At 34.8% G+C, this 72089-nt stretch overlaps 1 pseudogene; it reads right to left on the minus strand.

Moving 5' to 3' along the window:
* Nucleotides 1–8685: 8685 nt before the first annotated feature.
* Nucleotides 8686–25136, minus strand: LOC121487152 (annotated as a pseudogene).
* Between the last annotated feature and the right edge of the window lie 46953 nt (nt 25137–72089).

Here is a 72089-nt window from a genome sequence, read left to right on the forward strand (position 1 = left end):
TTCTTATCCTGAATTAATTTTGATAAGAGTGAAACAATGCTATTAGGATAAAAACTCATCTCAAGTTTTTGTAAGTTGACTGAATGTTTTTATGTATTTGCTACAGCTTTATTAGTCCCTTGAGTGGATGTAAACACCCACTTTAATAATACAAATATCTTGCATACATACTTCCTTGTCACCTTTTCTTTTTGTTTGCTGTACATCTTTCTTTATTTTAGTTTTGTCCATAGACAGTTGAGTGAACATGAAAATTCAGTAAAGAGAACAATGAGGACATACCACATGTAAATATTCGGGGAATTTTTTTTAAACTACTGCAATATTATTGGACTTTGGATGATATGATGAAGCATATTAAATCCATAGTTATGGCTAAGTTGTTATAAATAGTAAATCCCTTTAAAAAAGAGCTGGTCCAATGCAATTCTATCGGCTAAATTTAAGTATATGCATTATAAACAATTTAGTATTACATTTTATTAAAAAATTATATAAGCTATTAAATTCTTTGATTATATGAATGAAATTCAGCAAATTTTAAGACCTGGAATTTTCCATGTGGAACAAAAGTGCAAAAGAGTAGTTAAAGGATAGTGATTTTTTCAGATTTTTTTTTGTTTGGTTTGATTTTGGTTTAGTTTGTTAATTTTTCTTTTTTCTTCCTGAAGGGAAAAGACATGAGACTCTTCTTATGCATATGGCATATTTCTGTATGAAGATAGGTATTTTCTGAATTTCTAGAAGTAACCATGAAATGTAGTAGATCCATATCAATTATAGTTTTGTAGTCTTATTCCTGCTTTTCAGTTGTTTTCTTCTGAAGTCTTTGAAGATAAACTTGTATGCTGAAAAAGCATGAAGCCTAAATTAGCACTGTGTCTATTTGGGAATATATAGTTAGAATAGAAACAGTATGAGGTATTTTTGTTTGTTTTTTGGACACATAAACAGATGCTGCAGTCCTTATACATTGTTCTTTATTCAATCAAGTGATATTATGAAAATAGATATATGGCCTCAGGTGAATTTTAACTCCTCCTAAGTGATCTCATATAAGCACAAACTATATAGGGGCTCATCATAGGCCAGCTTTTTAGCATAAACTATTGAGTATGGTCATTGGGGGCCCACTGAATAACAAAGATAACTCTGGAAATTTCTGAAAATTTCATTCCATTTCATACTAGAAATTTCAGGGGTTTAAAGGCTTTGTCCCAGAAGCAAAGAACAAAGACCAGCCTTTTTTTTTTCTTTTTAGTTGTACAGCAAATATTTACTAGCTTCTATAAATTGGGAAAGATTTAACTATTGTTCCTCAGTTTCATTACTTTCAATATGGTGATAATAGTACTTCTATCAGGAATCTATTGTACAATTTAGATAAGTTAATATGTATAATATATAGTTAACATATGAAAAACATTTAGAATGGTACCTGGCATATATATAAGCACTATTAAAATGTTAATAATTATACTAATAATTATATTCATTTAATAATAATGAATATTATTTCCTGGATGATTTTTCTCCATAGTCAAATCCCATGCAAATAGGATAATATCAAAAGTTCTCTTTTATTTTATTCTTAGATTGTATTTATTTATTGATGAGAGACACACACAGAGAGAGAGAGAGAGGCAGAGACACAGGCAGAGGGAGAAGCAGGCTCCATGCAGGGAGCCGGACATGGGATTCGATCCTGGGTCTCCAGGATCAGGTCCTGGGCTGAAGGCAGCACTAAACCGCTGATCTCCCTGGGCTGCCTCAAAGTTCTCTTTTAAAGCAAGTAAATTTGGTTAAATAAAATATCCTGTTGGGGCACAGTTGGTTAAACATGGGACTCTTGATTTCAGCCCAGGTTGTGATCTTTGGGTCCTGGAGCCATGCCTTGGGCTCATGCTCAGGGAAGAGTCTGCTTAGAATTCTCTTTCTCCATCTCCCTCTCCCCTTTGTGCCCACTGTCATGCTTTCTCTCTAAATATATAAATTCTTAAAAAAAAATGACCTTTTAAGAAAAAGAAGAAATATCCTTAAAGAACTTAAAATTTATATTCATTACAAAAAGTAATCACTATAAGCCCTTTAAACAGGGAGTTAATACATATATTTGTATTGACATATACATTAATATTATCCATCTCTATGAATGCACATTTATGCATGCACATCCATATTATCTATCTGTGTGATTATAACAATATAAAAATCCCATCCCAGATGCAAAATATCCTCATAAATTGTATGAGAGAGGAAAAGCATCTAGATCAGGTGACTGGTTTTGAAGACTTTAAAGCTATCACTTTATGCTATTCTTTTATGGCTTTCGTTAGAGGTAAATGGTAAGAATATTATCAATTCTTGCATTTTTGACTGAGGTAAGTATTTAATTGTCTTCAAATTTACAGTCAATTACATTTCATTAAAAAGGTACTATTTTATGATCTTTGTTGTATAAAGCAACATTTTATTTTTCTCTCATTTTTAAATTACATACCTTTTGATACAATTAATTCCAATGATGCTGTATGAATATGAAAATATTTTTGTCAACGAATGACTAGATGACAATGCTGAAAATTAGAAATACTGTTTATGTCTTGACAACGAAAAACATAGTATCAAAAAGAATTTTCTTGCCATTGCAATTTCCTCAGCCTCGATTTCATGAGGGTCAGAGTTCTCTAGGTGGGGCTAGTAAAGAGGTTGTTAACTCTACAAACCAGGGAAAATAATTTACAGTCTTATTTTTAAGTTACATGGAGATGTTCAAGCAGATTCACTCTGGTAATATTTCTTAACTTCATCATATTTTTTCCATTTCTCAACTTACGCTCTCCTAAATAAAATTCAACAACTTACTTACCATACTTTTGTTTTTCATAACACACAAAATTCTATCAACCCTATTAGAGTTCCTCAAAATTTGTAGTACTTCTATATTTTATCTTTTTAAAATTATCAGAAGAAATTGTTTTCATTCCTTAAGAGAAAACAAAGTCTTATTAACCTGTGCAAGACAACATGAGTAATGTACATTGCAACAAATTTAAGAGGTGAAGGTTATCAAGAGCAGAGTTTGGGGGCTGCAATTTATCAGAAAAACATTTTTTTAAATAAGCTATGTGGTTTTGTTGCTTGTAATCTAAGTTATCATTATAACATTTTCTATTTATTTTTGTTTGAACATTTTTAAAAGGGTATGGAGGCTTCCAATATATGTTATAATAACTGATTTCTTATATTCATACCATCTTGTTAAAAATACTCATGAATACACATAGATTTGAGAGAATTAACTGCCCAGGAATATAGGTTTATCAGTCAATTATATGTCAGAAATCATGAGAAATTTTTATTCAGCGAAGTGGAAGCTGTAGACTCTGGTAGAAAAATGACGTAACAAAAAAAAAAAGGAAAAAAAGAAAAAAGAAAAGTATGTAACCCAAGCAATATTTTTTTAGAAAATTTAAGTCTTCCCACTTTCATATATCATCATTATATGAAAGATGGAGTTTTTCTTACTGAAAGGAGGTGAGGCTTTTCACTAATGTTCACAGCTAGCTTCCCAGGTAATTAAGGTTTTTTCACCCTGCACTATAATCCATTATTACCTCTCTTCTACAACAAATATGTAAGTGTAAATCTTAGACATGTTATCCAAGCAATTATGGAAGTGAATAATGAGTGAAGTTGTATATTGGAGAAGTTAGCAAAAGAAAGTACTAATCTTCAAAGAGCCATTAGATTGTTAGAGGGGCATATTTAGCCCTACATTCATTTTCTAACATATTGAAATGCTGGGCACAAGCTACTTCAAATTATAGGCTTTATAATATCATGCAAATGGAAAGTAAGTATCTGCTTAAGTCATCACATTTATGGAGCTAAGTGATTTAAAACAAAACAAAACAAAAAACCCCAAGAAACTTGGCTAGAGGATATGCATAACATTGAGCCTTCTAGTGGAAGATGTGAGAGGTTGAGTCTAATGATAAATAAGTAAACAGGAAAGAAAGAAAATTCCACTTCATTTTTAGCACTAAATTGCAGACCTGAATAAATGTACTCTCATTTAAGGACCAGTAACACCCATGAAATATTCGTAACTTAAAAAGTTGAACACAGCACAACTTCCAACCAGAGATAAAGAGCTTCCTTTCCACAAATGTATCATGCAGAAATTAGCCTTAATGTGTATAATTTGGAAGGCTAAATAACAGTGAAGCATATTGGAGCACATAGTGGAGTTAAAAACCCCTATAACCGATGTTATAGAGCACTACCAGATTGCCCCTTCAGGAGGGAGGTACTCATTACCCCCACCTTCCAGGAATGTCTTCTACTGATAGCCCACAGCCAAGTCTTTCCCCAGGATCTGGCCCAAAGAATCTGTTTCTCAGTAAGATGCATCACCTGCAAGGAGGCAGCCCACATTTAATGACTGATCCACAAAGAGTACAAAGATTCATCCTGTTTGCCATGGTTGCAACAATTCTGAAGAGACCTCTTAGCTTCACAACTTTCTGTGGGATCAAATGAGGGCTTTATGCAACTCCTCCCTTGCCTTTTGGCTTCTCTGACTTCATTACAGATGTTGTTTCTGAGTTCCTTCATCATTAAACTTCATGGACACAGATCTCCCTCTCATAGTCTGGTTTCCAGGTAACCAGACCTCTAACAGTTGGTGCTGAATTACCTCCAGGTTGCATGGCACAGAGGCAATGCAGTTGTTAGAAGCTTTAAAGGTGTTAGGTTGAAACGGCAAAATGGCATACTAGTGAAAGGGAATGTGCCTGGGAGGTGAAATGTATCAGACTCCAGAATTATGGAGGAAAGTTATTATAGGGTTTGCAGAATTAATTTATTATTGCTAGCACTCTTGTGCTATTAGTTTATTATTATTGCTGAATAGATGCTTTAGTAAAAGAAAATGAACGTCTGAGGGTGATTATTCAGCAATTAAAGTCTAAGTGTGAAGTTGCTTTAGCAAGACCCACTAAATGCAACAGAGAAAAAAGTTACTTCTGATACACAGGAGAAATATTTTTGAAAATCTCTTTTTGAGGTTTTTGTGAATAAAGTAAGTTGAACATACTTAGAGGCTAACAGTGTCGTTCACAATATAGTTGATTTATGTTTATGAATAATTTGCATATTTTAAACTGAAAATATGACATCTTTGAACATAACTGCATTTAGAAAATTTTTCCTAAAACACTAAATATGTATTTATTGAAAAATAGTTAATATATTTAATAATTTTGCTTGAGTTAGAATTTTAATTATACTAATAACCATGTTTGGGACACCTGGGTGGCTCAGCAGTTAAGCGTCTACCTTTGGCTCAGGGTGGGATCCTGGGGTCCTGGGATGGAGTCCCACATTGGGGTCCCTGCATGGAGCCTGCTTCTCCCTCTGCCTGTGTCTCTGCCTCTCTCTCTCTCTCTCTCTCTGTGTGTTTGTGTGTCTCATGAATAAATAAATAAAATCTTTAAAAAAATTATTATACTAATAACATGTTCTAAATTTTTCAAATGCTGGCTTATAGGGAAAAAATAATTAGTTAATTCACCTGTATCCTGCTTATGCTGGGGCAAACTATTTGACCACATTCCATTCACCACAATCCCATGGGATGGGATAGGGTGTTGCTCCTACTGCATATATAGTTGGAAGAATTACTGTCATGAACCTAAATAATATATTGTTGTGCTAATTTTTATTTCAAATATCCTGATAAAAATGTCACTTTTGCTTTGTTGCCTCCTATTCTTTGCAATTGTTTTGAGAACATATGTGATGATGATATCAGACTAAAGTATGCTAGTGAATAATGTGGAAATAGTGTCTGCTCATTTTCCCTAAATATTACTGAATTTGGTAAGTGGATGAACCTTTTTTTTTTAATAAACTGTTGATAATTTTGCAAATGATTCTGGCCATAAAAATAAATGTAACTATGTGCAAATCCAAACACAGCAGTGAATTTTAAGACTTGTAAAAAGTAGTCTAGTCATTATCCAAGTTTTTTCTTTTGAAAATGTCTTTGCTCAAATGCCAAATAAAGAAATTATTCTATATTGGAAATATAAAGATAAAGCAATCTATATATATATATATAAAAAAAAACTGAGAAGAAGACTAACTAGGTGTCTGGTTTATCAAACAAACTGATGACCAGGAGTGACAGGGATGCATGTAACTTTAGGGAAGATAGAAATTATGTGAAACATAATAATTGTTCAGGGTATTTGAATGAAGCAGAAATGAGGATATCAATCCAAACAGAGGAAGAAATCTGAAAAATGAAGGATTTAGTCAATGATATTAAAGTCAAATATCTCTCCTGTAAAATTGCCAAATACTTGCATGCTATAAAACACGGACATTGAAAATCAGAGATATATCCTTTTATCAATAATAGACAATAAAAGACAGCCCAAAGAGAGATGCAGGCTTTTGAATATATATTTCTGGGTTTATATCCAACACTATGGAAATATCATGTACAATGCATAGTGGAAAGGGATCATTTCCCTGTAATATTAATCTGTTGTTTCCCAGAATATCATTTTGTGTTTTTTAAAGAAATAAAATTTTCTTTCTAAGTTAAATCACTAATTATATGCTGGTAAAGAAATGTTTTCCCTAGGAGGTAATATAAAGTCTTATTGGATGGGACACCATAATGTGTCAAAAGTCATGGGGTTCTTTAAGGTATTAATTTGTTTACTGTTTCTATAAATAGCTTTTTGCTGGCAGGTGTCCTGTGAACCATATGTTATGTTGATTGCTCCAAAGCAATTCCAAACCACCTACAAAGGAAGTGTAATTATTTATTTTATTGAGAAAAAAAATGATCTTCAGTGTTTCCATTTTAAATTGAACTGTCAAAAATATAGTTTGACATATTAATTGGTTGAAATTTATTTACTAAAATAAATAAAATATTTAAAGTAATATATTAAATCTACCCTTATAATAAATACCTATAAGAAAATACCCTTATTTGACGATGTAAGGCTGTAATTTCTGAATATACAGGATACAAATCTATAGTTGAATTTAGATATTATTTTTAGTTTTGATTTGCATAAACATGAACAAAACTTTTATTTAACTTTCTAAGTTTTTTTTTTTTTTTTTTTTTTTAAGTTCCAGTTAGTGGGACACCTGGGTAGCTCAGTGGTTGCGCATCTGCCTTTGGCTCAGAGCATGATCCCACACTCCCGGGATCCTGTCCCACATCCGGCTCCCTGCATGGAGCCTGTTGCTCCCTCTGCCTGTGTTTCTGCCTCTCTCTAAGTCTCTCAAGAATAAATAAATAAGGGGATCCCTGGGTGGCGCAGCGGTTTGGCGCCTGCCTTTGGCCCAGGGCACGATCCTAGAGACCCAGGATCGAATCCCACATCAGGCTCCCAGTGCATGGAGCCTGCTTCTCCCTCCGCCTGTGTCTCTGCCTCTCTCTCTCTCTGCGACTATCATAAATAAATAAATAAATTAAAAAAAAAAAAAAAGAATAAATAAATAAAATATTTTTTTAAAAAGTTCCAGTTAACATACAGTGTAATATTAGTTTCAGGTGTACAATATAGTGAACATAACTCTTAAATATATATGATATTTAGACCATTAATATGGTTTGTAAGATATGGTATATTTATCAAAATTGGAGTCTTTAAATATATGTTACATTGGATTTGCATTACACTTGCATTTAAATGAATCAAATTTAAGAATATTTTTTCTGCCAAAATATATAGAAAAATGGAAAGATAGGAGGGAGCGCTTAAAAAACAGTTGTCAGTCTATTTTAAGGAGTTTATGTCTATAGCAATAGATAGATTAATTTAGCTTGAAATAGTCAATACAGAAAGCTAAAACTTGATTGACTTGATTAAATGTTTCTAAAATATTGACTAAGAAGAGAAAAGCATTTTTCAGATCCCTATGCAAATATGAAGTGATAGCATCCTTGACCTTGTTGAAGAAAAAATAAATATTAATTGAAAGCCAATGAAGAACAATAACAAGGAATTGAAAGGTTGATAATATATATCAGCAGATTTGAATGCAAAACTCACCCAGATCTAAAATATGTTTGTTTCACTATTAATAAATTAGCATCCTATTTATAATGTCAGCCTTTCACTTTAAACAACTAGCCACAAGGTGTTGCCTGGTGCTTGGGGGTATGGTACTATAAAAAAGAATTCATGCTTTTTTGCTGCTGCTCTTAAGATGAAACAAAAGTATAATTTAAATCCTTCCCACCATTGTTACATAACAAAAATTCACCTGAGTAAATCTTAAAGATCTGATTGTCTCTATTAAAGATTCATGAACTGAGCAGCATCCCATCTAACAAATTGTAAGGAGCTCCACTGAGTTGCAGAAAAGGAAAGATTTTTACAGGCAGAGAGTGAGTGGGAGAAAGGAAACTGTTAGCAGAGAATGCATTGTTTTAGGCAAAGTCACAGAAAGGGTCTATCAGCCAGCACATACTTTCTAGTGCTAACCAGGAAATTCTAGGTTGGCTCATTTCTTTTTCTTTTCGTTTCTTTTCTTTTTTTAGAGCTTTTATATTTTGGTTTATTCTTCATTTAACTTCTAAAACACTACTATAGTTGAATATTAAAACAAAAGCAATAGCAAGTAGTGAGCTATGATTATAGTCCTTCACTCATTCACTACTGCATATAAAATGCCAGCAGTGTTATTCACTGGCCCCATTAAAAAAGAGGTCAGACACTGAACACCACCCCTAGGATGATGTTCATCATCCTCATGCTTCCCCATTGTAATGGTGCTGTCTTTCCTGATTGGGATCAAAGTCCACCAGTGCTACGTGGTCCATTTCATCAGTCTCTTCTGCTTCTTTCATCTCAGGTAGGAGTTTTTCCAGCAAAGAAAGTTTATCAGGAGAGAGAAAGCCATTCTTGGGGAAGTTTAACCTAAATTAGATAATTAGGCAACGTTTCTCTTATGGCCTATGATAAATTGGCATGCCTTCCTTTAGCACACACTTGATATTCCCATCCTTGACAATCCAACCTGGATGAGAGGTGATGATGATGGTTCGATTGTCAAGAATAGACATTGGCTTTTGAAAGCCACACAGGGCTTCAACCAGCTGTATATCCATACACATGAAAAGATCTCTTCGAGTAAAAACAGCATGGTCCTTTTGATGTGAAACAATGATAATATCTGGTTCCAGTCCCAGTTCTTGGTCTCCCTCACGATGGAACGTTATCTTCTGGCCGTCTTTCATGCCTTTGTCAATATGCACTTCTAGAATCTTCTCTTGAAACATCTTCCTTCCATTGCAGCTTTTACATCTATCTTTAGGACCCATCTGTTCCCCATGGCCATGGCACTCCTTGCACACAGATTGAATTTGCTGAACCATTCCAGATCCAATCTGATGAATTCTTACTTGCATTCCAGTACCTCAGCAATTGGGACAACATTCAACTGCTCCTTTCTTACCACCTCAGCCTTCACATTTATCACAAATCACATTCTTTTGCAGAGTTAGTTTTCTTGTTGCACCATTATGTAAATCTTCTAAGGTTACTGAGAGCTGATGTACATTTTTACCTTTCCTTTCTCTCTGCATCCTTCCTCCTCCTCCAAAAACATGTCAAAGATGTCCATGGGGGAGCCAAAACCACCAGCAGCTCCACCCTCTTTAATTGCCTGTTCTCCTCCTTTTTCATATAATAACCTTTTCTTTGCATCAGAGAGCACTTCATAAGCTTGAGAAATCTGCTTAAACTTCTCTCCTTCATTTGGATTCTTATTAGCGTGGCACTCCAAGGCCAATTTCAAGTAAGCCTTTTTAAGTTCCTCCTGGGTGGCATTGAGTTTGACCCCCAAAACATCACAGTAAGTGGTTTCTTTCACCACTTTCTACAGTGGGTGAGAAGGCCAAGGCCGGTGTGGGGGAGTGGGAAGGAGCACGATGCTGGGTGCAGCTTGGGCAGCCACCACTCCTCCATGTTTCACTGAGTTCTCTGGAAAGTTCCCTAGAGGTCACATTTCTGAGAGAAGCTGAAGCTGCAGTTAGATTACATATTAAGTCTTGGTAGAGTTTAGCATAAGTGACTCCTTTTTGAGCCTACTATCTCCTTTTAAACATCATGAACAGTTTATCTGTTAACTCCATGAGGATAAAACAGGCTTGCTGTGAAAAAAGGATAACCGATGTTTCAAGTATACAATATTATCTGATTGATTAGGTTTCAGTTATATGTAAATAGGGGAAAAAAAACGCTTTAAAATACTGCCATGTCCCCAAGTCCCCAAATGATCAATATTTTGGCAGTCATATTTCATCTAGTCCTTTGAACAAAATATATATATATATATATATATATATATATATATATATAGATTAGAACTTTTGAAGCAAAACAAACTATGTTGTTTTAACATTTGAAAATCCGTCCATATAATTCAATACATTAACAGAACAAAGGAGAAAAGTAGTAAGATCATCTCAATGGATACAGAAATATTTGTTTGTAAAATTTAATGCCCTATTGAATCCAGGCAAAGAAAATAACCGTGGAGCCCCAAACAACAAAATGAGATGGAATAATAACAGAAGATCTAGAATCAATGATTAGATAAAAGAAGAAAAACAGCTGGTAAACTAAGATAAACTAATTTCTGAAAAGACTAATAAAGAAGAAAATTGAGAGGGAAATAGCACAATGAACAAAATATAGAAGAGAAAAAAATCGTCATTATAGTATTGAAATTATTTTATTTTTATTTTTTTTAATTGTTTTAAAAATACTACATAATGTACCTAAAAATCCAAATTCTGATAAGGTAGAAAAATATATTACAAAGTTGGTCCAAGATGAAATGTAAATCATAAATAGAAAATAAAAACATTAAAATGATTGACATGGCAATTTTTTAAACTACCCATACAAAGTTCATGTCCAGGCAGTTTAGCCAACTGTACCAAACATTTAAGGATAGATAATTGTCACGAGCACACTGTGGAGGCACACACACGAGTTGTTTCTTTCCACAATGTCAGCTTTATTCTATCATAAAGCAAAGTTAAATCACAATTATAAACCAGGATTCCAAACTGAACAACATTTCACCATGTGATTAAACTTGACTTCTTACACAGCACAGAAAGCAGGACAGAAGACAAACCACACCACAAACAAGATAACAGAAGTGAGCAGAAAGTTAACAAACCAATGCAAAGTCAGTCTGTGGGCGCGCAGTTGAATTAAGGCCTTGGTCTGGTCCGGGTCAGGTCTTGGCACTACTGCTCCTTATGTTCAAGCAATGAAGAATCTCCGTTCTGTTCGAAGATCAATTGGTAGAGCCTTGGCAGCAGTTGCCTTTCTTAAGTGGTCAGACAGAGAAGGGTCAAGTCTGAAGAGTCTGACAGTTTCTGCCAAAATCTTTCACTTTTTAAAGGGATTTAATCAGTTTTGGATCTCTGCAAATCTCCTCTGGTCTTGCTAGTTATCACTTCTGGGGTGTCAGCTGACATTGGTCCCAGAGATATCTCCTAGCTGCAGTACCTTAACTGCTTGAGTCATTGCTTGACACAGGCTCTTTCTTGACACAGGCTCCTGCTTGACACGAGAGACTCCATTTTGCTCTCTATAATAATTCTATTCCATACTTTCTGGAAATAAAAACAGAAAGAAAAATGCTGAAAAATTATAACTGGAGAAGTGGAATCCAAAAAAATGAATTTACAATTAATTTCAAATATGACATAAATGTAAAAATTCTAAATAAAATAGTTGAGTTCACTTGCATATAAAAAATGACCATATATCACACAAAGTAGTGTTTGTCACAGTATAACATGAGAAAATCTCTCATTTCAATTTATCACAACATTGGTCCTAATGAATTGTGATACCTGAATATTTATAAACTCCTAAGTCTGACACTCATTTAAAGCAAAAGCTCCAAAAGTGCTTCAAAGGAAAATGGAACATCTTCATGAACCCAGGATAGGCAAGATTTATTAAGCAGAGCAGAAAAAGTGAAAAAACTATTGGATTATTTTAAGAGTAAACTAAATAAATATCATAAGACTTTACTTAAAGAGTGAAAAGCAAGAAAAACACAAAGAACTAAACAGAACTATATAGAGAAACTATAAATCAATAAGGAACTATATAGAGAGAACTATAAATCAATAAGAAAAAAAGCAGACAATAAAACAAAGTGGTCAAGTGATCTAAAACAACAGTTTTAAAGAGAATATCTATAAGGTTAGAAAATGTATAATAAGGAATTCAACACTTTAGGAATGTAAATTAAAAACACAATCTGAAATTACTGTTCTATTTGCAGAAGTGCTAAAATAAAAAAATACACAAAGCTATTAGAACTATCAAATATCCAACTTGACAAATACAAGACTAACATGAAAAAAGTCGGCATGCATTATTAGAAAAATAAATATTAGAAAATATAAGAAATTATATTCTCAATAGCAACAGTCCCATATAGAAATTACTAACAGGTGCTAGTGTGGCTCAGTGGGTGGAGCAGTTGACTCTTGGTTCTTAGAGGTCCTGTTCTCAGGGTTGTGAGATCAAGCCCCTTGTCCAGCTCTACACTCAGCAAAGAGTCTGCTTAAGATTTTCTCTGCTCCATCCCCAGCTCTGTCTCTGCTCCATCCCCAGCTCACAAGTTCTTTCCTGCTTTCTATAAATAAATAAATAAATAAATAAATAAATAAATAAATAAATAATCTTTTAAAAAATTACATAACAAATTTAATGTTTAAGACCATTATTGAAAAGCAAAGTAAGCTCTATTAAAATAATTAAGACTTGGATAGAGAGATGAATCATTAGTATCAATACATTCTAATTTTAAAATTTAAAGCAAAAGTTGACCTAATGATTATAAAATACAGGTGAACATATGCAGTCAATGGGTATCTAAGGCAGTTTTATTATTTTTTAAAGATTTTATTTATTTATTCATGAGAGAGAGAGAGAGAGAGAGAGAGAGAGGCAGAGACACAGGCAGAGGGAGAAGCAGGCTCCATGCAGGGAGCCCAATGTGGGACTCGTTCCTGGGACTCTAGGATCACGCTCTGGGCCGAGGATAGGCACTAGACTGCTGAGCCACCCAGGGATCCCCTAAGGCAGTTTTATTAAAGAATAACAATAAGACACATTACTAAGATGTATTAATTAAAATACTGGATTATCAACAGACCTGGAACTTGTAATAATAGTTACACACATATACTAATTATGTAATCATTCTCAGTATATGGTTTCCAGGGCGGCTATCTCTGGAGAATTTGTTATATGTGCAAAGAGTTGAGTCTCACCCAGATCTGGTGAGTCAGAAAGTTTAATGTTGCACCTCAACAACCTACATTTAACCAGCGTGGTGCCTTTGTAATGTGTGAACGTCACTAGGTTGAAGTAATTTCCCGGAATACTCCTTTCTTTATGTTTGTGATTAGAGAAGGCCAAAACAGATTGTTGCGTGAGATTGGTAGGGTGGAATTGGAGCAGCAGCCATTCTGTAGCTCACACTTTTTTTGGCTTCCCTGTCACAGTTTAATCAGGCTCACCTTATTGGCCTGAAGCACTACTTGTACCTACAACTGCTCTCCCTCTCCCTTCCTTGGATCATCCTTCCACTTCAACTCCTAGGCAAGGTATATGTGTACTTTTAGAGCCCACTCCATCACAGTGAAAGGCAACAAAAGTTGTTAAGGTTTTCACCACTTGTGATCTCCAGTTTGTGCTTGGGGGATCCTTTGTTCTTACCTCTTTTACTTTACATGTAACTTTATTTCTGATCACATGCTCTGTGGACTTCAAGCTTCCACATAAGACACAGAGAAAATAGTCTTCCAAGATGCTTAACTAGCTTCCACAATTATATAAGGTCAAGTTCCTGTGACAAATCCCTGCTTTTCTACTGAACCCTAGCTAATACACAAACACTGGTGATTGTGATGCATGCTGAGATTGAGAACTCCTAGTATAGTAATTTTACAAAGTATGAGATTATTTCATAAAATGTGTTCAAGGGAATTGGCTCATGTTTAGGGTGAAAAGCAACATCATACCACAAGCAACAAACTTTGGATAGTTTAAGATTTAATGTGAAAAGTGAAATTACTACCAATGTGGATAATATGAGTGTTTCTTCATGACAATGGACTGTTTAAGAATTTTTTTTAAAGAAGAACCTAAAAGCACACATTTTAAAAGAATAAATGGTGGCTTTGAATTTATAAGACTTGAAAATTTTGTTCAGTGAAGGGCACAATAGACAAAAATTAGCAGACAGATGAAAGACTATTTTTAGTGTTTCTAGTTGCTGAAAAATATACAAAAATAAGGACATGAGAAATTCTTACAAATGCATATGATAAAGGCAGAAAAATCCCATTGGCTTTTCATACATGAACCAGTCATTTATAGAGGTGAAACATGAATGTGTAATTATTTGAATTTATTCACAACCTCAGAAACAGAATACAAATTAAAAGCAATAATGGTATATTACTTGAATTGGCATTTTATTGCTCTTATAATAAAATACCACAAACTTCATAGGTTACAGCAACAAATACCACCTCACAGTTTATATCAGCCAAAATTGGGGGTTGGCTCAACTCGCTTTTCTGCTCTGGGTTTCACAGGTCAAAATCAAGGTGTTGGCAGCCTGGGATTTTATGTGGAAGGCTGTGGTAAACATCAGCCTTCAAGTTCCTTCAGATTATTGGCTGAGATCAGTTACTTGTGATTGAGCAGCCGAGGTCCCCCTTTCCTTGCTGGCTGTCAGTCAACCAGTAGGGAGCTACTTTCAGCTTCAGGAGGCCACGCGCATTCCTTGGCTCCTCATTCTCTTCTTCTGTCTTCAAAACCAGCCACAACAGATGGAGACCTTCTGATGCTTTGAATCTCTATGATTTCACTTCTGCCTCTTTTCTCTGTACCCTACCTCTCAGTCTCAAACTTTTGCCTCCTTCTACTGCTATGAAGAGTTCATGTGATTACATTAACCCTGTCCAGATAATCCAGGATAATTTCCCTACTTTAAAGCCAACTATTAGCAACCTTAATTTTATCTGAAAAGTCACTGAACAGCAGTACCTAGGTTACTGTTTGAATAACATGGAGAACTTGGGAAGGGACATATTTATAATTCTGTCAACCCATATCTTTTGTATCTATAATATTAGCAGGAATTAAGAAGTAAAGGCTAGCAATAATGTACTATAGCATGAGTCTTGAAAGTGTTTCTGGTGGTAATGTAAATTCTTGTATCTATATCATATTGTTTTGTTTGTTTAGAAAGAGGAAGAGAGGGCAGCCTGGGTGGCTCAGTGGTTTAGCACCGCCTTCGGCTCAGAGGATGATGCTGGAGTCCTGGGATTGAGTCCCACATTGGGCTCCCTGCATGGAGTCTGCTCCTCCCTCTGTCCATGTCTCTGCTTCTCTCTCTGTGTGTCTCTCATGAATAAATAAATAAAATCTTAGAAAGAAAGAAAGAAAGAAAGAAAGAAAGAAAGAAAGAAGGAAAGAAAGAAGGAAAGGAAAAAGGAAAGGAAAAAGGAAAAGAAAAAGGAAAGGAAAAAGGAAAGGAAAAAGGAAAGGAAAAAGGAAAGGAAAAAGGAAAGGAAAAAGGAAAGGAAAAAAGGAAAGGAAAAAGGAAAGGAAAAAGGAAAGGAAAAAGGAAAGGAAAAAGGAAAGGAAAGGAAAGGAAAGGAAAGAAGGAAGGAAGGAAGGAAGGAAGGAAGGAAGGAAGGAAGGAAGGAAGGGAAGGAAAGGAAGGAAGGGAAGGAGGGAGGGGCAGAGGGAGAGAGAATCTTAAGTAGACTCTATATCCGGTGCGGGGCTGATGCCAGGCTCAGTTTCACAACCCTGAGATGATGGCCTAAGCCAAAATCAAGAGTCAGAACTTTAACTGACTGAACCACCCAGGTGCTCCAATATTGCATCTATTTTAAAAAGCATTTAAATATCTTGTGTTTTTCTTGTATGCATACATATATAGTGTGTGTGTATCTGTGCATATTGAAAGTAAATTTGGAAGACATACATTAAATATATAATATATATAGTGAATGAAGGAGGAAAAATTAAATAAATAAATAAAACATAATAAATGAAATAAAATATTAAGGACATGAAATGATTATAAAATATGACTTAAACTGAGAACTATAGTCAAAATGATCCTGTGCACATAAAGGAAACAATCACATAAAAACATTTAAAAAGAGCATTAAAAAACCTTTTTGTTGTAAAATTTTACCTCTATTGCTTGTCCTTCCTTTTTCTTTTTCCCCAATTCAAACATATATTTAATGTTGTGCTCAGAACATTAAACAGGTATGAAACAGATGGGAATTGGAAATATATAGCAAACTATTATTTTGTTTTCTTAAGATTTTATGTATTCACTTGAGAAAGAGAGAGAGGCAGAGACACAGGCAGAGGGAGAAGCAGGCTCCATGCCAGGACCCTGACGTGGGACTCAATCCTGGGACCCTAGGATCATGCCCTGGGCTGAAGGTGGCACTAAACTGCTGAGCCACCGGGCTGCCCACTATTTTGTCTTTTGTCTTTCAAATGCCAAAGCATAAATGAGGGTGGGGCCAGGTATCAAAGGAGGTCCTAGTTGGGGGATCTGTGGGCGTAGACTGAATTCCTTGAAAAAATATAAAGGAGGGGTTATTTCTATTAACCTTCTAGGTTCTCCCCCAACCCCATAGGTTTGCAAGAGAGAAAAGGGGAAAGAAAATAGAAATCATTGGGGCAGAGAGTTCCCAAGATATTTCATAGCAGTATCAAAGGTAATAAGGGCCCAGGTACATATTGTAACCAGTCATGTGAGAATTTCAATAGCCTTACAAACTGAGATAGAAAAATCAGAGACACTAGAGTTGAAAGAGCCCTGTAAACATTGACTAAGTCCTTCACAGAAACAACCTACATGGATTGTTATTAAAGAGTAGTTGGGGCGTCAAATCCCCCAAATGACTTATCATTGCATGAGATCACACAATTCACAATTCAAGGGTGTAGAGACCCTCGTAAAGGACAACAGTGGTTACATTTTCCACTGGCATGCTGAAATGAGGTCCAGAAATCAAGCAAAGTTGCCATTAATAGAAAATAAAGTTACATAATTATTCATATAGATTTTTAAATTGGTATTCATCATCACCAGGGATGTTTTAAGAACAACAGTGTGACCAAAAGTGTCAAACTCAATATTCATTGAATTTTGCAATGCGGTCATTGGTTATTTTGGTGACAGCTAAAATAGAATGCACTGTAAAGCAAGAAGGAGGTGAGAAAATGAAATTCGTGATAACTATCTCTCTAAACAATATTGTGTCCAAAGCACAGCAGAGAGATTAGACAATGGCTGCAGAATGATGGATGACTGAACTATCAGATCTCATCTACAACTAATGTACATCAATGTTAAATCCTAAATCTCTTTCAAACCTACTTATTTTTCTCACTTGCTTCCATATCAAGGAAAGCCTTATAAAAGCTACAATATTCTATCATCTAGAGTATAAGCAATATCTTCCCAACTTATTCTAAAATTTCTTTCAAAATATAAAACAAGAGAAGGTAAAGATGGGAGATTCAGACTCTGATTGCAATTTATTGCATAGGAAATAGTGCACAGAGTTCTCTTCCCAAAATATTACCCAGTCTTAAATACCTAATAAAATCACTTTATATCCTATTTTACAAATATGAAGAACATATATATGCGGCTCTCAAGAACCTCCAGCTTTGCAATGAATGTGAAACAGATGCATAACGTCAGGGGGATTAGCCAGGGAAAAGAAAGGAGGGAATCTGAAGTAAATGAATTCTTTATGGGGAAGCAAGAAGACCAGAAAGTGAGTGCAGCATTCAGAAAGCAACAATATATTAGACAAAGGTAAAATAAATTCAAGAGAGTATAATAAGGATAGCTGGACATGGGGTTTCATCATAAATTTTGCAGAAACTTGCAAGAGGTGGAGAAACCTGTACTTAACTTAGTTAGAAATAATGGAGATTCAAAGATTATTACAGGGAGAAGCCATGAAAGTATTACACATTGGCAAGATCATTCTGGCATTACGCTATATGATTACCGTACTGGATGATCACTGGAAAATTATAGCAAAAGCCCAGCTATGTCATAAATACATATAAATTAGGGTCAAAGGACTTAAGGAAAGAATTGGATTCAAGAAAACAAAAAATGTTGAAAATAAGTGATGACATCTGGAGGAAAAGGATACAAACAGTTAAGTAAAATAATAAGTAGAATGTGAAGTTTAAACCCTTTCTGATGACAAAAATTTATTTGACCAAGACATGTAACGAATGATGTACAAATAAAATAGTTTATATGTATCAAACACGTTTACCTTATTAATGATGTCATTACGTCTTCTATGACGTTAGGGTTTTGTTTATTTTACCATTGGATTAGTCATGAGCTGGGAAAGATAAATTTGTCACCATAATATGTTTTCTGCAATTCTCCTTGCATCTCATTCAATTTCTGTTTTATGATAGTTGCTGCTAGGATAATTTGTGCATGAATATTCACAACTGTTATATCTTCATTTTATGATAAACCCTTTAGCATTCTGAAGTGGCCTTCTTTGTTTTATTCAATGCTTTTCATTTGATTTCCATTTTGCCAGTATAATTTTGTTGTACAAATCCTGGTTTTGTTTTAATTTCATACTTTTGTATACTTTCAAATTAGATTTACTTCTTGTACACAAACTACTGTTAGATCTTGCTTTGTGATTTAATGTGAAAAGAAAATAATTTTCTGTTAATAAGGGTTAAACTATTTACATTTGAAATGACATATACTTGGTTTTAGTTCTCTTACAATATTTATTTTGTCTCTTTACAGTGTTTTAAAAGTCTAGTTTTTGTGTTTGTATATGTGTTGTGTTGATATTTGGAAGAGCATCCATTTTTGTTGTAGTAATTGCTCTTATAATCAAAAGGGTCTTTAATCCTATATTGTCTTAATTCCTTCTGTAAGTCAGTGTCAAATAAACACATTTCTCTCCTCCAAGCCCTCTTCCTGTTTTATGAAATATAACATTAACCAATAATGTAATCATTTGGTGGTAAACTTAGTACTGCTAAATATGTTTATTCTTCTACTACCTTTGCTCTCATTTAATGTTATGGTTTGACACTTAACTATTACAATGCAATCAGGAAATTTATTCTACCTGCCACCATCTTTTTTCTTTATCTCACAATTTGTAATAATTGAAACATTACCATGCTCTTAGCCTATTATAAAATTCCCTCATTTTTTAGGAATCCAAACTTTCACTTATCACTTAGTGTTCGCTGCCAGTCATTTTTCCCCTGTTTCCTTAGGAAAATTCTGTTTACCTGAGGTTCATTCTTTAATAGTTTCATATTTTTATCTTCATGGCTCTTGGTGTAATCTTCTGTTATGTGATTTTAGTATATAAATATACATTTGATATATAAATTGTTTAACAAAATAAAATCCACTTGAGTTGTATCTTTAATATTAAATTAGTTTCATTGTCAAATAATAGTTTCAAGTACATTTTTTATTTTCTAGAGACTACTGTTTGTGGATTTTGGATGTCCTTTGCTTTCTCTGAATTTTCTCAATGATTTTTTTTCAATTTCTACTTCATTTAATTTATTCATTTTCCTGACATCTTTAATGGCTTTGTCTCTATTTGACCTTTCCATGTTTGTTATTTGTCTTTATTTTTGTGTTTTGAGGGGTTTCCTTCTCATTTAAATTTGGATAACTCAAGTTTTACCTCTTCCTTTTTCTGTGTAACTATCTTTCATGAGTTACTGCATTGTTTTTTTATGGTTTTGCTTTATAAAGGCATGTGTGCCGTATTTTTTGGTTTTTAACTCATAATAAAATATTCAGTCACCATTTGACTCTCTGGAGGCAGCATTTTTTTAAGGTTTATGTTTTTCTTTTATTTATGAGAGACACAGAGAGTCAGAGACATAGGTAGAGAGGGTGAGGGAGGCTCCCAGTTGGAAGCCTGATGCAGGACTCAATCTGGATCCCCCATTATGACCTGAGCCAAAGGCAGATGCTCAATCACTGAGCCAACCCAAGTGCCCCTGGAGGCAGGATTTTTTAATGATGATCTGTAATGTGAGCAAGTTGGGCTGAGTTCCCTTATTGTTTTTTCATATAGCATCTTTGTATCGGTATTACACGTATACATCTTATTGTTAACCACTTAATAATTTGCACTTTCTCCAAGCCAGCAGATTTTTATTCGGAGCGAAGCTTAGAAAGGCTTGGGGGTGGAAAGGTTTTGGAGAAAGTAACACCTGTGAAAGAAGAGGGGAGGAAGCAGGATTGGGGCAGGGGAGCATTCAAATCCCAATGCAGACTTAAATCTGCCTGCCCATCAGGGAGCTCCAGAGCAAAGACCATCTATTAGAGGAATTCTGTGTGTGGTGTGTAGCTGTGTGGGGGGTAAAGGGTAGTAGGTGAGATAGCTAGATCCTTATACCATCCCCTTGCTGAAGCAAGGTTGAAGCCTGTTAACATTTAACTGCAGTTGCGTAGTGAGCTCTTTATTGCAGGGCCCCTGGTCAGTGTCTGCCACGTTGAACCAGAACCAGATATTTATTTGTAAGAGCTCCCTGGCATGCATGCAATGTACTCTTCCTGGTTCAGAAACCAAACTACTTTGTTTGAGTTCCGGAGACATTGGTTCTCAGTATAGTCCCTCTCCGCCCTATCCTGATTTCTAGCAAATATTGTTACAAAACAATGATAAATTTTGCACTTCAAAATTAACCATTCCTTTTTGTTTGTTTGTTTGTTTTTGCTGGTGTCTTTTAAAAATTATCACCACTACTCCTTTTGCATTTGTCTACTTCTTTACTTTATCCACTGTGGGTTCTTAAGACTTAAGCTATTTTGGGCAACCTTAATAGGTATTGCAGTCTGACAATTATGTTTATCTTCCAGAAGTGATTTTAAAAAAGGAATTTGACTTTTTTTTCTTCCTGCTGTATTTCTTTATGGTATACAAGAGGAGAAGAGACCACAACAAAACATAAAAAGAAATGCCAACTTATGTGTCTATATTTTAAAATATATTTTTGAATATTGTTTTGGAGTATTTTCTTTTATTTTTCATTATAGTCCTGCCTTTAAATAAAAACAAAGCATGGGGATTTTGGAAGCAAATATAGATGACTTGTTACCAACAGTTAAATGTAGAAGAGAAAGGAGTTAAGAATGAGGTTGCTGAAGAAGGAAACCATGAGAAAGGATCTTTTTGATCTTGACAAAAGTTTATCATCAAACAGGGTAAATCCAACAGTAGCGCAGATCAAATCTCACATATATCAATATGTCATCAGACCCACAGGGGTAGGACAATGTAACTAATCAGATATTTAACACAAGTGGCTAAGTATTTGGTGAATGGCAGTTACCTAAACAAACTTGTTATTGTTAAGACACTTGACTAAGATTTTCTGAGCAGAAAAACAGGCATTTATGGTTAGAGGTGCTTAGGTACTTGAATTATATTTATAAGTAAACCATTCTTATTAGAGTATTGTATTTCTTTGAATGGCTAGCTGCAACTGTGATGGACACCATTGAAATAAAGTACAAATGAAAGTTTAATCAAGTAGTGCATTACTCAAAGATGTGCTACCCAAAAAAGTGGTGTTTAAAGTTTTATAAGCCACTTTTAGCAATATATTTTTACATTTATAAAAAGTTAAATTATTACTTCTTTGTGTTCTCAAATACCAGGTAGGAAAAAAAAAATCCAACTTACTTTAAATTGAATCTGAGTATTGTTCAAGTAAATTTGAACACTCACACTTTTTGTGCCCTATTCAACTTAATCATTGCTAACAATTATTCATGATTTTGGGAATTTTTTCAGTTTAACCTTGAGACTCTTTTTATTCCACTTTTTAAGAGGTATGTGTTTTACTGTTTTCTGTCTAGAATAATGGCTTAGTTCTTCCCAAAATACATAGGTATTTTATTGAGCAGTCATTATTCTGCAACACTAGAGTTAATTTATAATTTTCTTTTTAAAAATATCATAATTTTAAAATATAATTTTAGTAAAGTTTGCTATATCTATGCAACTACCAGTGTTTCCCTTTCCTAGTATAATTTTTCATTTTTTCAGTACTGATTTAATTGTTGTTATTTGTTAAAGTGTCAATTCTATTTTTTCATATTAATGCATTGCCTTGATGAGAGTAAGATACATTTCTTTTGAGTGGAAGACTGAGAACTACATAGAAAAATTGTATATATACATATACACACATATCATATATGTTATATGATATATATGTTATATGATATAATATGTGTAAAAATACATAACAAAAATAAATGCTGTGATAGTTGTTTTTTTGTGACTGTGGCCCGAACCATTAAGTTGTGTCTTAGGCTGCTTTAAGGCAACACTGTAGGGGACAGAATAAAGGGTGAGAGTTTAATCCACTGTAATCTCATAATTACAAGAGAGAAGAAAATTGAGATACTAAGTTGAATTAGGAGTTGTTGATTTTTCTCTTTACTTACTTTCAATCACATTTTCTCTGTATAGTTTTATTCTTATCTTCGGTCAATGGTTTATTAAGAAAAGTCTAAACATACGTTTCTAACTGGCACAGGTTAGGAAGCCTCCTTTTATTCTGACACTTAACAGATTCGCTGAGCATTCCTACCTAATTGGTTTTTTGTCACCATCTCCAATGGCCTTCTTCAAAAATGTGACATCTTTCATCGGGGTGTTATTTTTGCCTCTTCACCTAATGTGTGGAAGCTCATGTGGTATAGAACTGTAGTTACTTTAAGTGCTTCCTAGTTTATGAATCATACATATGATCTTCACTATTACTCCCTATCCATCAAGCAATGAAGTAAAGAAAGTGGGTGTGTCTTCCAATGACATTATTGAAATTTATATGTCTAAGTAGTTCTCTAGTTAATAAGATGGGCACCGCAGAGCTGCCAGATGAAATAAAATTGAAATAATACAGTGTACCTATCCTATTTCCAGTCGCTGGCTGGGCCTGGCAATGGAATTAAATCGTATTAAAGGAATCTGTATCCTACAAGCTGAGACCAGAACTCAGGCAGTCTGACCTTGGCACTACTTACCAGTTGACCTATCGATTTATTTTTTACCTTGACCCAGGTGAACAACAAAAATGACCACGGAGAAACTGAATAAAAACAAAACAAAACAAGATAGTGTTGAGTGACAAAGAGGCAAAGGCTTTTTAAAATAAATATTTGTTTAAATTCATTGACTTTAAATTTACACATTCACAACAATGAAAATATTTCTATGCCATTATAACTGTTATCATCTTACATTGTACTGGCGAGAAGGGAGAGCTGTACTTTCTCTTTTTTTACAGGAGAACATACAAAACATTCTAAGTTTCCTTCTGCTCTTATTTTCCCCTTTACAATGAGAAAAACTATGTCATTTTTTTTAAGATTTCATTTATTTGTTCATGAGAGACACAGAGAGAGAGAGAGAGAGAGAGAGAGAGGCAGAGACACAGGCAGAGGGAGAAGCAGGCTCCACGCAGGGAGCCTGATGTGGGACTCGATCCTGGAACTCCAGAATCACACCCCTGGTCGAAGGCAGGCGCTAAACCTCTGAGCCACCCAGGGATCCCAAACTATGTCATTCTGTAGGAAAATGTCAAATAAAAAAGAAGACACAACATTGGTTTTTGAATCCTTAGCACCAGTATCTTTAGTCATTCTCTAAAAATATTTCAATGTCATAATAAGTCTTGAACCATGTCAATCTAACAGAACTTTCATGTAGCAAGTTATAAATATTTTAATTATTTGAGAAGTAACACCCATGTCTTTTTTAATCTTACTGACAAGATCCACGTAGGCATTTTAAATAATATAAAACAGTATTATTTGTGCATTCAGAGCTAAAAAGCATAGAACAGGAGCCAGAGAAGTCTAGTAGTTTAAATTACCTTAGATCCCCCAAATATTTTCTCCCCTCTTCACTTCCACATGATACCTTGTTCCTGGTTTTATCGAGAAAATAGAAGCAACTGGAAAAGAAGTTCTACTTGTTCTTCCAAATACATCTACCAGTCTCTATTTATTCCCATATATGCTACATTCTGGCTTCATAAATTTTCTTTCAATTTTATGACTGACTCTTCTAATTTTGTGCTGTGACTCATTCACTCTTTTTCTTCTAGGTTATCATTTTCAGTATCATCAAAATCTTCCTCTCTTTTTCATCTGCATAAACATATAATGTCTCACACTTTTAAGAGCAACTTCAGTATAATAATTCCCTTCATTTAGCAAACAATTTCATTGCCTGATTTTGCAGCACAACTCCCAAAGCAGATGCCTTCACTTCCTCTCCCACCCCTTTCTTTTAAAGTTGTTTATCATGACCATTGTGCTAAAAACACCCTAAGTTACCAGTAGTGTCCTTATTATTTAACTCAATGGAGAATTTTCAGTCCTTGGTATATTAGACCACCATTATTTCACACACTTGATTACACATTTCATTTAGTTCAAAACATTTTAAAATGCCTTTAGATTTCTCCTTTGACTCATGTGTTATTTAGAAGAATTTCTTTAATCTCCAAGTACTGGGAATTTTTCCAGTTATCTTTCTTGATTTTTAGTTTAATTCTGTTGCGAAATCAGACCAAACATTGTGTGATTTCTTTCCACTTAAATTTGTTAATGTGTGTTTTGTGGCCCATAATGTGGTCCATTTTAGTGACTGTTCCATGTGAACTTGAGAAGAACGTGCATTCTGCTGTTGTGGATTGAAGTAGTTTATAGGTGTCCGTTATATCTAGCTGATTGATGGTCGTGTTGAGTTCAACTGTATACATAGTGCTCTTCTGCCCGTTGCATTTATTCATTTCTGCTAGAAAGGTGTTGAGGTCTTCAACTAGGTAGTGGATTTCCCCTTGAGGTTCTTTCAGTTTGTGCATCACAGATTTTGACATTCTGTGTTTAGGCACATATACGTCAAGGATTGTACTCTTCCTGGAGTAGTGACCCATTCATCGTTACGTAATGCATGCTCTCTTTACCCTTGATAACTTGAATTCTGAAATGAGCTCTATCAGAACTTAACATAGCAACTCTTGCCGTCTTTTGATTAGTGTTAATAATGGATTATCTGTTTCTGTCCAGTTATTTTTAAAATATGTTTTCTTTGTTTAAAGTGAGTTTCTTTTAGACAATATCCTGTTGGGTCTTGTTCTTTCATGCACTTTGACAGTATCTCTCTTTTAATTAATATATTTAGACCATTGATGTTTAAAGTGATATTGACATAGTTGGATCAATACTTGCCATATTGGTTACTGTTTTTCATTCATTGTTCTTAGATACTATTCTATTTTTTGGTCTTTTTTTGCCCTTTTTTGGAGGGGTTTCAGAATTAAGCATTTTATATGATCTCATTTTCCTTTATTAGCGTATCAATTCTAGTTATACTTTTCACTTTTCTTAGTGGTTTCCCTAGAATTTGCAATGTACACAACAAATAGAAGTCTGCTTTCAAATAATCTATACTGCTTCATAGGTAGTGTACATTTCTTACAATAAAAAATATTGCTAATTCCTCCCTCCTGTTTCTTGTATCATTACTGTCATTCATTTCACTTATCTATAAGCATATGTAAGCGTGTGTGTGTGTGGTGTATAAAATAGAAGATATCGTTCTATTATTTTGAATAAACTTCTCTTTTGAATCAATTAATAATAAGAAAAATAAAATGTAAAATTTTACCTCACTTAATTTCTTCTCCAATGTGCTTTCCATTCTTTATGTCAATCTGGATGTTGGGGGCCGCGTGCCAGGAAGGGGTTAATGGATCGAGCAATGGCTCTCTGTTGACTCTTCCAACCGCAGCCCACCTGTCTCACCCTTGTTGTTAAAGGCTTGTGGCTCAAGGGCGCATACTATTGCTATCTATTCAAGGACACATACTATTGCTATCTATTGTGAAAGGACATGTCTGGAGAACTAAGCTTAAATTATCCTGCTTGATATACAACCCTGCTTTATAAAAGAGTGAATAATACAAATAAAGTTGGCATTGTGGTTGAATCCAGCCATATGTCCCTCCTGTTCCCAATCTGTCTATGTCTTCTTTCTTTTCCTCATTCCCTTACCCTTATCCCTGGACGTTTGTCGCCCCCAACGCGCGCGACATCTGGCTTTCTACATCTATATCATTTTACTTCTCTTTGAAGAACTTCTTTTAACATTTCTTGTAAGGCAGGTCTACTGGAAACAGATTTCCTTAATTTTGTTTGATGAAATCTTTATTTTTTCCCCTCTATTTTTGAGGCATAGTTTCACAGGGTGCAGAATTCTAGGTTGGTGTTTTGTTTTCTTTCTCTTAACACTTTACGTGTTTCATTACTTTCTCTCCTTCCTTTCATTGTTTCTGAGAAGTAGAACATACATCTTTCTTAGTCCTTTAAGTGAATATTGTTTTCCTTTTATTTCTTTCAAGATTTTTTCTTTATCTTTGAGTTTTGGCAGTTTCGCTATGATATGTCCAGGCATAGTTTTTTGGCATTTATCCTGCTTGATTTCCTCTGAGCTTCCTGGATATCTGGTTGGGTGTCTGACAAGATCCCCTCTGACATTAACTTGCAGAAATTCTCATTCATGATTAATTCAAATATTTCTTTTGTTCCTTTCTCTTTCTTACCCTTCTGAAATTCCCATTATGTGTATATTACAGCTTTTGTACTTGTTCCCCAATTTTTGGATATTCTGTTCTTTATTTTTTAGTCTCTTTCTCTTTTAGTCTTGTTAGTATCTATTGGCATATCCTTAAGCGCAGAGAGTCTTCCCTTAGTTATATCCAGTCTACTAATGAATCCATCAAAGACTTTCATTTTATTACAGTGTTTTTTGATCTCCAGAATTTTTTTCTTTAGAATTTCCATCTTTCTGCTTACCTTACACATCTATTCTGTATATTGTCCCATGTTTTGATTAGAACCCTTAGCAAACTAGTCACAGTTTTAAAAATTTCCCTGTCTGGTAATTCCAACATTCTTGCCATATCTGAGTCTGATTCTAATGTTTGCTCAATTATTTCAAACTGTAGGTGTTTTTATTTTTTTGTTTTTATATTTGTTTTGTTATACCTTCTAATATGCTTTGTAATTTTTATTCAAGAGCTAGATATAATCTACTGGGCAAGTGAAGGACCATAAGTAGGCCCATTGCTAATGTGTTGGTAAGGTGTTGGGGGAGAGGAAGTATTATATAGTTCTTTAATTAGGTTTTAATCTTTTAGTGATCCTGGGCTCCTAGATTGTTAACTTCACAAGTGAATATCAATTCCTCCCCATTTAAGGCAGGGCAGGATGTCTGGGCGTGGATGGGGGTAGGTAGGTGGAGAGTATATCTCTTCCTTTACATAGAAAGAGGGAGCTAGAGTTGAGTATCTTCCTTCCCCTCCCCATGTCACTATGGCTCTGATAAAATCTCATAAGGTTAGTCTCTGATAAAATAGTTTCTCTTGAGGGCCTTATAAAGAAACTTGAGGCCTTATAAAGAACAAAATATGCAGGATCATTTTGACTATAGTTTTCAGTTTAAGTCATACTTTTATAATCATTTCATGTCCTTTCTATTTTGTTTTATTTCATTTATTATATTTTATTTATTTATTTCAGAATGTTTTCTTTTCCTCTCTTAGAAGCCTAAAGAGATGGAATTTTTCTCTGACCCTCAGTGTGGGAACCTGATTGAGCTTCTGGGAGTAAAACTCAAAAAAAAAAAAAAAAAAGTGAGAATCTCCTATATAAGACCCTCTAGAGTTTTAAAATCTCAGACTTGTCCACACTGAGTCTCCAGCAATTCATCAGTTAAAGCTCAGGTTTTCCTACCCAGAACTAGTTTCCATGGAGGTTTCTGCTTCAGTAAGTTGTGTTTCTCTGACTCTACCTGTCTGTCTCTCCAGTTTGAGGGACAGTGGTTTGCCCTTGATCTGATCTCACTTCTCTGACAAATTAAGAGGTCTTTTTGATTTTTCAGTTTCCTCAGGTTTTTTTGTTTGTTTGTTTGTTTTGTTTTGTTTGACTTATTGTTAGGATGGAGTGACAATATCCAACCTCTTTATACACCATATTGGAAACTGGAAGTTCTACCTTAATTTTTTTAAAGTGTACTTTGACCTTTGAAGTAATGCTTCTTTGAGTAATATGAATAGATCTGTCTGCGTTTCAATACCTAGTAGCATACAAAATACATGACTTGAATATTTAAAACAATCTTGTATTTGGGAACTATATGTTAAAGGATTCTGCTCAAAATAACTATGTTTACATCTTCTTTTAAAAGACTACTTCTCAGGCACCTGGGTGGCTCAGTAGTTGAACCTCTGCTTTCAGCTCAGGTTGTGATCCTGAGGTCTTAGGATTGAGTCCCACATCGGGCTCCCCAATGGAGACTGCTTCTCCCTCTGCCTATGTCTCTGCCTCTCTCTCTCTCTGTGTCTCTCATGAATAAATAAATAAGATCTTTAAAAAAAATAAAAGACTACTTTTCACAATGGAATATATAAGAGATTTCCGAAAGACCACTGATAGAGAATAGTTAACTGGGGAAGAGATCACTGCCAAACTATAATTAAATTTAAATGCTGGAAGATAAAATACTGTTTTTCTATGTTGTCTCTCATAACAGCTCAGCTCCTTCCTCACCATGTGACCATTGGGGCCTCTATTACTAAACATTGAGTAATGACTTGGTGACACTTATATAAATTAACTGATATGCTATCTTTCTGTTATCTCTTATAAAGCAGTTAAACAAAACACACATACACAACAAACAGAGCCAATTAACTCAATTGGGGGTCAATTTCAAAACTCATCTTTCAGAATACGGTTGTGATTAACAGTTTCTTTGGCTTATGTTCACGTTCTCAGAAGCCATCTGCATTTCTTTCACAGTTGATATTAGAGATTAAGAATTTAGGGGGCATCTAGGTGGCTTAGTCAGTTAAGCATATGACTCTTGATTTCAGTTTGGGTCATGATCTCAGGGTTGTGAAATGGAGCCCTGAATTGGGCTTTGGGATGGGCATGGAGCCTGCTTGCAATTATTTTTCTGTTCCTCCCTTCCTCCTTCTTTCTCTCTTCTTCTTCTCTCTCTCTCTCTCTCTGTCTCTCTCTGCCTCTCAAGCAAACAAAGCGAATATACACTTAGGATTTCATGTATTTCCTGAGTTCTTTGTTCTTTTCAAGGAAAACTCATTTCTCTAAATTATTATTGAATCTAAAACACATTTCAAAATACTTGTTCCCTTTAGTAGACATAAGTTGATTTGCTCTTATAAAGGCATATGTACTTTTAGCAAAAAAAAAAAAAAAAAGTATCTTTTTGCAAAGTGAACTAGAATATCCCCAAATTTAAGTAATATTTTTGCCCTCTGTAAGAAGAAAAGAGTTGAATCAAAAGGGAAAAATTTCAATAAAGGCAAGAAAGCATTTACTAAATTAGAAGCATGAATCTTCACTTACAGTATTAAAATGTTTATATGACTGATAATCATTTTCAGATTGAGATATTTGTGTATGTGAAAGGTCACTTAAAATATGTGTCATCTGGATGGTTGTGGCAAATAAAATTTATCTAGTATAGTTGTGTTTTTTTTTGCCAAAATTGTCAGCTAATTCAAGTATATGGCTATTATAAATAAACAACAGTTAGATATAATAATAATGCTCTTTCTCATACGTACCAGTTCAGGGTGCCTTAGCTTTCTAAAATCTAGTGACTGCCACCAAATTTTAAGAGTTTGAAGCAAATCTAATGTCATTCTTTCCATTCTTAATATTGATTTGTTTCAGTCTATGCTAGCATTTTCATTGTCATTAATTTGTGATGACTTTTCTATGATTCCATGAGAGAGACAAAATCTTCTAATTGCTTCTTGATTAAAAAAAACATAACAAGGGGGATCCCTGGGTGTCTCAGTGGTTTAGCGCTTGCCTTCAGCCCAGGGTGTGATCCTGGAGTCCCAGGATCAAGTCCCACGTTGGGCTCCCTGCATGGAGCCTGCTTCTCCCTCTGCCTGTGTCTCTGTCTCTCTTTCTCTCTGTGTGTCTCTCATGAATAAATAAATTAAATCTTTAAAAAAAAAAAACAAAACAGATTTTGGCACCACATAAATTGTCCAGAATTTACATAAAGGCCAGAAGCAATTGTTTTGTTGGATTTGGGGAAGTTGTAATGTCAATATTTAATCCACTTTTCTTATTCCTTGTATGCCAATACCATACCATTAGAAATAGCTCTCAAGTGCAATGTTGGTGCAGCTTACCACTACCAATAATTCAGAATTTTAATGTTTTGACTTCTTGCCATGCTGGTCTTCAAATGTGAGTGGAACATAAATGATAGTTTGACTTTCCATAAATAATCTGAAATTGTTCATGGAATTATGAATAGTCAAATGCATGAAGAAATTTAGGAAAATATTTTTAAAAACATATTTCCCATAACTAACTATTTCCAGTTTTCTAATAAGAATATCATCCTCCCAACATACAGAAAAAAACCTCTTATGTTGTTTATTGGATTGATTAGAATCATGGAAAGAATGGCAGTTCGAAGGGGTGTATCATGAGAGAAAACATATCTGTATATGTTTGTTTGTTTCATTGCTATAGGAGCTCATAGATATTTTCTACAGAGAGCAAAGAGTTGAGGATGGAACCAAGCTCAAGTTGAATACTAACCCCAAGAAACAGTTTCCTCACATTGTAAACCTCATGATATTGAAAGCTACACTTTAAAAAAATCCATATACAGATTCACTGTGTGTGTTTTCTATTGTTACTTTCTGGAAAGGACTGATGGATAAAATTACTGGTGAGACTGATTATGTGATTTTCTTATCAGTCATTTACCCAGCTTGGAAGGGATAATGTATTGTTTCACATTATTATATTTTAGTTATAAAAATATGTTATATAATCTGGGCTAAATACATGACTTCAAAATATATCAAGACTGTCATTCACCAAGAAAATTGTTCAGTACTGTACAGCAAAACAGATGTACGGTAAACTTTGGGAGGTACTGATTTGTGCTTAGAGGACTAATTTAAAACTATCAGGTCTTGGCATTGGCAGTTTTCCTTTGAAAATATTTAGTATTTTTGAAACAAAGATCTTTGAAGACGGCATCAATTCTGTCAAAAGTATATAAAATCCCTAGATATTAGGTGAATATTTATACACAACACATATGCATGCAGATTTCCTTTTCCAGTGATACTCATTACATGCTTGTTAAATAGGTGTTCATTATATGATCAGCCAATGAGAGAATTAATGTTTGGATTGACTCATTTTCCCAATTCCCAGGTTGCTGTGAAGAATTTACCATATGTTTCCTCTCTGAACAAAAGCATAACTGAGGGAAGGAGAATAAGGCCCCAATAAGGACTTAGATAAGCAGAACTTCAGCTATTAGAGTATTGGTGAGGGTGCTTCTAATTGCAATAAAAAGAAACCCTACCCAAAGTGGCAGAAAAAATAAATGTATTAACTAAGAGAGGTGAAGGTAGGACCAAGCTTCTAAGATTGGTTGCTTCAGCAGTGGCTCCATCATATCATCAAGAAGCCATGCACTTTACCTGACTCTTCTTGGCCTTCCTAGATGAGAAGATTGGTTTCCGTGTACAGTGAACAGAATCAATACTGCATGCTTCCTTTATCATATTTAATAGAGAAAGCCTGACTTCCTAATGTCCCTTTGAATAGCAAAATGAGAACTTTTCCTGAAGCTATATAATAACTGTTTCTTCATATCTTATTGGTCATCTGTATCTTGTGGACATTTTTTAACCGATACCTGGCTAATTGCATGAAACTACCTTTAGAGACTCCATAAACTGAGATTGGTTGTTCAGATTGCATTGGTACTATTCCAATAGGTGAGAAATTGAATGAATAAGAGGAAACCAATATTGTTGTTACCTGCAAGTTCATTTCCCCATCATTACTATTTGCAGAAGTCTTCTGTCCTGATTAGAATATCATTGCAGCCAGACTACAAGGGGAATCCTCTCACATTGTTTTTATTGGGTAGAGTGCAATTGTGTAAAGAATGACAGTCTGAAGGGATGCATCAAAACTGCTTTCTCAAGGTCATCCCATCAACCGTGTAATATATGTGGTTTCCCATATGTATCTTTGAGTTAGAAATATTGCAGCTACACTAGTTTGAAAATTGTCACTTCTGTTACAGTTTTGTAGTTCTGCAAGCCACTGTTTCTAAAGACCTCAACTCTGATTGTCTGGCTCTTATACCATATTCCCTACCTCCCTCAGTCTGTATTATTTAAAAGAAAAAAAAAACCTTTCTTAAAGTTCATCAAAGCCCTCCATTTGCTTTCAAACAAGATTGAAGACCCCCTGTTGTATGGCATATAGCTGTTTCATGTCAAGCTGACACTGGTTACATGAATCTTATTACATGATATGAAAAAAGAAAGATAACACTGATATTGTCAGTGCTGTTCTTCAATACAATGAGGTGAGATGGAGCTTCAAAATATAAATTCAATTAGGTTTGAGTAATAAATATGCATCAGCAGAATCTATACCTATGTGTTTACAGACATGGATGAAGAAAATTTTACTTTGAGGTGATCAAACAAGTATATCATGATGACTTCTTCAATAGTCTTGAGAGAAATAACTGAAGAATTAGCTTATGGGCTATGAAAACTTAGAAGCATAGATTAGTCTACATAAGCAAATATAAGTACAAAATAGGAAAAGACAGTTATTTGGAATCTTTAGTTGAAAGATTTTGTTTCAATCTTTTGTTGAAATATTCCAAAGGATAAAACATTTGAAGTTCTTAATTTCAACATATCCTCCCATGAAATTGTATCATCTAATAACTCCATTCATTATATAGGTATTATATAGGTTTACCTACATGTTACTATGTTGGACTACCTAAAACAATGGGCTATATGTATTTTATGGTTCATTGGAGAGATTTTTAAAAGGAAGTCTGGACTACATTCTATTTTCTCTTTATCTGTTACCTATAAGAACAAATTACCCATGAAAGAAGCAAACTCAATATTCAAAGCCTTTTCAGAATCAGTCTTTTTTGCCTTTTCTTTATCAAATACTGGGTCCCTCTGCCTTGTTTTGCATATTTTTTAAAAGACTGAAACTCTCAATGTAAATTACTCTATATGTAATTTCTCCTTGAAAAGATTGTGGGTCTTCTGGGACTAAGGCTAGCCTAGGTAAACATATTTGGAATCCATTTCTCTCCAATTCTTACTGAATGCACAGTGCATCTGCTAAAAAAGAATAAACCCATAACTATGTGGAGAACCCAGGAAAGAGAACAGCAAAGCAATAATGCTAATAAAATTTGTTACAGTAGTGATAAATTAGTATTTTTCATTGGAAAAAAGCTCTAAGCTCAGAATAAAGAGTGTGAATATAAATCAGTATAGCAGTCGCTTTCTAAAAATTTATTATTCAACACTATTACTTTTTTAATGTGTCCCTTCTGAAAAAATTATGCGTGTGTAATATAAAGGTGTTTTTAAAAAAATGATATTAAAATTAAATAATCTGATACTTTTTCTAAACGCTAACTAATCATTTACCACTAAACCCAGGATTATGAGCCTTATTTTGTAGATCATAGGATTTTGGAGAACAGTTAGGAAGAGTTAACTCAAGGACTATGATTTGGTGTTTAGTTTATTTCTCTGCTCCCTATCTGCAGCTGATGTTGCCAATTAGTATGATCTCATCATGCTTACATAACTTAAATCCTAAGGGAAGGCCTCTTTGGGAAGAAACCTACACAATAACAAAGGAATCTCAGGCCTGTATTTACAAACCTAGTTTAGATTCCCATTTACACGTGTAATTGTACTGACAGGTACACAGAATCTTTCTGTGAATGAGAAGAAAATCAACAGAAAGACAGTGCAAGATGAAAACATGTAATAGATCTCAGAATACTGAAGTGGAAATCAAAGAAGGGGAGATAATCTTCTAAAATTTTATCACTGGAATTTGAAGAAAAAAGAGGTAAGTCATTCAAAATACAAGGAAAGACTGCTATAAATATGAGACTCATATAATAGAATTGTTAGCAGTAAAAAAATATAATTCCTGTATTGAAAAAAAAATTAATGAAAGACTAAAAAATGGAGTTAAGGAAATGATCTAAGACATGTGATTCCTACAATGATAGCATGAAAGCATATCCATTATCTCTCAAAAAGAAGAAAAAGTAATTAGAAATCAGTAAAGGACCAAATAAAAAGTAAAATAAGTTCTGATTTAGAGCAACTGTTGAATTGTTCATGAGAAATGCATTTACTTTAATACTTGGAAATGCTATTTTCCATAACACAATAGTTTAAGGATTTCTCCTTTATTCCCATACACATTACTTGGTTCTGATCTTTAAAAAACTTAATCATATTGTTTCTAGTTTTACAGTTATAGTTAAAACATAGGTGGTATGCTTCAACAAAATGGGTATGTATGTGCATATGTCTTGGCTATGAGAAAGTTCTAATAAAATGGACAGAAGATGGAATGCAGAAGCAGCAAAAACTGGGTGAGAGTGACATGATTGACATGCTTGTTCTAGTACACAGAATCAAGATTTAGAGTAATGTGTTTATAATTAAAGGATAAAATGGAGATTTAATATATATTTTAGAATTATAAAAACAAAAGATCTGAAAACTAGGTATAATTTTAAAATACTGGGAAGTGAGAATAAGAAATAAATGTGAGGCATAAGATTAATTAAATAAATTCTCAAACTTCAGATAGGAGATTTCATAAATAATATATAAAATTAGTAAAACAGGATGCCTGGGTGGGTCAGCCGGGTAAGCATCTGCCTTCAGTTCAGGTCATAATCCTGGGGTCCTGGGATCGAGTCTTGTGTCGGGCTCCCTGCTCAGCCAGGGGCCTGCTTCTCCCTCTCCCACTCCCTGTACTTGTGCTCTCTCTCTCAAATAATAAATACATTTTTTAATAATAAATCAATGATGGGAAGTATCCACTTGAAAGCGTCAAAGCAAAAAGGATTAAAAGTGTTTAATTTGTGGATTAGGACTGAGAGTCAGAGATGAAGTGTTTGGTAGTAGAAATGGCTACTTTTACATTTTTATTTTATCACTCTGCTGAAACACTTTAAAATGTTTGTAAACTGAATCCTTGTATTACTTTCATAATAATTTTTAAATTTAAAAATGTGTGACCCCTGACTTGAGAACAGGGGCAGGTAGAGTGGCATGAGGGTGGGGGGAGGATAATTTTCCACTCCATTTTGTTTGCACTGTTTTAATTAAGGGAAAAAAAAGAGGGAATTCATAAAATAATATTTTCAGCATTTAAAATACAATATTCCATATCAGTATTTTTAAGATTGCTTCTTCCTTGCTATTTCACAATTTCCACTCTCACTTCCAATATCAATATCAATACTCCTGTGTGTCTTCAACTACCACCATACTTGGCATTTCATTTCTAGGACAAATAGCCACCCAATAGCTCTTTAAAGAACACAGTGCACAAGAGGAAGACAATAATATTGCAGCAGTGAGAGAAGCAGGAAATGTTCTATGTTTAAATCCTACTGTGTGCAATTTCCTAGGAGGTGGTTAGTAACAATTTCAGAAATAATGCTGCCCTCTTCCTTGTCACTTTTTTTTCTTGCAGAATAAATTCTACACTCAAAAATGTGCCCTTTTGGGAAACTACATAAAGTTTGATCAAAAGTCGTTATGAGGAAAACCACTCTCCATTTTATTAGCTGAGCCAGTGTCACCCCAAGTAAATAGCTCTTACTTTTACAGAGAATTGCTTTTGCTGCCCCAATTACACTATCAGGGATGCTTCTGGTGTTTGAAACCAAAACTGTTATTATTTAAACATTTGAAAAAGTAGTAATATTTTCAGCCTAAAATGATTGATTTAAACACAGAGAAGGGGAAAAACAAAAGCTTGGGAATTAAAGTAGGATGATCATTTGAGAGCAAGCATATTTTATAAAAACTCAAGTTAAGAATAATTTTTTATATAGAAGTTTTTTGAAACTTGGAGTATGACTTATGAAACATATACAAGTTTGAGATTCAGGTCCCATGTATGTCATCATCACGTCATACAACCTTACACTCTTGCTTCTTTATGTCCCTCTGCTTACTTTTCTGAAAAAAAAAAAAAAAAGAAAAAGAAACTAATGAAAATGCATGATTTCAGAAAACAATTATATAAAATGGTAGGAATTCTTTTCTGTGCAAATAAGTCCCAGGCCCACTCTAATTTCCCAGATAAAATCATGGTTAAAATGTTCAAGTTTAATTTTTCTGATAGGTACCACTATTTTAAGGTGAAATGATGCATTTTTATTTCTATTTATAGTACATCAACAATAGAAGTACTGGTAGTCCAGACTAAAAGCACAGAATAGGGCGCATGTACGTTTCTTCCAATTTTTCCCGTCTACCCAACTCTTTGTTTTATATATTTTAGTTCTCTTAAGATTGTTTTCATTATTAGAAGTCACTTTTCCTTCTTTATATCTTTTGATTTTCATTAGTTATATTTTTACATTGTTGTGATTTATAATGCTTGCATTAACTTTTAGTTTTAAGGGTAAATGTGGCCCTTCATGTAAATGTGTATTATGTGTTGCAAATTCCTAGCCCTGTGCAAATCCCTTTACCCATCTGGAAATTCACTTGTTGCTTCAGTGGGAATTTTCTGTGTACGCTGAAGGAGTGTGCATTTCTTTGCTCCTCTTCCTGGGAGCTTTCTCCTCCACGGAGGCTCAGTCAGCCCTTTGAGACAGTAGCACTGGAAGCTGGGATTTAACATCCCTGGGAGCAAGTCTGTCAATAAAATTGAGAGTTGGTGGATAAATTATTCAAGGAGTTTCTCCTTAAGCAAATAAATCTGAAATGTGTTCCACACCATTCCTCTGCAGGTTTCTGGAGGGATTACACTTCCAGATGTAAGTGGGGCTTCCTTGAATGTCTTTTCTCCTATCACTGTCTCACTTTTCCAATTCTCCCATTTGCTCTTCTTGGGATCATGTCCCACATAAACTACCTTCAGTCAGTTTTGTGTCAGGGTCTCTTTTCCAAGATAGTTAAATGAGAAAGAATATTTTAAATAAAAGCTTTGCCTCTACAATTAATTCTTTTTTTATTTTTTATTTTTATTTTATTTATTTATTTTTTTTATGATAGTCACACACAGAGAGAGAGAGAGAGAGAGAGAGAGAGAGAGGCACAGAGACACAGGCTCCATGCACCGGGAGCCTGACGTGGGATTCGATCCCGGGTCTCCAGGATCGCGCCCTGGGCCAAAGGCAGGCGCCAAACCGCTGCGCCACCCAGGGATCCCCTCTACAATTAATTCTAAATATTGAAAACAAAATACATATACACACAGAAATTCACACTTAGTATAAGACCAAATATTACTTATTGCTTATTATTGGAATTGTAGATTAAGAAATAAAATTGTTTAAAAAAATTGAAAACAGTTTTTAACACCTAAAGTGCCATGAATCCCATTTAAAAAATACCTCATTTCCTTCAAATTGCAACATTCGAATAATCCTTTGTATGGCATTTTTAAAATAAAGAGAATCTGTTCTACTAAATACTTTGCTTAAAGTCATCTAAAGGTAACTAATGAAATCATGAAATAGGATACACCAGTCTCGAGGACTTGTCCAGAGTGGTTTACATTTTCTTTTCTTTTCTTTTCTTTTCTTTTCTTTTCTTTTCTTTTCTTTTCTTTTCTTTCTTTTCTTTTCTTTTCTTTTTTCTTTTCTTTTCTTTTCTTTTCTTTTCTTTTCTTTTCTTTCTTTTCTTTTCTTTTCTTTTCTTTCTTTTCTTTCTTTCTTTTCTTTTCCTTTCCTTTCCTTTTTCTTTTTTTTTTTAAGTTTTGGTTCTTGGCTTTTATTTAACTTATTTTGAGACACAAAGTTATAGTAATTTATAATTCTGGATTTTAAGTAGTTTATGATTCTGTGGAAAAATATATGTAGTCATTTATGAATTATTCTTTAAATTCACTATTTAAGTTAGATTTAGGAACAACTTGCTGACTTGTTCCAAATGAATGTAATTTTGCTTTTTATTAGGAAAACCCCAAGATGTAAGGAGAAGGAGGAAAATAAATTCAGATATAAAATATTATGGGCAGCTATAGGCAGAGTTCTGCTTTCACAGTCTATACCGCTGCACATTTTGTTAAACCATTTGCTGCAAAAGCAGAGAAAAGTAGCAGGTTGTATATATGGGTTGATCATCTGTCCCAGAAAGGAGCTTTAACCTGGACAGATTTTACCAGTGGAAGAAGTACCTGGAGACTTATCTTTTGTTTCTTGAGGAAAGATAAGTGGCCTGGCTTTTGTGCTTATTCCTTCTGCTAGATTTTCTATATGACAGTAAAATGTACTTATAGAAAGATGTATAGATCTGGTAAAAAAAAAAAAAAAAGAAAGGTAATATACTTTATAGCTCTATTACTTAGTAAAAGTCAATTTAAAAATAACTTTAATTGCATTTTCTTTGTATTTTTATAAGTTGCAAGGCAGCAATAAATGTCACTGTATTTTTTTTAATATCGATGTGTAGTTGACATACCACAGTATATTAGTTTTAGGTATACAACATAGTGGTTTGACAATTCTGTGCATCACTTGGTGCCCACCATGGTTAACTGTAGTTACCAGCTGTTATCACACAAAGTTATTACAATATTATTGATTATATTCCCTGTGGGGTACTTTTAATCTCTATTACTTATTTATTTTATAGCTGGAAGTTTTGCCTCTAATCCCTTTCACCTATTTTGCCTACCTCCACCCCCTCACCCTTCTGGCCAACTACCAGTTTGGTCTCTATATTTAAGAATCTGTTTGTTTTTCTGTTTGTTCATTCGTTGTTATATATTCCATACACAAGTGAAATCATATGGTATTTGTCTTTCCCTGACTGGTTTCACTTAGCATAGTGCCTCTTCATGTTGTCACAAAGGGAAAGATACACCATTAACTTTTTTCAGAAAAATTTATATTATTAAGATATCCATATTACCTAGATCAATGTTATAGATTTAATGCAATCATGATAAAAATACCAGTTCTTCACAGAATTGAATAATCCAAAAATTTGCTTGGAACCACAAAAGATATTGAATAGCCAAAACAATCTTAAACATTTTTCAAAGATATTTATTTGTTTGTCTGTTTATCTATTTCTCCATGGTGAGCACAGAGCCCACTCTGGGGATCGATCCCAGACCCCAGGATCACTCTCAAAGCCGAAATGAAGAGTCAGATGTTTAATTGCCTAAGCCACCCTAGATGCCCCAGTAGCCAAAACAGGCTTGAGAAAGAATGTCACTACATTTCAAACCATACTAGGGCTGGGAACTTAGCACACTAGAGTTGACCTTTCTTTTCTCAAGGACAGCAGTAACCACATGTAGCATTCTCCTTTGAATAATAGTGGCTTTTGGAATCAACAGCATATACTACCTAAGTCTTTTTTTTTTTTTTAAAGATTTTATTTATTATTCATGAGAGACACAGAGAGACAAGCAGAGACATAGGCAGAAGGAGAAGCAGGCTTCCTGTGGGAAGCCTGGTATGGGACTCAAAACCAGGACCCCGGGATCACACCCTGAGCCAAAGGCAGAGGCTCAACCACTGAGCCACCCAGGTGTCCCTCTAAGTCTTTTTATTGTAAATACTTACGTGCTTGTTTCATACACTAATAAGATAAAGTATTGGGGGCCAGCCATCAGGCTAGCTTGCGTTTCTATGAGCCTAAACACATTTGCCTTAAGTATAGGTGGTGCTTAATATTTGTTGACTAGAGCTGGATTTACCAATTCAGATTATCACAGTTGATTATTAGAATCAAAGCTTCCAACTTTCATCTTTTATTATTCATCTTCTTTGACCTGTTTTTTCCCCTATGGTTGGTAATAGTCTCCTCAGATTCAGAGACTTTAGTAACTTCTTCCCACCAGGATCAGTTAAGAAGCTTTAAAAATACACCAGTGTACTGATTCTGACCTAGACTGATTAAAATAGAAGTATTTCTTGAAAATGTATTTTTTTTTTCAGAGCTTCACAGCTCATTGCAATCGACAGAGTTAGGAAGCTATGATATAGATTGTTAGACAAGGTCCACCCGTCTCCCAGTTCTAGTTCCATCACAAAAGTCTTCAGTCTGTTTTTATGGTACACTGTTGCTCTTGAAATTTTTGTCTTCTTTGCTAGACATACTTTTTTTTAAGAGCTTCATATGGGTGCACAAAAATTATGTATATGTGTTATTCCATTTTAGAGGTATTTTTTGTAATGTACAGGAAGTGTAGAGTCTTCGGGAGGCTGACTTACTCAAGGTAAAACAACTAATTATTATGTTATGCTTTGAGGATTTTTTTGTTTTCTTTCTTCTTTTATGATTGTGTCTTAAGGATCTCTTCCACAAATAATTATTGAGCCTTTCCTCCACTAATAGTGGAAAATCTTCACATTGCCTTTTTTGTCTCTCATACCTAATGAAAAAATAACTGAAGCAATTGTTGATTTACTCTCATTTTGATTTTAACTATATTATGGAGATATTGACAGTTAAATCTAGAATACTCCATTTGACTCTGAGTTATCTCAGTTTTTTGGAACATAGAAATATGAAGAAAGTAAGGCACAGTGAGAATTAATGACTTGTCCAAAGTCACAAAGCTTGGCAGAGGCAGAATTGAAACTGTCTTCTTTGTTTTTCTTACAAAATACCTCACACGTATGTACAGTAAAATATATAAAAATAAACTAGTCATATTCCTACCATGCATTTTAATAAGACATAGCATTTCTGGCCATATTTGATTCAATTTTAAAAGAAAAGCTGGAGCGCCTGGGTTGGTTAAGCATCTGCCTTCGGCTCAGGTCATGATCCCAGGGTCCCGAGATTCAGTCTCCCATCCGGTTCCTTGCTCAATGGGAAGCCTGCTTCTCCCTCTCCCTCTTCCTGCTGCTCCCCTTGCTTGTGCTCTCTATCAAATAAATAAATAAAATCTTAAGAAAAGAAAAAAAAGAAATGCTATATTATAAATGGCATTAAAGCCTGATAGGAAGCTCTACTAGATTCCGTTCATATTCCTTTCTTCCTCCGTGCCCACTAGTACCAGATTTCTTAACTTTGGTGTTTATTATCAGGACATAATACTGTTAAAATAATTAATATTCTTTTAAATAATACTAATTTTTGCATTCTTTTTCATTTTCCTTCTGATTTTATTTATACACTTAACACTGTAGAACTTCACCAAATTTAACTCCCTACTAAACAACACTGTTTGCTTTTTCTTTTGCTATTTTAGCCAGAAAATTAATCTCATATGTAATGTTCAATTAAATTTGTTCTGTAACACTTTCAGTAAAAGCTAAATATTAAATTACTGTTGTATTGGACTCTAGCAATTCTTGGTTCTCTTACTTCAACTATTTCAATGACAGTAAAAGTTATTTTTTTATATCATGCTAACATTTAGGACATACTGGTATATCCCACTCCCCACACTTCTGTTGATAACTATATCCAACTGAATCATGGTTTCATCTTACCTTTGATTAGAAATTCTTCCATCCATTGCTGTTATTTTGAGGAAAAAATTACAAATAACCAAATAATTTGGGAACTCAGGGTCTGATTTTACATTTGGAGGAATATTTATTTAAACTGATCTTGGGATGACTGGGTGGCTCAGCAGTTGAAGCTAGTTCCACATGGGGCTCCCAGAGGAGCCTGCTTCTCCCTCTGCCTATGTCTCTGCCTCTCTCTTTCTGTGTCTCTCATGAAAAAAATAAATAAAATCTTAAAAAAAAAACAAAAAACCCAAAACTGATTTTTCAGGTGCCTGGGTAGCTCAGTCATTAAGCATATGTCTTCAGCTCTCAAATCGTGATCCCAGGGTCCTGGGATCTTAGTCCCACGCTGGGCTCCTTGCTCAGTGGGGAGCCTGCTTCTCCCTCTTCTCTGCCTGCTGTGCCCTTTGCTTGTGCGCTCTCTCTCTCTCTGTCAAATGAAATCTTTAAAATATAAACTGATCTTTCAAAGAATTGTAGTGGGCTACATTAGCGAGTTTTCGGTGACACACCACCTATTCCACTAGAAATGCTCTGACCTGTGCTTTGACTTACTTGCTAGAATTTTACCCAAAGATATAATTCCTTTTCCTGAAAAATGGAGACCTTCTATAAACTCACTAATTCTTGGAGCACTTTTGAGTGATCTTTCAGCAACTGAAAACAGTCTCCTTTCAAGACCACTGCACATGCATTAAATGACAAAGTATCGAAATATATACCCTGACCTCTAAGTACTTAACCTAACATTCATGATATTTAATTTTTCTCTTCAGTTATATTCAGTGTAAAACAGTAGATAGATGATAGACAACATAGGTATTAATTAAAGAAATCTGAATGACAATCATATCCTAAGTTACTTTTGCTACATGATTGTGTTCTAGTTATAGAATGAAAAATCTGAAAAATAAAGTATAAATGTAATGACTATCATCAGTGAATATTAGCTGTCCTGAATTTCTGGATTCCTCTAGGCAAATGTTTATTGAATTATTTTATTGCTTTATTAGAAAAGCAGAAACATTACTTTAGCTGGTGATAGATGGTTTATAGACATTCTAAACAAACTAAAAACCAAACCAAACAAACAAAACTAGGTTTTTCTAGTCCTGAGGCTTTTCTGTTAATGGTCGCACTTACTTTGTAGAAATAAAAAGTAAAATTATTTTTAAAAATCGAAACTAAAATTATATCAGAGGAAAGCCCTAATCCTATCTTTGTGGTAATGTGTTGAGGTCAGATGGGAAAGGAGTATAAAAGCTATGTGATGAGACTCATTTGCAGAATGAAGGTCTACATACTGCGCTGATGATACTAAGTGAGAAATAGTATCCTGAGTCATTAGAGTCTCAGTTGACATGGGAAAACAGCTGTGTCTTATTTATTAAGAAATTAGATACAGATGTTAAAAATAATAACACTGAGGCAGTTGCCATCATTGGGTTGGGTCACATTTTCTTCTGTTCCCTTTGTCAAATTAGCCAGGAGGCCACCTCCAGCACCAGGCCTCCAGATGATATTGTACATACCTCAAAAAGGAGACTGGAGACAAGGAAGCCTCTGTGGTATTTGGCTAAGCAGCATTCATGTAATTGGATCAGGGGGCTGACAACACTAATACACTCAACGTCAGGAGGTTTTGGAGGCCCATCTGTGCTGGCCTACTGAGTTGATCAGATCAAGGAAACTGCTGGTCAGTTTTCTGAGAGTGACTCAGAGCCAAAAATTAGGTTGTTGAAAATTTCTTTCCATCTAATATGAAGACAGAAGGAAATCTGCTGCTGTGTAAATGAAAATAAGTGTATTAAGTATGTTTAGAGGCTGTCTTAAATTACATATAATTTTTAACTCGTTGTTTTGTCAGAAATATATCCTCTACCTAAAATTTTTGAAATGTACGTATTGGTCCACTATTGGACTTTTTTTTTTCATATTCTGATCCCCTATTCTTTTGTCTTTTCAGTGAGAGAGCATAACAAAGTTACAGCATAAGGTCATAACCAGACAGCCTAGACTTAACATCACTTCTAAGTAGCTCCTGTGTCCTTTTGAATTTGTTTAGCTTTTCTGTGCCACAGTGTCATCTTTAAAAGAGGGTTCATAGTTTTTTTTTGCATTAAATACTCTATGTGCATGTCCTATTAAATAGTTTGTAGCATTTCAGGCACATATTACAAGATTTGTTTACACAAATGCAGACATTGCTATTAGTTTAGCAGTGTTAGGAAAAAAGAAAATGTCAGATCTGATTTTGCTCCATCTAGCTTATATGATCTTTCTGATGAAGTTAAAGAAATAAGGGCCATATCCTCATGATCTTCTTCATGCAAATAAATGGGTCCAGTGGCATTTCTCTGAGCTCTTGTGATCATCAGGAATAATTGTCATTAGCTAAGGATCAGTGTTAATTCTTCATACTCTCTTCTTTGTATAACTTTTTTTTATCCTGTTAGTGTTACTGCCTTATACACCTTTACATTAATCTTAAGTTCTCAAGCTGTTTTTCTTCTTCATCTTTCCTTGAAACCTACTCTCAGAACTTTAAGTGATCCTAAATTAGATATGACCAATGATAGTTTAAATGTCACAAGTTTACTGACCCTGTATGGGTATATAAAAGTTCCAATTGAAAGGATGCAATTGAGAGGATGGAGCCAGGTGTCTGTTATGGGATGTCACAAATTATTCAGTGTATAGGACTGCTCTCCCTCCACTGCTTGCCTCTGATTGACCAACCACTGGTCAGGCAGCTTTGTATGAACAGATTAGAAGCTTCTCCTTTCCTAAGGTTGGCTAACTCTTAAGAATAATAAAGGGAAAAAGATATAAGAGAAATTGTTTCTTTACTCCTTTTTTAGTGATGTGCTTGCTAACTCCTTCAGAGATCTGAGGGGATATTTATAATTATATACCACATCTCTCATTTAATTCCCTTCTTTATCCTTATCCTTTTGTATAATAGCTGTTTGAGAGGTAAGGCTTATTATTTTCCACAGATTAATTTATTTTCACTGTCATTCCCGAGCGCGACTTGATAAAGCTCCCTTCATTCAGAATATCTGTTTTCTTACTAGTGAATAAAAATAATTTAATAAATGGGAATAAGATATCTGTGGATCCTCTTCTATCTGCTTATCAACTTTCCTTTGAAAAACTCTCATTATAAGCTCAGACCGATGTGGAAGTTTCTTCATGCTCAGGCTATCTGGATGGAAATTTAACCCCATCAGTTATTTTATGTTGCTCAGAGCACTCTGCCCTACACTTAGCAGACATTAAGATATCTTGATATTGCTATACCCCATAAATCACTTATGTGAATTAGTATGGATTTTGTTAACCAATTAGAAAGTACAAAATCAAGAAGAGTGTCTTTCTTCTAGTTACCATTTTAAATAAATGATACATAGTGCAAAAAAATGACAAAGGAAAAGATTTGTTAATCATATCACCTAATCACCTTTTCATATGAGCAAATTGAGGGTCAGACTCCTTAAAATTAAGGATCGTTTTGTTTTTTTAAACCTACACATGCACACACACACACAAACACACACAAAAGAAACCTACAGCAAGAGACTGCTTTGGAAAAAAAAAAAAGGTAAATGAGTAGAAGAATGAATGAAAACCAGTTATGTTGCACTATTATATTCCTTTAGGAGTTTGAATTAGATCATCTCCTTCTTTTTGATTATTTTGTCTTAATCAGTACATTCCTCTTTTCCAAATGGGTTTCATTAGGAATAAATTATCCATGGAACTCATGTGTATATAGTAGCTAAATCTCTATTCAGTTAATTCAGATGACTTCTTCCCAGACATCGGATGTCAAATTAGGTCAGGTGAGTAATAATTGGATCTAATTAGAGTTCCCACAAGCTATTAATTCCCTTACCTGGAGCCAAATAGAAGACTGGTGATAGTTTAACTGCCTCTATCAATGTATAGTCAGCATGAGGAGCAACAATCTTCTTTGCTACTAAAACATGAAAATATAAAATTTGTGGGTTTTTTTTTTGCCAAATAACATTGAAACAACCAACCTGGATTTGACTTCTTGATACTAGTAACAAAAATATATGTGACAGTTTCTGTACCATATTCTCCTTTAAAGAATAATATATAAAAATAAAATTTTGAGTATTTTATAATCAAGGGTTAATTTTTCTAGACACGATGGTTTTTTAATGTAAAAAGCAATGGGGCTTATAAGCGATATAAATGAGACAACCATCCTTTAGAACATATTCAGTGTTAAGGAACTAATCCCAGTTGCACTTGTCAGAAAAAAAAAATAACCTTTTGACAAAACCTGCTGTATTACTTTGCATGTATTATCATATATTCCCAACTGGATTTAAAAAAGAAAAATAGAAAATGTAGAGGGTGTGGAACTTTAGAAAGAAGATAAGAATCTTGATTAATTTAAATAGGGGAAAGGCTTACCAACTAACCATACATGATTTCATCTAACTGCTAGTTCCTTAGCTTTTTATTCCAAATTTTAAATTCAGCTTGGTTTAGGTCAAATATATAATCCTGAAAAAACATCTAGGAAAAAAAATGCAGAGTTGTGATCATTAGGATCCTATCACTATAAAGGCTATTCCCAGACAAGGGAGGTTATTTTGAAGTAGATAGCTGGCCCCAAGGGAAGTCTATCTCAGCTGCCCTGGTTATATTTAATTGTGGTAGGAAGGGCAACATCTGGAAACGAAATGTAAGCTGGGATAATTAGGAGTCATTGCAGAACTAGTTTTGGTCTATGTTTTCCCTCAGATCGAATCTGAAACCAAATCTGGACAACCTTTTATTAAATTTTAATGATGTGATTTTATATTAAAAATATGTTGCCAATCTTATCTCTGATAATGTGTATAATTGAGAGTAAGATTCTGTATTGAATGACTCTATTAGGTAGTGCTGTGATTATACCAAAGAGCAAAAATCCTTATGTTTTAAGTGCTTACCACTATATATACTCATAGGTTTGAGAGTTTGGATGGGCTTGGGACCAGATCATTTGCACAGTAAGTGACTCATGGCAAGAGAGAAGAAGAAAGAGATTTATAATGTATCACAATAGAAAAAAAAAAACTGATTGCAAAGCAGTATTCTGTATTTACCAGTCACCAAAAATTTAATGGAATGCTACTCAAAGGTATAAAAGGTACAGCTGAGGGCAGCCCCTGTGGCTTAGCGGTTTAGTGCTTCCTTCAGCCCAGGGCATGATCCTGGAGACCCAGGATCGAGTCCCACGTCAGGCTCCCTGCATGGAGCCTGCTTATCCCTCTGCCTGTGTCTCTGCCTCTCTTTCTCTCTGTGTCTCTCACAAATAAATAAATAAAATCTTTTAAAAAAATGTACAGCTGAAAGACAAAATTAAGGAGAATTGATTTAAAAAAAAACTTATGACATTTACCTATATCAAATAATATAAAATCACCCTCTAGTAAGCAAAGCCAGTGAAATCCTGGGTAATTGCAGTTTTTCTTATTAGTTTTGATATAAATGTATTTACTCATTTGTGTATTTGTAGAACATCACTGATTTATATTGAGTCATTATAAGACCCATTGTTTTCTGCTATAAGAAATGTGTTTAAGAATTACTGCACATTCCCTATTATGAGAGTGTTTGGAAAAATATACTTCTGTCATAATACCATTAATAGCTATTCTTTACTTGAGTAATTTGTGTGATTTTTATCATTAAACATTCTAAAATTACTTTACTGATCTAGTCTTCCTACTTGGATTGTTGCTAAAACTTCAGAGGCAAATTAATGTCCCACATCTAAAAAATATGTAAGATTTCACTGTATATACTTCTATTTTAGATGAATCCTTCTTTTCTATTACTGTTCATCTTGATTACCTATTTTTTCAGTTAGTTTTCATTAAACCCTCTTGCTTTGTTTCAAGCATCTTTATAAGCTTCCCTAAATTTTTTTCTAGATTACGACAGGATATACATAAACCAATACACAACATGAAACATCTTTGGACAACTTGATTGATCTCCTTGGACCAGCTCTCTCATTTTCACAGCAAGGAGTTCAAACTAGATTGATTCGTCTAGCTCATTTGAGGTTTAATATGTTATTAGGGATATAGCCCCAACAACAATAAAGGGGGCCAACACACAACAATTGAGATAAGGGTATCATATAGTTTGTGCACATTTTAGTCACACTGGAAGTGGTAAGAACATAAAATGAATCAACCAGTAGTGTTTGCTCAGGAAAAGAAATCACACAAGGAGGAAACTTACAACCCAAAGTAGATTTCAGCAAATACTGTTAGATAACATAAATTGAAAAATTAAGAGACAACTACTCAAAATAGCATTTTTACTGTTATGCTGAAATCTTAATGTGTGTGAAGCTGTGCCCAGTCAGAAAATTCTCTTAAAAGAGTAGAGATCCAACTACCCTTCGACCTTCTGTTTAGTATGGAGATCAACCCTTGTGCAGGACTCTGAGCAATTCAAAACTCCTTTGTAAGAAACCTCATAAGTATCAAGCATTCTGCATCAGTGAGTAGGTTAAATGGCTCCTCTCAGAAGGAAGATTGGGAGCCAAGACCCTTATATTTCTTAACAGTCAGTTCTGCTATTAGATATCTTTTTCAATCTACTGAAGAGGCAGTCTGCATAACAGGCACACTTCAGAGATCTCAAACTTAGAAAAGTTGTCATCTTCCTCAGTTTATGTCAATTTCTATCCATCAGGAAAAGCTGCCAGGATGCTACTCATTGTATAACCGGGTACAGTCATTCACTGCTATGAGCACTCCTTTTAAATGCTCATCCCTGAGCATCTGCCATCTAAATTATTTTTTGGATTTAGGCAAAGAACTTTTTGTTCCCTTATGTTTGAATATGCAGCAAATCAGCTTTTAATCAAATATGTATCAAATCTATTGAGGCTGAAGATCTAGAGCTTTCAACACACCTAAAATTCTTTTAGTTTTCCATTTTTACTAACTTGTATACAAAATAATAGGAGTAAAATGTTTTAACAGGGCTAAAAATTTGTCCTATAACATACATTTCTGTACACCTAGCAAAGGTGTGTGAGCTGAACTCCCAGCTTATAGGAATCATTGTCTTTCACAAACCTACTGATGTAGTTACTTATCAGAGAAACCTTAGAGGTGACACCATAGAGTATGAAAGTGTGAGCATGCCTTATAGTTCAGGTCAGCCTTCACTTCAGCATGTGAACATTTATTACTTTTTGAACTTTTTTTTTTTTAACCAGAGGAACAATAAATTTGGAAGAACTAGGGTCCCAGATTGTGGTGATAAAGCAAGATTGTAGTATTTTATTTTTTTCTTTTGTGAACTTAAAGAGACAAAATTGCTTAAGGGAATCCTGCAAGGTGAAATGAAAGAATCCTGGGACTAATTTAAAGCTATATGGAGAAACATAAATCTAAATAATGATAAATTCATAGGCAATTATAAAATCTAATATTGTAACACTGGTTTGTAACTGTTGCTTTCTGTCTTCTGCATGACACAAGAAACCAATACCTTTAACGAAAAAAAAAAATAGTGTAAAAGCTTGTGTTACTAGAACTTTGGTTTATAATTCCAAATTTTCTATATAATTTAAGAAACTAGCACATTTTAAAAAATTATTTATTTAAATAATCTCTACACCTAATGTGGGTCTTGAACTCTGGTGACAAGATCAAGAGTTACATGCTTTTCTTATTGAGCCAGCCAGGCACCCCAGAAACTAGCATATTTTTAAAAATTATTAGGTTATATTTTGGGGAACACAATGTATAAAGATGAAATTTTGTGACTTCAAGAGCTGAAAGGAATGGGGACAGAGCTGTAAAGGAATAGGTTTTTTTTGTATGTTATTGAAGTTAAGGTGATATAAATTCACATTAGAATGTTACAACTTTAGGATGTTAAATGTAATATCCATAGCAACCACAATGAATATAGCAACAAAATATACACAAAAGAAAAAGTGAAAGGAAATTAAACATTGTATTATAAATAATCAACTAAACACAAAAGAATATAGTACTGCAGAAAATGAGGGGCAAAAACTGCTATAAAGCATATAGAAAAAAAGTAGCACAGTGACAGAAATCCATAATTAAAGTGTAAATTGATTAAATTTTCCACTCAAAAGACAAAGATTGGCAGAAAGGATAAAAACACATGAGCCTACTATTTAGTGTCTACAAAGAGACTCATCTGAGATCCCAACACACAAAAAGGTTGAAAGTGAAAGGATTAAAAAAAAGATACTCCATGCAAATAATAACCAAAAGAGAGCAGGGGTGGCTATATTACTATTAGACAAAATAGTCTTTAAATTAAAAAAAATACTATAAGAAACAAAAAAGAACATTATACATTAACAAAAGTTTCAATATAGCAAGAGGAAGTAACGATTATAAACATGTATGACTTAATGATAGACAATCAAAATATATGAAACAAAAATTGAGAGAATTGAGAGAGAAATAGACAATTCTACAATAATGGTTGTAGACTTTAATATCCTACTCACAAGAATGGATAGAATAATCAAACAGAAGATAAGCAAGGAAACAGAGGACCTAAATATGATGATAAGCAAACTAGATATAATGGATATAAACAGAACACTTTACCCAATAATAACAGAATAAACCAGTAGGGAAAACCAATAAAACCAAATGTTGGTCCTTTGAGATCAATAGAATTGACAAACTTCTAGCAAGATGAGCTGAGAAAAAAAGAAGGTAGATTCAATTTGCTAAAATCAAAAATGAAAAAGGGGACAGAACTGATAATACAGATATTAAAAGGATCATAAGAGAATGCTATGAACAATTGCACACTGACAAGCTCGATAACCTAGATGAAGCAAATTCTTAGAAACCCAAAATCTACCAACACTAAATCACCAAGAGATAGAATATCTAAATAGATTCATAATGAGTAAGGAGATTGAATCAGTAATCAGAAATATCCCAACATAGGAAAGTCTTTAACTTGATGACTTCACTCGTGAATTCTACCAAACATTTAAAAAAGTAACACCAATTCTTCTTAAACATTTCCAAAAAAACTGAAGATGAGAGAACACTTGAAAACTCAGTCTATAAGGCCACTATAACTGATACCAAAGCCAGACAAAAACACTGCAAGAAAAGAAAATTACAGGCCAATATCTCTTACGAATATTGAAACAAAAATCCTCAATAAAATACTAATGAACAGGGAACCTGGGTGGCTCAGTGGTTAAGCATCTGCCTTTGGCTCAGGGTGTGATCCTATAGTCCAGGGATCAAGTCCTGATCGGGCTCCCTGCATGGAGCCTGCTTCTCTCTCTGCCTATGTCTCTGCCTCTCTCTCTCTCTCTCTCTCTCTCTCTCATGAATAAATAAAGTCTTAAAAAAGAATACTAGTGAACAGAATTCAGCCTGGAAACTTTCTGAATCCAGTCCTTTTGGATGTTTATGGGGGATTCATTACATAGATGTGTTTGATTAATCATTGGTCACGGGCAGTTGATTCAACCTCTAGTTTCCCTCTATTCTCCAGAGGTCAGGAGGATGGGGCTGAAAATTCTAAACTTCTAATCACTTCGTTGGTTCCCTTGGCAACCAGCCCCATCCTTAGGTGCTTTCCCAATGTTACCTCATAAGTAAAAACTGAGTTGTGATGGAAAGGGACTTGCTATGAATAACAAGGTACCTATTTCACCTTTATGGCTCTAAAGGGATTTCGGGAACTGAGAACAAGAGACCAAATATTATGATAGATGATACTCTCATTGCTCTTCTTGCTCAGGAATTTCCACAGATTTGTGGACCTGTGAGCCAGGAACTATGGATGAAGAACAAATATAAATAAGAAATATGTATTTTGTCCTTCAGATATTTATATATATCAAATTGTTTTAGCAATGTCACAACCCAGCCCCTGGCATTTGAACAGAGATATATGATCCATTACAATAAAATAATCATAAAAGTCAAAAGATACTGGCACATTAATAGAATATCATTCAGTCATTAATATCCAGTCCTTCATCATATTTTATGATTCTTTTTTTCCGGAATAAGCCCACTCAGGCTTCTATTTGATCTGGTCAGGTTCTAAAAGCAAGAGTGGTCTTAGCAATATATGATTTTACTCTTTCAGGCATCTAGTATAATCCAGCTACGTAAGACACAATATCATCTCTTGCTCTGAGCCTCTTTTGAGGTGTTAATGTAATAGATTTTTACAGTACATGACACATGTATAAATTCCATAACCAGAGCTATTGTTTTTCTCTTCATTTATACTTAAAACTTTCTCACCTTTGGAAGGGACAGTTTCCTTCCCCATCTCTATGCCATCTAGTGGAATTTCCATTATTTAAGTCCCAAACTATAGGGGATAGAAACATTTTAGTCTAAAAAAATTATTGGCCACTCAAACTAATGCAACTTTGTGTGTCAATTATGCTCAAATAAAATAGTAAAATAAAATAAAATATTTACCAATTATGGATTTTGAGAATATGGAATAGGATATTTTCTCAGGTTGTAAGATCATAAGCTCCTACTTGATAACTGAAAGTATGTAATTTTTATATCTTGGAGAATTAAAAATATCAAAATTTATAAAACTATAGTTTTTGAACTTGACTTTTAGATTTATTTTATACAATTAACTATTGTTCCCATGGGCAGATTGGACATTATACAATTAGGCAATATTGGTTGTGTTTCAGAACTCTTTCCAAAAAATCACTGTCTCACTAAAATCCTCTACATCACTGCATACACTTATCTGACAAACAGCTAAGATGTGATTAACCACTGTCAAAGGTATAATATAGTAAAGCACATAACACAATATCAAGAGACAGGGTGATATGATTTTTTGTGTTTCAAGGAAAAATGTTGGAAAAAAAACCAAAAGACTTGTTTGCAATGTTGACTAAAAGGTTAGGGTAAATGTAGGAGTTATCTAAGAATTTATTGTGTATTTTCATTGGCAACTATGACAAAGCCTGCACAACTTAAATGATTTCCTTTTTATATTTAATTTGAAGAAGCTAAACCCCTTTACTCATGTTCTTGCTCCTTAAGATTTATTTATTTATTTATTTATTTATTTATTTATTTATTTATCTTATTTTTATTTCTAACTCTTAACAGATTTTGAACAGCTCTCAGACATTGTGAGAATACCAACACTCCCCTTCAGTTTACAAATCATTTGCCTATAATACAAATTAGCAAACTTTGAAAGACTAAAGCAAAAAATCAAGACCAGATCACATAACATTTGGCACCTTCATGTTAAAGAAGACTTGAGAGGTCATCTCTTCCCCTGTGCAAATGTTTTAACATGTAGTATATATTAAGGGAGTCTTTCATTAGGTGGATGTAGTGTCAAGTGGATGAAAAAACGGTACATAGGTCATAGACTAGATTGTAAATTTTAAATGAGGTGATTCATATAAAACTCTAATGAGGGGGGAGGGCAAGAGAGCGGAGGAGTAGGGTCCCCAAGTCACCTGTCCCCACCAATTTACCTAGATTACTGTGAAATCACCCTGAACACCTATGAATTTGGCCTGAGATTTAAAAAGAGAACAGCCAGAAGGCTACAGAGAGAAGGGTTTTTGCTTCTAACAAGGTAGGAAGGTGGAAAAAACAAATAATCCAGTGGGAGAGGGGTCCCGCGAGAATCCCGGCTTGGGTGGGGGGCGGCGGAAGCCTCCAGGACAGGGAAGCGCCCCCCCACCCCCAACGCAGGAATTTAAAAAATCTGCACCGGATTCTTCCTGGATGGAAAGGTGCTCAGCAGGGAACTTGGGCAGGATCCCAGGAGGTGCAGTGGGGCCTCCAGGTTCCCGGGGCCACTAACAGAGGAGGGGCCTCCGGGGAGAGGCACTGCACCCTGCAGGCTGAGCTCGGGAAAGGGCTGGAGCGCCCGGCGGGGCCCCAGGAGCGACTCCAGTGGTGCAGGCCCCAGAGCCCATGGAGCCGGGGACACAGCCCAGCATCCTGCGCTCCCCACCCCACCCCCCGGGACAGGCGGAGACCGGGAGGGCCTAGGACAGCGAAGTCACTCCTGCCGCTGGGCACCCCGAGCTGTCAGGTCATCGCCCCCAACCCCGGGGGCACCTACACCAGTGCAGACTGGGAGCTGTGGTACTTATTGGGGGAGCTGACTCCAGGGCTAGAGAGCTTCCCAATGCCAGTGTTCTTGTTCCTCCTGGTGTCACCCGGTGCCTGGGATGGAGCGGGGCTGCCAGGGAGCAGGGGCCTCACAGAATAAACAGCTCCCACTGAGCTGTGCACCTGGCAGCCGGCAGGGCAGCTCCCCCAGGTGCACACACCTGAGAGTCAGCACAGCAGCCCCTCCCCCAGAGACCAGCTGGAAGGACAGGGGAAGAGCAAGTTCTTGACCGAGCAGCACTGGAAAGCTCCAGGGGAAGTCGAGGGACTTAAAGTATATAGAACCAGAGGCTACATCTCTTGTTTTTTTTATTTTTTTAATTTTTTTTCTTTTCTTCCTTTTTCCAGTGCAACTCATTTTTAGCCACTCTGCACTGAGCAAAATGACTAGAAAGAAGAACTCACCACAAAAGAAAGAATCAGAAACAGTACTCTCTGCCACAGAGTTACAGAATTTGGGTTACAATGCAATGTCAGAAAACCAATTCAGAAGCACAATTATAAAGCTACTGGTGGCTCTGGAAAAAAGCATAAATGAATCAAGAGACTTCATGACTGCAGAATTTAGATCTAATCAGGCTGAAATTAAATGAAATGCAATCCAAACTGGAGGTCCTAACAATGAAGGTTAATGAAGTAGAAGAAAGAGTGACATAGAAGACAAGTTGATGGCAAGGAAGGAAGCTGAGGAAAAAAGAAAATTAAAAGACCATGAGGAAAGGCTAAGGGAAATAAATCACAGCCTCAGAAGGAAAACATCTATGTATAATTGGGGTTATAGAGGGCACTGAAAGGCACAGAGGACCAGAAAGTGTATTTAAACAAATCGTAGCTGGGAACTTTCCTAATTTGGGGAGGAAAACAGGCATTCAGATCCAGGAGATAGAGAGCCCCCCCCCCTTAAAATGAATAAAGACCATTCAACACCTTGGCATTTAATAGTGAAACTTGCAAATTCCAAAGATAAAAAGAAAATCCTTAAAGCAGCAAGAGACCAGAGAAATATTAGATTAACAGCAGACCTCTCCACAGAGACCTGGCAGGCCAGAAGGGCTGGAAGGATATATCTAGGGCCCTAAATGAGAAGAAGATGCAGCCAAGAATACTTTATCCAGCAAGGCTCTCATTCAGAATAGAAGGATAGATAAAGAGTTTCCAAGATAGGCAGAAACTGAAAGAATATGTGACCACCAAACCAACTCTGCAAGAAATATTAAGGGGGACTCTGTAAAAGAAAGAGGAAGCCCAGAGAAATAATCCAAAAAGATAGGGACTGAACAGGTATTATGATGACATTAAATTCATATATTTCAACAGTAACTCTGAACATGAATGGGCTAAATGATCCCATCAAAAGACACAGGGTATTGGACTAGATAAAAAAGCAAGACCCATCTATTTGCTGTCTACAAGAGACTCATTTTAGACCTAAGGACACTTACAACCTGAAAATGAAAGGTTGGAGAACAATTTACTATTCAAATGGTCCTCAAAAGAAAGCTGGGGTAGCAATCCTCATATCAGGTAAATTAAAGTTTATCCTAAAGACTGTGGCAAGAGATGAAGAGGGACACTATATCATACTTAAAGGATCTATCCAACGAAAGGACCTAACAATCATGAATATTTATGCCCCAAACGTGGAAGCTGCCAAGTATATCAATCAATTAATAAGCAAAGACATACTTAAATAATAATACACTAATACTGGGAGACTTTAACACAGCACTTTCTGCAAATGACAGATGTTCTAAGCACAACATCTCCAATGAAACAAGAGCTTTAAATGATACACTGGACCAGATGGATTTCACAGATATTACAGAACTTTACATCCAAACGCAACTGAATACACATTCTTCTCAAGTGCACATGGGACTTTCTCCAAAATAGACCACATACTGGGTCACGTTCAGGTCTCAACCAATACCAAAAGACTGGGATTGTCCCCTTCAGACCATAATACTTTGAAACTTGAACTCAATCACAAGAAGAAATTTGGAAGAAACTCAAACACGTGGAGGTGAAAGAGCATCCTGCTAAAAGATGAAAGGGTCAACCAAAAAATAAGGGAAGAATTAAAAAGATTTTGGAAACTAATAAAAATGAAGATACAACCATTCAAAATCTTTGGGATACAGCAAAAGCGGTCCTAAGAGGGAAATACATCGCAATTCAAGCATCCCTCAAAAAATTGGAAAACCTGAAATACACCAGCTAACCTTGAACTTAAAGGAACTGGAGAAAGAACAGCAAATTAAACCTACACCAAGCAGAAGAGAATTAGTAAAGATTTGACCAGAACTCAATGAAGTAGAGACCAGAAGAACTGTAGAACAGGTCAACAAAACCAGGAGTTGGTTCTTTGAAAGAATTAATAAGATAGATAAACCATTAGCCAGCCTTATTAAAAAAAAAAGAGAAAAGACTCAAATAAATAAAATCACAAATGAAAAAGGAGAGATCACAACCAATACCAAGGAAATACAAATGATTTAAGAAACATATTATGAGCAACTATATGCCAATAAATTAGACAATCTAGAAGAAATGGATGCATTTCTGGAAAACCACAAACTACCAAAACTGAAACAGGAAAATTGAAAGCCTGAACAGGCCAATAACCAGAGAGGAAATTGAAGCAGTCATCAAAAACCTCCCAAGACACAAAAGTTCAGAACCAAATGGCTTCCCAGGGGAATTCTATTGAACGTTTAAAGAAGAAACAATACCTATTGTAGCAAAGCTGTCCGAAAGATAGAAAGGGACAAAATACTTCCAAACTCATTCTATGAGGCCAACATCACCTTAATTCCAAAACCAGACAAAGACCCCACCAAAAAGGAGAATTATAGACCAATATCCCTGATGAATATGGATGTAAAAATTCACAACAAGATACTAGCCAATAGGATCCAACAATACATTAAGAAGATTATTCACCATGACCAAGTGGGATTTACCCCCGGGATGCAAGGCTGGTTCAACACTCGTAAAGCAATCAATGTGATAGATCAGATCAACAAGAGACAAAACAAGAACCATATGATCCTCTCAATAGATGCAGAGAAAGCATTTGACAAAATACAGCATCCATTCCTGATCAAAACTCTTCAGAGTGTAGGGATAGAGGGAACATTCCTCAGCATCTTAAAAGCCATTTATGAAATGTCCACAGCAAATATCATTCTCAATGGGGAAACACTGGGAGGCTTTTCCCTAAGATCAGGAACATGACAGGGATGTCCACTGTCACCACTGCTATTCAACATAGTACTAGAAGTCCTAGCCTCAGCCATCAGGCAACAAAAAGAGATAAAAGGCATTCAAATTGGCAAAGAAGAAGTCAAACTCTCCCTCTTTGCAAATGACATGATACTGTACATAGGAAACCCAAAAGACTCCACCCCAAGATTGCTAGAACTCATACAGCAATTTGGCAGTGTGGTAGGATACAAAATCAATGCCCAGAAATCAGTGGCATTTCTATACACTAACAATGAGACTGAAGAAGAGAAATTAAGGAATCATTCCCATTTACAATTGTACCCAAAAGCATAAGATATCTAGGAATAAACCTAACCAAAGGGGTAAAGGATCTATACCCTAAAAACTACAGAACATTTCTGAAAGATATTGATGAAGACACAAAGAGATGGAAAACTATTCCATGTTCATGGATTGAAAATTCATATTTTGAAAATGTCTATGCTACTCAGGGCAATTTACACATTCAATGCAATCCCTATCAAAATACCATTGACTTTCTTCAGAGAGTTGGAACAAATCTTAAGATTTGTCTGGAATCAGAAAAGACCCCGAATAGCCAGGGGAATATTGAAAAAGAAAACCAGAGAGGGGGACATCACAATGCCAGATTTCAAGCTGTACTACAAAGCTGTGATCATCAAGACAGTGTGGTACTGGCACAAAACCAGACACATAGATCAATGGAACAATAGAGAACCCAGAAATGGGCCCTCAACTCTATGGTCAACTAATATTAGACAAAGAAGTTAAGACTATCCACTGGAAAAAGGACAGTCTCTTCAATAAGTGGTGCTGGGAAAATTGGGCAGCCACATGCAGAAGAATGAAACTGGACCATTCTCTTACACCGGACACAAAGATAAACTCAAAATGGATGAAAGATGTAAATGTGAGACAAGAACCCATCAAAATCCAGAGGAGAACACAGGCTATAACCTTTTTGAACTTGGCCAAAGCAACTTCTTGCGAGATACATCTATGAAGGCAAGGGAGATAAAAGCAAAAATGAATTATTGGGACTTCTTCAGGATAAAAAGCTTCTGCACAGCAAAAGAAACAGTCAACAAAACTAAAAGACAAGCTACAGAATGGGAGAAGATATTTGCAAATGACATATCAGATAAAGGGCTAGTATCCAAGATCTATAAAGAACTTACTAAATTCAACGCCGAGAAACAAACAATCCAATCATGAAGTGGGCAAAAGACATGAAGAGAAATCTCACAGAGGAAGACATGGACATGGCCAACAAGCACACAAGAGAATGCTCTGCATCACTTGCCATCAGGGAAATACAAATCAAAACCACAATGAGATACCACCTCACCCCAGTGAGAATGGGGAAAATTAACAAGATTGGAAACAACAAATGTTGGAGAGGATGCAGAGAAAGGGGAACCCTCTTGCACTGTTGGTGGGAATGTGAACTGGTGCAGCCACTCTGGAAAACTGGGTGGAGTTTCCTCAAAGAGTGAAAAATAGACCTGTCCTATGACCCAGCAATTGCACTGCTGGGGATTTACCCCAAAGATACAGATGCAGTGAAATGCCAGGACACCTGCACCCCGATGTTTATAGCAGCAATGTCCACAATAGCCAAACTGTGGAAGGAGCCTCGGTGTCCATCGAAAGATGATGGATAAAGAAGATGTGGTCTATGTATACAATGGAATATTACTCAGCAATTAGAAACGACAAATACCCACCATTTGCTTCAACATGGATAGAACTGGGGGATATTATGCTGAGTGAAGTAAGTCAATCAGAGAAGAACAAACATTATATGGTCTCATTTATTTGGGGAATATAAAAAATAGTGAAAGAAAATAAAGGGGAAAGGAGAGAAAATGAGTGGGAAATATCAGTGAGGGTGACAGACCATGAGAGACACCTAACTCTGGGAAACGAACAAGGGGTAGAGGAAGAGGAGGTGGGCAGAAGGATGGGGGACTGGGTGACGGGCACTGAGGGGAGCACTTGATTGCATGAGCCCTGGGTGTTATGCTATATGTTGACAAATCAAACTCCAGTAAAAAAATATACAGAAAAAAATAGATAAAACTCTAATGAAAGTATGTATGATCAACAAATTTTAATGGATACTACTAATTTTTAATAACACCACCCATGATTATAATAGCAGTGAGTTTTAGAAGAGGGAGCTAAGTTAAACCATTTCTCAAATCTAGGGAAAATGCATAAGATTCAGAGACATAAAGAGTAATCAGTTAATTTGCACAGAGATCTCTTCTGGAACAACGTGGTAACATTATTCTAGAGAAGAAAACTGAAGAAAATTCAAAGATCAGAACTCCAACACAGTTTTAAGACTTAAATAAATAAATAAAATGAGATAGACAGGTATGCATCTTACTTCAACAATTTAGAAATTCTATTTTCTACTGCTTTCTTTTCAGTTATTTTTCTGCTCTGCGAATCATTTGAAGCTTATTTTTGAGCTATTTGCAAAGTGCCTATTTGATCAGTGCCTGAAATATTTGTATGTATTTGGTTTGTTGGTGGTTAGTTGGTTTTGTGGAAACAGGTATTTTCCTACTTGTCAAAAATATTTGGAATGATCAGATGACAAAAGGGAGGAAAGTAAAAATGGTATTAAATTAAAAAATGCATCTTTAGGAAAGGAAATTCCTGGAGTGTATATTGAATTAGCCGTGCTTTCCAAGAAAAAGTAGTAATGACAAGCTAATTCAATTTAATTCCTTCGACTTTCAACCCTATCGAAGATAGAACTGTTTGCTTTTTTTCCCCTGCTTTCTATCAAGCATTATTCTCAAAGAAATGTGTAGGTCACAGAACCAAGGACCTATGACTCCAAGAAAAGACTACTTTTGAAAGGTTATAGTTCCTAAGCAGGTTTAAAAATGTTCAAGTGAATTGAGAAAGAAATAAAAGGCTTTTCCTTTAGGTGCTTTGCCATTTAGAAAGAAATTGTGCAGATATTTACTAGGTTGAGTCAAGAACCTAAAGGAGTTTTCCCCATTTTCTAATTCATTTAATCAAATTGCAAACATTGACCACAAGGTAGACATCAGAAGGTACACAAATATGAGTTTAGACACTGGTTTTAACCTTGTGCCCTGTGATAAATTAACTCTTTGATATGCTTGTTTTACATACATGTAAAACGGGGATCACACACTAGGTTAATGTTTAATTAGTTACCATATGAAGCTTGACATGTATTGGAAACCGTTGAAGCTGGCCAATTAATGATGGTCACACACACACACACCTCACAATTTAGAAGCTTAAATAGGCAAAATAATGATTGATTGATAATAATTCAAGAGCAGTTAAATTTTAGAAAGCTCTATGATTGAAATACCAAGTACCGATAAAATTACTATAATTTCATTGACAAAGGTTGGAGTCATCCTTGACACTTTACATACATCTCATATATTCTCTTTCTAAAGCTAGTTTGAAATGTTTCTCTTATGCACCAAAATTTAACAAAACAAAAACAAAGCAAGAAAACAAAACAAAGCTTATAAATAAAAATTTCTCATGAGATTTCAATTACATCACTGGTTCAGAGGCTAAAAATAATAGGGAAAATGGATACTAGGTTAAATCCCATTTAACTCTATGTTTCTATTTCCCATCATTTGTTGTATCTGTGATTAAGTATATTCAACTTGAGTGTGGTGACTCTCAAAGCAGCATCTTCCATCTTTGGCCAGCTCTGATAATTTAATTTTTCTTCTTCATCTCCTTCCTAATCTTTTTTTTTTAAATTATTAAGAAATATTAGGTAAATCCTATGTATTAGATTCCACAGTATGGTAGGCTCTAGAAATATGTTGATGAACATCACTAATTCAGTCTCTATCTTACCAAATGGAGTATCTACTGAAGCAAACACACACTGACATCATATAATATATGTGCTGAGGGTTGGAAGACAAGTATGTATTCTACTCCTATTATCAGATGAGTCAGATCAAATTGAAAGTTATCAAATAATTGAATAAATTTTTCAGTGTTCTCTGAAATATATGGATTTAAATGTTAAATACAGTAAGTAGCAAATTGCTATTATTCTTATTTGTTTATGGTAATAATGTAGAGAAGACAATTTGTATTGCCCTTAAAATTTATATTCTGAGTCCTCATTTCAATAGTTATAGATATACCAACATAGGATAGAATATGAGACACAATGTTGTTATACTTTTCCCATATTGATCACATGATCACATTATTGTTTCATAATAGCTAAAAGAAAGAAAAATACGCAAAAATATATCACCAATCATCTTCATTTCCTAATATATTCGATGTTCAGATTATGCCAATAAAAAGATAAAGTATTTTGGTTGTTGATTTGTGACTGTTTTAATGTTTTTCACAGTCCACCAATTACCGACAATAACATTCATCAAGAAAATCTTTAGATATAAGGCAGAGCTATGAATCCAGATAAGTTCTGTCCAATTGTATACTTGAGTCTGATTTCAAATATGAGTAGTAGAGCATGCATAGAAACAGCGGAGCAATTTTTTTTACAAAATGGCACTCTTCGAACCTCCTTAATTTAACAAAGAGGCCATCTATCACCTTCTCTTGAGACTATATTTATATGTGAGATTTAACTTACATAACTTGCAAGCAATAATGGTAATTGCCTTCTCTTACCCAGATGGGTTGTTTTTTAAATGGCTATATACTGTTTTAAACCTCAGTGTGTAGTCAGTACCACACTCAGGTGGCATATGCTAACATAAATAATATGTCAAGTATATGGATATAAACACATAAATATAAGCTCAGTATGAACTGCCTCTAAATAGCAATTTCAAGGTGAGTTCGCATGTACATATTTTCTTTGCAGATTTGAGGTCACAATGCATAGTTGAGTTCAACAGTATTTAAATTGTTTTAGATCCAATTCAATAGGGCTTCATTAAAGGCTAACATCAAAAAAAAAAAAAAAAAAAAGAAAAAGAAAAAGGCTAACATCATTTGTGCAATGGATCAAATATACAGTTCTGACCAGTATCTCATTGGTTTGTAGGAAAATAGTTTTTATAGCCCCTTGGGATTTAATCCAGGAAATTCAGAATATTCTTAAAGGATAATCACAAAGAGATGGATACAACAAGCCATGAAAATAAATTAGAGAATATGTGCCTCTTACCCCTAAATAGTATAATGTGTGTTTCCTTAAAAATTAGGACAAGGGCATTCTTTTAGAAAACCATAGTGTAATTATCCAAGTCAAAAATTTAATATTGACAAAATATTATCCGCAGTTCATGTCTAAATTTTGTAAGCTCAATAATTTTCTTTAAGTTTTATTATTTCCCTGGTCCAAGATGAAATAGAGGATTATTCATTGCCTTTAATTGCTGTATCTCTTTGGTACTTTTCATATTTTAATTTGGAAGATTTTCTCAGCCTTTTTTTTTTTTTTTAATCTTGCTTGACCTGGACATCCTTGAGGAGTAAAATGTCTTCCATTTCATGTTTGTGGCATGGTTCCTCAGCACTTGATTCCAGTTATGCACTTTAGGGAGGAATACCATAGACATGCTACTGTGTAATGCTTAGTGTCTTTGAGGCCAATTATGATAACTTCCTTAAGATAAGGTCTTATCTCTTGATTTTCTTCACTGTAAATTTGTTCCTTTCCTCTTGAAATTGGTAAATGTTTTGGGGTGAAATTCTTTGATCTTATGCAAATACCCCTTTCTTCATCAAATTATCATTAATTTTAGTATCAACAAATGGTTTTCCTTTTTTTTTTTTTTCTAAAAAGATTGTATTTATTTATGAGAGACACAGAGATAGGCAGAGATACAGGCAGAGAGAAAAGTAGGCTCCCTATAGGGAGCCTGATGTGGGACTCCATCCTAGGACTCCGGTATCATGACCTGAGCCAAAGGCAGATGCTCAACCATTGAACCGCCCAGGTGCCCCTCAACAGATGATTTTCTAATTCTATCATTTCGTCTATATTTTTAATCTGTCATTTAAATGTACAGAAGGTCTGGGACGCTTGGGTGGCTCAGCTCAGTTGGTTGAATGCCCAACTTTCAGTTTTGGGTCAGATCATGATTTCAGGTTCCCAGGATCAAGCCTCACCTGGCGCTTCCCCACAGACAAGGGACTTTGCTTGTCTACCTTTCCCTCTGCGTTTCCTCCCTCCACCCACCATCCCCATTTCTCTCTCTCAAAAGTAAAATAAATCTTAAAATAAATAAAAGCAAAGAGGGAATTTTCCTTCTACCATATTTATTTTTTTCTTTAATTTATTAATACTAATATGAATTCATATTGCCCTGTTATTTGGTGCACTGTAATCCATTGTTATTTCCATATTCAAATTATTTCATTTTGCTCCTCTGGGAGCCCCTTCATGACAGCAACTCTGTCCTTTTGATATATCCCTTTTATTCTTTGACCACTTTCATGCACAATAAGATTCAAATATTCCAGGATCATCTTGTACTTTCCCTGCTTTAGTATTGGATTTATCTTTTATTCTAAGAAGCATTGGCTCCTTTGAGTGAGAAATGAGATTTGGTGGTAAAATCTGTGTTTCAAAAGTAGTCTTTGTTATTGTAGCATTATTGCTTCAGGGTACTCTTCAGGGTACAGAGCTAAGGAATGTATATATTGTAGATATTTTTTTTTTTAAAGATTTATTTATTTATTTATTCACGAGAGACACACACACACAGAGAGAGAGAGAGAGAGAGAGAGGCAGAGACACAGGCAGAGGGAGAAGCAGGCTCCATGCAGGGAGCCTGATGTGGGACTCGATCCTGGGTCTCCAGGATCAGGCCCTGGGGTGAAGGCGTCACTTAAACCGCTGAGCCACCCAGGCTGCCCTATTATTATTGTTTGTATTTGGAGATTCAGTCTCTTCCCTCTCCTGCCCTCCCCCTTCCTTCCTCCTAATAAAATAAACAAAACAAAGCAAATAACCAAAAAACACAAGTTGCATTCCAGTCCACCCCCCACCCTTTTTTGGACTAGTTTTTACAATGTGAAAGACCTGGCTCTCAGATCATCAATACATTTATTTATTGATTCAAGCCTCAAATACCATTATAGTAAATTCAGAATTGCTACCTAATAGCACTGAGAAAAGCAGACTAACTGGAGTTCAACATTTGTTTATAGTTATTTATAAAGTGCAACTTGTATATAGAAAATGTATAAAGAAAATGCATAAGTCTTAAAGTAGATAATTTGATAAGTTTTTAATAAATTATACTTAAACCTACATCACTATCAAAGTACAAAAGATTTCCATCATCTCAGAAATTGCTCTCTCACTCTTATTTTATAAATACTGTAATTCTCAAAGTTTAAACCGTATTTTAGGTATAGTTAACTGTCAGTTCAAGCTGTTCCTATTATTGTTGTATTTTGTGTTGGTTTATTTTTCACATCCTAAGGCATACTGTCTGGTACGTTTTATGAAATAAACAGAAATTCCTCTTCAAAATATTCATATTATCAAAGTATAACAAACTTTAAATGAAAAATAATTTGAGTTCACATATTTATTTAAGAAAATGCATATAAACACATGCATAGATTCTAAGTATTTAGCAACAGGTTCTGTAAACTGAACTCACCTCATGTAATCAACACAAAAAAAGCATATTACCATAATTTCAAAGCCTCCTCTCTCTTTCCTCTTTCAGTCTTATTCTTTTTTATTTTTTTAAGATTTTATTTATTTATTCATGAGAGACACAGAGACAGACAGAGACACAGGCAGAGGGAGAAGCAGGCTCCATGCAGGGAGCCTGATGTGGGACTTGATCCCGGAGTTATGGGATCATGCCCTGAGCCGAAGGCAGATGCTCAACCACCGCGCCACCCAGGCATCCCCTCAGTATTATTCTTATAAGGTAATCCATGTCCCTATTTCTTTTTTTTTCATATCCCTATTTCTAACAATTTGTACATGCCCTATTATTATAAACAATAGATCATACAGTGTGGATTATTTTGTGTTGTTATGTTTCTGGTGCTTATCTGCAATGTTGCATATAGCAAGTTCCTCTGTACCCTCAGGCATATAGTATTACATTGTATGAATATATCACAGTATAGTACATTTGTTGGGCATTTTAAAATTGGGGCTATCATATAGAGTGCTGCTAAAAACAGCCTGGCACATGTTGTTGGTGAATAATGTACACTTTTCTCTGGGATAATACCTAGGAAATCTAGGAAAGGAATTGCTATGTCATAGGCTGTGTATATGTTTAGCACTATAAGTAATAGTGCAAAGCAATTGGTTGGGTGATTTTTTTTAAACCAACACCAGAAGTGTGTGAGATTTCCATTTGCATCATATCTTTGCTAACATTTGGTATTATCTATGTTTTATTTCAGTCATTCTTTTGGATGTACAGTAATTTTAAATATAATTTCCTGATGACTAATGATGTTAAACCTATTCTCATGAGTTTATTGATAATTTTTTTCATTTTTATAATGTATAAATTAAAATAATTTGCCATATTATCTACTGCATAGTCAGAGATTCTCTTATGAATTGCAGAAGTTCTGTGTGTATCCTAAATATAAGTCCTTTGTCAAATAAGTGCATAAAATATATTTTATGTTGATTTATGGCTTAGCTTTTGGCTCCTCATGGTATAATTATTAATTCTAATGTAGTGAAACTTACCATTTTATGGCTTCTTTTGTCTTGCTAAGGTGTCTTTCTGTTTTGTATCTCACGTTTAGTTCTCTAATACAATTAAAATTGATTTCTGTGTATTGTATATGGTAAGATGGAGTACTTTGTCACACACTGACATCTAGGTGACTCAGTGGCATTTATTGAAAGATCAACTTTTATTTTTTTTTAATTTTTATTTATTTATTCATCTTAGAGTAGGCTCTACACCTAGCCTAGACTCCAACATGGGGCTTTAACTCATGACGCTGAGATCAAGACCTAAGCTAAAATCAAGAGTCAGACATTTAACCAACTGAGCCACCCAAGTGCCCTGATTGTCTTTTTCTTATATCGCTGTCATGCCATTTATATAATAAATCAATAGCACTATATGGATAGGCTTATTTCTGAAACCCATTCTAGCTTATTTCTCAAATTTTTTTTTTAATCTTCACATTTATATTGGCCATGTTAAAATAGCTTTCTTTATAAGAGCCTCTCTATCTGTTAATGGAATTCTTTCTCTTCATTCTTCTTCAGGAGTTCTTGCTTATTCATAAACATTACATTTGAATGGAAATTTTAGAGTCTGTTTCAAAACCCTTTCTGGGATTATGACTGTGTTTGTTTTTGTTTGTTTTTGTTTTTGTTTTTTTTTAGATCATTTTGAATGTAACACCACTTTAGAATATGAAATGTTCCTTTTCACAAGTATTGCATCTCATTCTCGTTATTTGGGTTGCCTTTAATTTCTCCTGATAATATTTCATGATTTTCAGAATCGAAATTTATATCTCTTTGTTAAATTTATTTCTAGATATTAAAATGTTTTAGATTTGGGGTGGCTCAGTAGTTGAGCATCGGACTCTTGATCTGCTCGCATCTTGATCTAAGGATCATAGTTTGAGCCCCTCGTCAGCCTCCACAGTCAGCATGGAGTCTTAAGATTCTCTCTTTCTGGGGATTCCTGGGTGGCTCAGTGGTTTAGCGCCACCTTCAACCCAGGGCCTGATCCTGGAGACCAGGGATGGAGTCCCACATCGGGCTCCCTGCATGGAGCCTGCTTCTCCTGCTGCCCATGTCTCTCTCTCTCTCTCTCTCTCTCTTTCTCTCTCTCTCTCTCTCTGTGTGTGTGTGTCTCTCATGAATAAATAAATAAAATCTATATTAAAAAAAAGATTCTCTCCTTCTCTCTCTTCCTCTGCCCTTCCCTTCTCACTCATACTCTCTCTTAAAAAAAAAGAAAAAGAATGTTTTAGGTTGTGTAAATAGTATTTTTATTTCATATTTTGTTTGTTGCTGTTTAATACAAAATAATTTATTTTGTAAGTTAAGCTTTTCCAGAAAAAAATTAGATATTTTTTCTAATAGTTTGTCTATAGAATCTTCTGAATATTCCACATGTATCACTGTCATTTTTATGCAATGACACTTTTATTTCTTCCTTTCCAATTAATTTACATATACTTATCTTACCACTGTGGCAGAAACTCCAGTACAATGATGAATAAAAATTATGTGGAGAAATTTTTATATCTCACCATTAAGGTTGATGCTTACTGTATTTTTTTGGAATTAAAGTCATTTAAAGCTATTAAAGTCATTTTTGTACTTTTCTAAAAATTTAAAATATGCATTTTGAACTATGTATTTGTTTGTTTTGTTTTACTTTGCTACATAACAAATTAACATAACAGAGGCTTCACACATCAACTGTTATTAGCACACAATTTTGTAGGTCAGAAGTCCAGCAAGCACAGTGTATATAGGTTTTCTTCCCAGGAAATTGTAATTAGTGCCAGGGGGGTGCAAGAGCACCTGGTTCCTGGGGTCCCAAACAGACTGTATTCAGCGACTCACGGCTGACAAAATACAGACACAGAAACAGTGGTGATGAAAAGGAATTATTTTCAGTTAGGCCTGCCCAGGAAGACAGTGGACTACTGTCTCCAAAGTGCTGAAAATGCTTCTAACTGTATAAGGAGAATGTGGAACAAAGGTCAGTGAGTATGCACAGGTGGGCGATAAAGGTCAGGTGACCATTTTCTTGGGGCCAATCACACATACAGGGTCTTGCTGGCATCAGTGCAGTCCTTATTTCTTGAGGGCTAGTTTTTGTCCTCATCATAGGATGATCCACCTGCTGGCTCTTTTGTCCAAGGTAAGCTGGAAAGAACTTAATCAGTTAGAAAATACAGTCTAAAGTCAAAATGGAGGCAGCTGAAGGCACACTTGGGTTATTATTTCAATATAATAAACCTGAAATCAAAATATTGGCTGGACAGAATTTGAGTCTGAACCTTTTGGGGAAAAAACCTTCCTTTAGGCTCACTGAAGTTGTTGGCATAATTCAATGGCTCTCCATTATAGAATTGAAGGCTCAGTGTGGGGTCTTCTTGAAGATCCTCTCTCTCTCTCTGCTCTTTTGTCCACTTATGTGTACTTGGGAGCACACTCTTCCTTTACAATAAATAAAATAAATCTTTAAAAGTTCCAAATCAATTGATCTTGTGATATGGAGATTTTCTGAGGAAGACTAATAAGACTTAATCATATGAGTTGTTTAAATCTCAGTTTTATCAAATTTGATCTCTGATCTCCAGTTAGGAATTTTTTAATTGATTTACAATTCATTGGTCCTTTTTATGCTGTGAGTCTAATATGCCATTAAATTTATCTATTTATTTATCAATTTCTGTTGTTTTATTTCTACTGATATTTCTATTTTATTATTTAACACAGGTTCCAGAATCTGGTGGAATTTTCATTCTTCTCTTTCTATTTTTCTCTACAGTTTACTAATTGTAATATTTCTCCATCATACACAGTTCAGTTTCCTTTTTTTTTTTTTTAATTTCTGCCCTTTTCTGTGCCTAGTCACTTTTCCTTAAATACTTGCCATTGTATTTGAAAAACTATAAAGTATATGGACGGTCTCTTCCTACAGAGAGAATTCACACTTTTTTAAAGACAAAAGGGAATGTGGGCTGCTTAAATCAATTTAATTAGAGCATGACCTGATAGGATAGTTTATATTTGGATCCTTAGGGTGTTTTATGAAGCCAGATAGCCACTCACCAGACATAGGTCCTGGACTCCAATCATTATTTTTAATCACTATCTTCCCAGCCCTGCAAGACTATCAGAATACCTGCTCTGATTTCCATAGGTGTTTTGATTGGCTTCTTGGCCTCCTGCTTTGTGCAGTTTCACAGTTTAACAAATATCTGTGCAGAGCGGTACATTAGACAGTTTGACCCAGGGTTCTCTTGTGTTACTGGACAGCTGAAACTGAAATTTTTTTTCTTTTTTTCTTTTCTCCAGGATCATTGCCATCTCTGATGGTTTCTCTGCATCTTACTAGAAGCCTTTTTATTCTTTTGAAAAGCATCTTCAGTCACTGGACTCAGAATTTTAGTCCAGTGGCCTAATAGAGAAAACAGTTGTTGAGTATCCTCTCATATATTAGTATGTTTACATTTTTCCATGAATTATTTTCTCCTTCATGTAATTTTGACTTGACAATTCTCAAATACCTTTAAAGTTGTTTTTAAATTTTTTATTTGGATTTTTAAAGCATTCTCTGTGAAAGCATTGGTCTACTGCAAGCTGCTCTTTTGTATTGAAATTTGGATACCTGAAGGTCTAATGTTACATGGAATATACCTGAAAATGAATAAATGTATTCATCATGTATTTCTTTTTTGTTTTTTAAGATTTTATTTATTTATTCATAGACACACAGAGAGAGAGGCAGACACAGGGAGAGGGAGAAGCAGGCTCCATGCAAGGAGCCCGATGTGGGCCTTGATCCCGGGTCTCCAGGATCACACGCCAGGCTGCAGGCGGCGCCAAACCACTGCGCCACCAGGGCTGCCCTCATCATGTATTTCAATGAGATTGAATAAAAGTTTAAATACTACCTTATTGCTGCTGTTAAAATGGAAATGAAATGTTAGCCATATAAAAATTAATAATATTCTTACTTAAAATATAGTTTACATTTGAGATTCTAAGTGTACCTTGTGTGCAAAGACTGCAAAATTTGTTTGTCTTAAAATAAATAAGGAACCTGAGGTCTCATGAAAAACCTTTCTAGTGGAAGTGAAAAACATGTGTAGAAAAAGAATGCAGCATGAAATTTAACTGGAGTCATTTGTCCATTATTAGTTAAATTTTACCTCAGTTACCTTTTGTTCTTGAAACTAAATTATATTTTATTTGTAATTATAATTATATTTTACTTGTAAAGTCTATAATACTGCCCCTCCCTCTAATTTAATGCAGTTTACTTTTTATAATGAAAGCATAGAATTTTCTTATGTAACTGCCATGATTATAAACTTAGAAGTAAAGAGTTCTCATTAAAAAAAAAAATAATAGAGATAATTGAAATAAGTACCTTGCCTTCTTTGCCGAGGTTTTTGTTGTTGTTGTTTGTTTTGCTTTATTTTGATCTTCCTTCAATTAAACAGGGAATTCATAGTTCATCCTGTTAAGTCATTTAGTGTCTGAGTCTATGTGGATTATTTTATAATTCAGCTGCCTAATTTAATATTAAATAAAGGCAGTGAAGAAATAGATAAGGGATTAATTCACCACTTTTTTTTTCAGACTGCTTAATGAAAGGCATATCATTTTTATTACTTATGCATTTTATAATTAGAGTTCTGATTAGAATTCCCCCAAATTAGGAAGAAATATTTTGCTACTTGCAAACAAGTAATATTTTTAAATTATTTGTGCATCCACAGAAGTATCATATTGCTTATAAGATATGTGAGATAAATTGTAGTATTTCTCTTACTTAAAAACATAGAGTATAATAAAAACTTGAAGAGGTGAGGGAGAGAGAAAAAATATAACTAGATTGCTCAGGAATGACCTTAGAAAATAATCTTTAATTTGGGCTTTATAGAATGTGTAAACTTCTAAGATATTCTGGTTCAAGAGTCAAAAATGGAAAGACTAATGTATAAGAAAGAAGAGTTGACATCTAAGTCAAGTGTGAGTAGTCTTATTTAATTTAAATTTTGAATTTAAATAAAGGGGTGTTTTTAGAAAAAAAACATGAAATGAAGTAAGATCATAGAAGGTCCTCCCTGCCTGACAAAAGTGCATAATGCAGGGTATAGAAAAGAAACAATAAGAAATAAGCAGATGAGTGGTATAGTGATGAAGACACTTGAAGCAGGTAGATAAGTTATATATGACAGTGAGAAACTGGAAGAGTGTGAGATTAGGTCCATTGCTTAGGGAATTATACTAAAAATAAGTGTTCATAAATTCGTGAGAACTGAAAGCGATGCAGTAATCATGGGAAGGCAATCATGTGATATGAAAGTTATTAATAACCTTGAATTAAATTAATAACTGAGTGTAGAAGAACAGAGAATGAAAGGTGAAAGATTATTCTAAGATTTTAGGCTTACCTTTTTGGAAAAATAATTTTGAGATTTAGCCATGAATGGGAAAGTGAGAAGAATAATCTAGCTTTGATCAGTTGGTGAAGGAAACAGGTAAGATAATGGACCTCCTGCAAAGTCAGCTTTGACGATCTCTCAGGAAATGAAAATGACTACTAGACCTTTGCTCATGAAGAAGAGATTCTTGAAGTCTGAGAAGCCCTACTCTATATTTCACACACAGCTGGGTACTAGAGGTTTGCAAATCAAAGATGACGAAAGGTAGGGAAGAGGGGAAGAAGGATGAGATGACAAGACATCTATTCCTTTAAGGGGAGATTTGAGAGGAAGAAGAGGAAGAATTTAGAATGTGAAATAAGAAAAATAAAGGCCAAATTCCTGTTTAATTTTTTCCAATTAAAAAAAAATCAGTGTCTTTTTTGACATTAGATCACTATTTAGATAGAAAATTAGTTTCAAAAAAAAAAAAAAAAAAAGAAAATTAGTTTCAGTAGACCAAAGAAAGGAGCTTCTTATGAATCTTTGATGTGTAATCAAATTACTGACTCGTGTGTTTGCATGAACTGAGTTTACTTAAAGCAGTTTATTTATTGTTTAGCTTTACCCGTTACACATCCATGACTTTTTAAAATTTCCTACTCATATGACTTACCTTTGAAGAATAACATGTACTCCATTGCCTAGGATCACACAGTAAGTGCATG

This window comes from Vulpes lagopus, chromosome 1, assembly GCF_018345385.1.
Source record: "Vulpes lagopus strain Blue_001 chromosome 1, ASM1834538v1, whole genome shotgun sequence".
Taxonomy (NCBI): domain Eukaryota; kingdom Metazoa; phylum Chordata; class Mammalia; order Carnivora; family Canidae; genus Vulpes; species Vulpes lagopus.